Here is a 72,089-nt window from a genome sequence, read left to right on the forward strand (position 1 = left end):
TACGGATGAGGGAGGTCCTAGTCAACCCCCAAATTAGTTGTTTTGTAAATTATAGCTTGTAAATTAATTGTCAATTATTGCACTCTCTTTTCTTTACCAAGTTTTTGTCCCATAAGGTTTTTATTGGTAAGGTTTTTAACGAGGCAATAATTGTTATAATTTCTTATTTTATTTTTTGATAAATGAATAAATCTAATTTTTCTTATATTACAATTTTATTGTATTAAAATTGAATTAATATTTGAAATGTTAACAAAAAAAAAAAATTTAATTGAATTATTGATATTTGAAAAGTTAACTAAAAAAATTACACAAAATAAACAAAAGAAAAGAAAAAATAAATAAAAAAAAGGGGGGAGGGGGAGGGGGAGGGGGGGGGGGGTGGGGTAACCCACCCGCAGCATAACCACCGTGTTAGGGTTGGCAGGTCGGGCTGGGCCACCAACCCTAACAATGGCGGCCAGGTTAGGCCCGACCCACCAAAAACATAACCCCCGCGGCTAGGCCAGGCGGTTACTTTTCCACAACTTACTTCTAATACCATTTTTTTTATTTATTTGTTGGTACCATTTCAATAATGTTATTTAGTTACTCTTTGATATTCTATGTGATAATTTCTGCTTAATCTCAAATTGACAATGATATTAGTTTAAAGGCAAAAGAAAAAAAAATATGACCCATCTGTTGTATCATTCATTCGGGCTAAAGTCACTTAGGCCTTATCAGGTACTATTGTATTCTGTTGAATTATTATATACTAGAAATAGATCAAATCAACAATTATATTATTGTTGTTATTATTATTATTATTATTATTATTATTAGAGTTTAGTTTGCGTGCACCTTAACTAATCTATGGAGTTTATTGAACATCTTACAAACCCAAAAGACCAGGTAAGCCACAATGTTATTGTGGTAGGTGATCCCAAGGTTTAAACCCAGTAACTCAAGGAATGAAGCAAATCTTTTTTACTGCTAGAGCAATCCCTTAGGGTTTTGTTGTTATTATTATTATTCACTAGGGCCTTTTGGATAAAGACCGCATATTTGATTGAAATTTACTAAAATACGGTATTATTGTTTCCTATTATTTTGATAATTATGTTAATATAGTTTTAATAACCTAATATCCATTGCTTTGATTAAAACATTAGGTGAATTACTTAATTCTTCAAATTTATTCATATTTAAACAAAATTGAATAAATAAATCTCAGGAGACAACCAACATAAAAAGTCTACGATGCAAACAAATTTATTAAATCATCAATACATCTATGTAATAAAAGTTTATTTATATTAAAATTAATCAACTATAATGTGTCGACGAGAATTTATAGATGAATATAAGAATGGGAAAGTTTCGTTTAATTAAAAACTTGATGAGATTATATTATATTAACAATAATTATGTATAACTTAAGTGTTTGGTTGGAGATTATATGAGATTATTGAGGTTATATCATCTTATATTACATAATTACCACGTTTCATTGTCAAGTAATATAAGATTCTGATAATCTTCTAATACAAATAGTACAGTAATTACTGTTGGTAATATTTGAGGTAATCTGATAACCTCAATTTTCTTAAGTATTGTAAGATTACCAAGTTAATCTTATTTTTTATACAATTCTATCCCTCATTAATAAAATTTTAGGACAATAGTACCCTTATTTTAAAATTAATTTACATGAATATGACTTTTACTATTTCACCCCAATTAACTAACTTTTTTGACAAAATTACCCTTGAATTCAAAACAAATTGCAACCCACACAAGTCGCCACCCCCACCCACCTACCGTTGCCTGCCACCAACCAAACCACCGCCGAATGCTGTCGAAAGTTGTCAAAACAAGCTGGAAATCATTGTGAGTAGCCCACCGTTACTAAGAGGCTCTCAATATGGCCATTCCGAAAACGGCCATATCGAAGTAGATTTGGCCAGAAATGGCCAAATCTACTCTGATATGGCATTTTTGGCCATCAATATGGCCAGAAACAACCATATCGGAGCCTTCCGATGTCTCTCGGCTACTCATGGAAACTCCAGGCGACTTCCAGCGGTAGATGGCGGTGGCGAGCAGTGGCTTGGGGTGGTGGGGGTGATTTTATTATAGATTAAAGTTTTATATAAGCGAGGGTGTTTTAGCTAAATCTAAAATGTTGGGGGTTAAAAAAATTATTAAAAAATAATATTATATTAATATTAAAAAAGACGGCAATACAGTAATTTAAATAACATACCCACCAATTTATTCCTCCCAACCAAACATATTAATGTAACATACCCACTAGGGGGCGTTTGGTTGCCGGTAATGTGAGATAATAAGGGTTATGTCATCTTATATTACTTGATTACCACGTTTGGTTGTCAAGTAATATAAGATTCCGGTAATTTTAAAATGCCAATAGTAGTTACTATTGGTAATATTGGAGGCAATCTGATTACCTCCATTTTCTTAGGTATTCTAAGATTACCAGGGTTATCTTATTTTGTTACAATTTTATCCCTTATTAATAAAAGTTTTGGACAATAATGCCCTCATTTTAAAATAAATTTACATTAATATCCTATTTCAATTTTACCCTTGTTTAATTAAAACTTTGGACAATAATATCCTTATATTTAAAACAATTTACAGACCATCACTGCCACCCAGCCACCACCACCGACAGCGAGCCAACCACCATGGACCGCCGCCTAAAAGTCGCCAAAGTCCCTAAAAAAGAACGAGATTCAGTGGGAGGCTCTGGGAGGCTTCGATATGGCCGTTTCCGACCATATTGATGGCCGAAAATGGCCAGATCTATTTTGGCCATTTCCGGCCAAATCTGGGCGAGATCTAGCCGTTAACGGCCACGAACATGGCCGTCAACGGCCATATCTATTCTGGCCGGAATAGATCTGGCCATTAACGGCCAGGTCCATGGCCGTTAATGGCCAGAACTCGCCCAGATCTGGTTGATAATGGCTAGGGTTGTGGCCATTAACGGCTAAATCCATCGATCTGGCCTGATATGGCCGTTTTCGGCCATCAATATGGCTAGAAATGGCCACATCGGAGCCTCTTGGTTACGGTGAGCTACTGAAGGGGACTTTCGGAGACTTCCGGCAGTGGTTTGCGGTGGCGGCAACAGCGATAGGAGGTGGGGGTGATTTCGTAATAAATTAAAGTTTTATATAAGCGGGGGTGTTTTAACTAAATCTGAAATATTGGGGGTTAAAAGAAATTATTCAAAAATTAATGATAAAAAAAATTATTTTAATATTTGAAAATGGGACATTTTAGTAATTTAAATAACATACACACCCATTTGTTCCCCATAACCAAACATATTAATATAACATACCCACCAACTAACCAAACACATTTTCTTAAAGATTCCCAGTAATTTTCCAAGGTAATCTATCTTTCCAGTAATCCAACATTCCTAGTAATCTAACATTCTTGAACTAAACGCCCCCCTAATTTATTACAATTAACTAAACACATTTTCCTAAATATTCTCAATAATCTTCTAGGTAATCTAGGCTCCGTTTGGTTCAAGATTGGGAATATTACTCTTGGTATTCCCAAAAAAGTTAAACAGTAAAATACCCAAAATCTCTCATTTTTGGGAATACTATTTTCAATATTATTTAATTTTTTTTAAACCCTCTAAATTTGTTAATTTAATTAAATACCCCTAAATATTTTTTTTAAAATTACAAAAACACCCCAACAATCCACATTTACCAGATTCCAGCCACCACTATCGAAAAATGGCCAGAATCTAGTAGGATGGCGCACTACCGACTGAATCTGGCCGGTAGTGCGCCGATCTAGCCTTTGGCCGTAACACTCGGTCACGACGGCCAACAAACGGTCGTCGTTGACCATCAACGACGACCGTTTGTTGGCCATCGTTGAGAGCAAATACGGCCAGATCTGGCCGTTGACGGCCAGATCTGACCGTAGATCTGGCCTTTTCCGGCCAGATCCACTGTGGATCTGGCCGGAAAAGGCCATAGCGACGCATGACCGGCAAGATTCAACCGGTCATGCGCCCATAAGGCGACTCCGGCCACCTTCGGTGGTGGTCGCTGGCTGGGGGTGTTTGAGGGTGGGTTAGGGGTATTTTTGTTAACTTTTAATGTTTTATTATAGGGGGTATTTTGTAAAAAAAACAAATATAAAGGGTATTTTATTAATTTATAAATTCTACATCGTAATACCTGCCCAATTCAACTTTTTTTTTAACTTTTTTCAAAAAACTTTTCCCAAAACCCCCAAATTTTGAACCAAACGAAGCCCTAACTTTCTAATAATCCAACATTCCATGAACCAAACATATCCTAACTTTTATCTTTTTAGTCCCAATCTTCTATTTAATATAAAGGATTATGAAAAAGAAAAAAAATTAACACTAGTTAGTAGTTACTATACATTTTTAAAAATTTTAGGAAAAGTTTATCTACAGGTTCATAATTTTGCATAATATATGAATATTTTGTTATCCGTTATTTCTATACACTTATGTCAAAATCTAAAGTTGCACTTCATAAAGTAACATAAACTTGTTGCTTGATTTTAACTAAGTTCTATGGATATCGTGATTATAATGATTAGTTTTTCATTTCCACAAATATCATAATCACGGTAAATATTTTTTTTTTTTTTTGCTTTAAAATAGTACATTTTCAAAATATAAAACCTAGAAAAAAAGACCCATATTAAAAGAGAAAAAAAAAAACTCCAAAAGAAGAATAAACACTAATTATTTTTGCATTGGGTGTTGAAAGATATGATTTTTGGAAATTATTTTTTGCAGTAGAAAAGAATTATTAACTAATTTTAATTACCTCAGTAAGTTTTAATTTGATTATGAAATTACAAATTTCGCTTAAGTTAAATTTTCTTTTAATTTTTTAGAAACTAAAAATATAAGATTTAAAAAAAAAAAAAACCATAATAAAAAAGAATATTTTTTTTTATTATAATTATACCATGCTTTAAAATAAAAGATGAAACGGAGAAATAAAAAGGAGCGGGTAAATTTAAATCGGATACGGGTTCAAGTATTCGACCCGGACCGATCCATCCATGAATCTCGCTGCTACTGCACAGGCATTGTGTATTCCACGTCTTCGTTTTCATTCAGTCCATCCTCAAATATGGTGAGCTTCTCTCTTTGTCTACAATTTTTTTAATTTCAATTTATTTTATGAAAATTAATTTAAAATTAATTCATACTTTCAGGAAGTTTTTAGAAAGGCTATACTTCAGGCCGGTCCGCCTGAGAGTTTCGCTCTACAAACAGTTCAAGAGGTCATAAAGCCTCAGGTACTTTATTTACGGTGTTATCAATTCGAAAACTTTCTCGTTCGTGTTGGTTTCTTGGGAAAATTATTTACATTCCGTGTGTTGAATTGATAGAAACAAACGAAATTGGCGCAAGATGAGAACCAGATGTTGGAAAATATGCTTCGGGTTTTGCTTCAGCAATTAGTGGTGCGTTTCTTACAATTTTGACTTCAGTAATTGAGATTCAGCATGTTACTGGCTTCAGTGTTTGTTAATTTTTCACTGTAAAAAGTGGTGGTTTTAAATTTATTTTTTGTGCTGCTGGAAGCATTCTTGAATGCACTGTTAATTTGTTTATTTGAAACGAAATTGGCACAAGATGACAATAAATTAGAAAATATGCTTCGGGTTCAGGAATTGGTGGTACATTTCTTACTGTTTTGACTTAAGAAATCGAGATTCAGCTTTTTACTAGCTTTAGTGCTGTTAATTTTCACTGAAAATAGTGCTTGTTTTAAATTTATTTTTTTTAATGCTGAAAGCATTCTTGAATCACTGTTAATTTGTTTATTTGAAACGCATTTGGCGCAAGATGACAATTTTTAGAAAATATGCTTTGGGTTCAGGAATTGGTGGTACTTTCCTTACTATGACATCAGGAACTGAGATTCTGCATTTTCTAGCTTGTGTTTGTTAATTTTCACTAAAGAAGTGATGTCTGAGAATTGCTGATGTTAAAAATGTTACTTGAAGTGTTCTTTTGATTCCCAAAGCTTTTTGTAATGCTGAAAGCACTCTTGAATGTCTAGTTAGTTTGTTTATTTGAAACAAAATTGGTACAAGAGGAGAACCAGTTGTTAGAATAGATGCTTGGACTGCTCATTTAATTCGTGAAACCACTTAAATGATGCCGAATGTTCTGTTTGTTAGTTTACTTAAGAGATTGGTATATTGGTACAGTCCTCCGCATTGGATTCAGGAGAGCCAGTAATGCAGTATGGACAATCAATTGATGATGGGGAAACTAGCCAGGCTCAAATTCCACGGCTTCTTGGTTAGTAAATGCTTTTGTTGTTAATTTTCTGCCTTACAGTTTATATTTGTAATTCTTTGAAAAGGCGATGTTGGACAATTTGTGATTCCAGTGCAATGTAAAGGAAGAAATTGGATTCGCTTTGCAATAAAGTCATTGGTGTAGCATTGTTTGTGATTGATAATATACTTGTGATGCATTGGTTATTGTATATTTATTGCAGATTCATGCAAAATGACACTTTTATGTACATGTATATTTATTTATTTATTTTATTATTAGTTTCTTTGTTTCTAGTTCTTAAAATTTGTGAAACTTCAGCCATTAGTGTTGTGTGGGGTGGGGCCTAAGGCCTTGGATTTGATACAAATTGGTGTGAAATTATTTCTCTTTGTAATAGAGGATGAGAGCGGAGGTAAGTACATATGTTTTTTTGGTGCAATTTATCATGATGTGTACACATTCTTTAGTATTTATCAGTTGGGAGGTGGGGTTATTATATACTAAAAATGGACAGGATATATGACTGATACCTATTGTTTCTTGTGTTCTTTTATTGTTCTGTTGAGACATAGAGGAGGGTATAAGCACTCTGCTGCAGGTCCATTTCTGTTAAAAACATTCATCTAAGAGACTATTCATACGGTATTTTCTTAGCTTCATGGCGGCTTTTTGACATATTTTCATCATCCTGATTTGGTTACATTGAAAATATCTGCCAAATAGCTTGAAATTGGGATTATTTATAGGCATGGAGATCCGGCCAGCTACATTGGCAGCCATTTAAAATTCTTATCAACTGATATGTTCTTATAAGAGGAAATTCAGATTGGTATATATAGGTGTGATATCACTTATATTTGAAGTTTTGTGGCATATAAGGATGGGTGAGCGAGTTGTTATTGAAATGGGAATGTGAATTGAATGCTATGATTACTCACATCTGGAAGAAGTTATAGCTATGGAGATTAAGTCTTTTGACGGAGTGCGTTGTAGATTTTTCATTACTGTAAATGAGGATATTCTTACTCAAATTATTGATCTCATCCTACTTTTGTGTTGGGAGTCATCCCTTGCTTTTGTTGATGTTTCCTGGTTCAATGGAATTTTCATATTTTTATTGGGTTGTGAATCCTATTTGAGGATTCATTGTTTATCTTTTTAGCCTCAATCAAAACTCTCTGGGCAGTAAACTTTGTGGCTAATTGCCCATTCTTGCCTTTTCTTGTCACCTCTGTCAAATAATTATAGGGTGGATTTCAGGTGTCTTTTGCAGTGCCATGGTCATTTCAAGTATTGGCTGGCTTACAAGTCCAAAAGTGCATATTTTTTTTTTTTTTACTATCTTTCTTTCTGGTGTGTGGTATCTACTACTTGGGATAAGGGAACTTAAGCGTGTTTGAAATTTCTAACTAGTATGCCTCTGAAATAGGCAATCCAATAATCTGCATTGTGGCTTCCTGGGTCTCATGTAGAAAGCAATTTAATGGGATTCTTATGGTGAATTTGCTAATATCTTTGGAACCATTATCATCCTTTTTGTATAGTTTGGAGGCCTATAAATAGACTTGGTTCTCAGAGCTGTTTGTAGTTCTTTAACTTTTACACTACTGATAATGGAATAAAATTATACAAATCTGTGGTTTCTCTGTTCATTTATCTCTGTATAATTTTTTTTTCTTTTTCTGCTGGGATTTCAGATATTGTGCTGTATCTTTGTGAGAAAGAACATGTTGAGGGTGGCATGATATTTCAGCTCTTGGAAGATTTGACTGAAATGTCTACAATGAGAAATTGCAAAGATATTTTCGGTTACATAGAAAGTAAACAAGACATTTTAGGAAAGGTAATTTTTATGTTATTCCTGATTTTTGTGTTCCGTTATGATCACTGGCTTGATTGAACTCTATAGTTCAAGTTGTCCTTGCTTAATCCTGCCTGATACGTTCTTGAACTTGATGGTTGAATCTAATTCAGCAAGAGCTGTTCGCTCGTGGAAAACTTGTGATGTTGAGAACGTGCAATCAACTTCTTCGTCGTCTGTCGAAGGTAGTGTAATAGTGCCTTGTCTATTTATAGATTTATAATTTATAATTTATTACTATAAAAAATAATGAAACTCATTGGAATTTCTATGGTTAACTTTTGTTTCTTCTGTAATGATTTTTGTTTGTGCAATGAGATGAGAATACTTTGTTCATTGATAATTTTTAATTTACATCCTTTAAATGGTGCTTAATTATTGATGCACTTGGCATTATGAAATTTGAGAAAAATTGTCATGTTCCCTGCCATTAGCAGAGATTTTTTTTTTTTTAATTTCAATTTCTATTGTTATATGTAAATTTAACTGTTAATATTCTTGTTGGTCTACACTATGTTCAATAGTTGCAAAATGTCCAGTAAATAAGAACTTGATGTTCAGTACCTCCAGCTTTAATATTACATCTTTTTCCCGAATTATCCGTCACATTTGTTATGGTACACTTGTCCTCTTATGGTTCTGGGCTGCGGCAATGAAAGTTGCATTTTCATTCCTCCCAAAATGAGTAGAACCATTCCCATTAAGGAGGTGGTAATCAATGAAACAAATCTTCTTAATCTCCTGTATCTCTTTATCCATTTTGAAACACTGCCACCTTTCAACCAAATGCTGAAGCCACAGCCAAAGTTGCCTCCGGCAGTATTGCTTTCTAAGCTACAACTGAAGCTGCTGAATTCTCAGATGTCCTAATCGAAGAAATTTCTTTCTGTGCTGTTATGCCACACCTAGAGCATAAGTAGTTCTACTTACATTGAGTCTCAGATTGTTAGAACAACTATATCTTTCTTAATCTAGGTTTCTAGGTTCGAGATATGACAGAAAACTGTATGCTTGTGAAAACTTATTGAACATCAATGATTCAGAAATATATCTATGCCACCTCCAGTTCTTTATATAGATAGGTTAGCACAATAAAATTCCCCTATTTTCTGTAACATTCACATCAACTATCGTGCTTTATTATTATTATTATTATTACTACTACTACTATTATTTTTTTTTTATTATTTATTATTTATTTTTTTTTTTGTGAGCTAAAGCTGATATTTTTAAGGGTGTTTCCCTCAAGCCATTTCACTTACTGACCATTCTAAGGTTGGGAAAGACCTAGAGTATTTATCTGAGAATCATCTCTAAACCGAACTGGCTTAAGATGTAAAACTACAAGGTGATCTTCACATGCTCGCCTAAATAGAATCACTGTTGCATTGTATCTCACTTACTAGGCATAACAGCCTGAAAACTTGTATTGCAAAACCAAGAGTTCTAGATAGCAATTCTGTTGTTTCCTCTTGGGTGCCACTTTTTCTTAATCTGCCACAGATATTTATATATTTATACAATTATAATACCCAAGCTGTGGCAGCGAAAATACAGGAACTTCCATAGCCTCAAGTTTGATATTTTCATTACAGAGAAGATCTGAAGGGTCCTTCTCACTCTTGCTTTATCAGATGACCTTTTTAACTAGGTAGAATGGGAGACAGTGATGGCTGAAGGGCATCCTCTGAATTGTTACTTGCTAGTCAATGTGAAGGAGTACAAAATATATGTATCTTGGGTGATCTAAACTTTTGGCCTTACAATATGAAACCATATCTCATTAATCTTGCTGTAAAATGCTGAAGACACGAAAACCTGAACTTGCATGCACCCTATTAAATAAATGAGAAGGTTATGTAGATGTAGGTGACTCTTTTGATAGTGGATTGTAATGATTTGCCTTCAAACATTTTGTTTGAATATATAAATTTTACATATATAAATATCATTCTCGGTTCCTTTGGTTTGTTATTATTTTAGACAATAACAGATACACTTTTAGGCACTACTATCTTCTGCAGTTTAGAAAATTTTAGAGCTATGTTCGTATCAACAGTTACCTTGAAACTTGTTTGATTATGTTATTATGGATTCACTTTTTCTGTAATTCATTGAATTCAACTTTTTAGGCGACTGATGTGGTGTTTTGTGGACGAATCCTCATGTTTTTGGCACATTTTTTTCCACTGTCAGAGCGCTCAGGTATCTGATTGTGTTAAACCTAATAATTGCTTTTGTTTTGATGTCTTTTGGGGCTAGTTATGTTACTTTGCTGTTTTTCATTAATGATTGCAGCTGTAAATATAAAGGGAGTTTTTAATACATCAAATGAGACAAAATATGAGAAAGACCCGCCTGATGGTATATACCTAACTTCGCACAATTTTTTAGTTAATTTCAGTTTTTCTGTATTTCTGGTTAGTATTCATAAGTGTATATGGACTTTATTGTTCAGGCATTCCTGTCGATTTCAACTTTTATAAGACCTTTTGGAGTTTGCAGGTAAATTATGTTGCTCTTAGCCTATGGGACCATTCAAAAATTTGATTGATATCTTGCTGTTGTCATGCATCTAAATAGAAAATATAAAGATACCTAGTGATGCAGAACTAGAAGGCTAAATTTTAGGATATATCTTAGGAAATATTCTACATTAGGAATTTAGATTAGCTATTTTATTAGCTACTTTTGGCTTTCCTAATTAGGTTTTCTTGGGTTTGGCCTGACCACTTTAAATATTAGTCCGCAAGTTGTTGTGAATATTGAAATGATGAATGTTGGTTTTTTCTGTCAACTCTCTCTAGTAACTATTATTTTCTCCATTTCTAACTTAGTTTTACCTTCTCTCTCTTCCATCCTCTCTCTTTATTACCTTCTTTCTTATTTTTGGTCCTATTGGTCCTATATCAATATAGTATTAGAGCACAGCCTCATTCTGTTTATCTGAAGGCTTTCAAAAACACAAAAACCATCGCACAACCAGAAATATAAACTGGTTATCGTAGTAATATTAGGAATTTAGATATTTAAGTATGGTATTAGCTATTTTGTTTTCCTGATTAGTTTTCCTTGGGGTTTGGCGTTACCACTGTATAGGCCTCAAGTAGTTTTCTGGGAGACTTGGTTTGAATATTGGAATAGTGAATTTTGATATACTGTCTCCACTCGTAGTTCTTCTTATTTTCTCCCTTTTCTTTTTCCTTTATCTCTATTTCTTCCTCTATAATATTGTACCTAGTAGTCTTACATCACCTAGTTTTGAATGCTTTCATTACTACAACCTAATAAGCAGTTGTCTTCCACCTAATCCTCTTTTCCTCGAGACAAAATGGTGTAAAAAACTAGGTAGGTTCTAAATTATTGTTTTGCGGATGACTTCAATTTATGAGCAAACAATTCTGAAACCCACTATAAGAACAGTTCCTTAAAGAATTTTTTTTGAAATTTTGTTAATCAACTCTATGAAAAAATTATGAAATGACAACCCTATTTATAGCTAAATGATTCGAATCCTAATCAAAGTAGAAAAACATATGAAACACAGATGTGTTATAATGAATTAGGAAGATGAAATATAAATAATCAATTTAATTATATCTTGCTTTTGAGAGAAAGATCAATAGATGCTTCATTAATCCAAATGAATGGTGATTGTGGTCTGATGTTATAGTATATAAATAAATACATTATGTCAGCTCTTTGATTGTGCTTCACTGCTTGTATGTATGATGTCCATCGTTCAGAGTTGTTAGATTGTGACCCAGTGTTGCAAACCTTAACTGGTTGTTTCAATTAGACAACTTTGCATAGAATACAAATTGCAAAGAGTTTACAATAGTAGAATGAAATTTCCTGATAAATGTATCTTTGAGTTTTTAGGAATACTTCTGTAACCCGGCCCTGACTCTTGCTCCTACAAAGTGGCAGAAATTTACATCCAGTTTGATGGTAATCTTTCTTACAACTTATTGTATATATTTAGCTTTATTTTAATGTAGCTTTGTCTCTTAATTTTTTTACCCAAAAATAAAAGATTTATTACTATTTTGTTCTGTTTTGCTGTTGACATCAATTTTATTTTCTATATTTGAGGTCTGTAGGTTGTGTTGAATACCTTTGATGCCCAGCCTTTAAGTGATGAAGAGGGAGATGCTAACAATTTGGAGGAGGAGGCGGCAACTTTCAACATAAAATATCTTACCAGCAGTAAACTAATGGGTTTAGAGGTAAATGATGTTTGAAAGCATTGAGAACCAATCATACAGAATATTTTGGTTTAATCATTTCTATCTCCTTTGGCTGCAGTTGAAAGATCCAAATTTTAGACGCCATGTTCTTTTGCAGTGCCTTATATTGTTCGATTATCTAAAGGTGTTAATATTGGACCTTATATCTGCCTTTGTTTCCCATCTCGTAGTTGTAGCTGATTTATCAGTCTTTGTATATTTATCTTTTGTTAGGCTCCAGGAAAAAATGACAAAGATTCGCCATCTGAAAGCATGGTTAGTGCTGTTTTTTATCTCATATTTGTTTAACATTTTTTGAGTAATACCTATTTGTCCTGACTGCTAAGTTTTGATGAACTTACTACATTTGATTAAAGACTTGAGATGCTACTTTTGGCAGGAAGTTTCAATTTTGATATTTGATATGGTTGTTATTTTTCTTTCCTACAAATGTAGATAAGTAGATGCATACTTATGAGGTATAGAATTGAAAATTCTACTTTTATTTTGTCTGTAATTGCAGAAAGAAGAAATAAAATCTTGTGAGCAGCGAGTAAAGAAATTACTTGAGATGACCCCACCTAAAGGGAAGGATTTTCTTCAAAGCATTGAGCATATTTTAGAACGTGAAAAGAATTGGGTAAGCATGTTTTTATTGCAACTTACTCTCTTATTTGTTTTATATTCTCTTGTATTATCTTCTGGAAGTTACAGTGAACATATTCTAGCTAATTTTTGTTCGAAATTTGTCATGCTCTTAGGTGTGGTGGAAACGCGATGGTTGTCCAGCATTTGAAAAGCAACCAACAGAGAAGAAAACAGTTCAAGATGGACTGAAAAGACGGTATGTAAGGCAGTGGGTTAATAGTTCTATAATATGACAATAATATTCTTTGGAATTTGATGTGCTTTAGAAGAAATATTTAGCGTAGAATGTAGAGAGAGATTACTGTCTTCTGTGTAAGACCCTCTTGCCATAGGCCCATAACCTAATTCAATGCTAGGCTTTATGTCTAATATTGAGAGCTTTTACATCTATACTGTAGTCAAATTAGCTGAAGCTTATAGTTTTTAAGATCCAAACGCCTTCTATTGGTATGTGTATCATACTTGGTTAACATTGGAAGTCAATGATTTTTAATTTTATAAATCGTGCAAATTGTCACTATTAGTGAATATGTATGGGTATTTACCCAACAACAGAAGATGTCAAATTGAGGGCAGGTGTAGAGTTAATTCCCCAACTTTAATTTACTGCCTCTTTGAGGTTTGCCATGATCTAGCATCCAATTAGTGTTTGGTAAAGCCATTTTTGGAAGTGATTGCATTATAAGTTAATTATGAAATAATCATGTTACTGAGAAGTTTGAAAGGCAATCTGAAGTAGATTTTCAAGATCAGCTTATTTCATGGTTTGTTTATGCAAATATACAATTCCAAAATACTCTAATAAAATAATGTTTATTAGAAAATAAAATTACTCATAATTTATTAATATTTAAAAAGAAAAACTATTATCAGCTAGAGGATTAACATATAGCTGATGGTGTTTGGCAACCGCCGTTGGCACTTAATTGTTTTGGTGTAAGCTGATCTATCCAGTCGTGTTGGTGTTACTAGTGTTAGAGGCTGCAACATGTGATTGGGTTTATCAGCCTCCGCTGAATATTTTGGTGTCAGCAGTATTTTGGATGCGCTCTAGTGTTGATGGCTGACGAGTGACCAACAACAATAATTTTCTTCTTTGGAAAACTAATAAATTTAATTTGAAATAATATGTATTAAAAAATATTTTAATTAATTCATAAAGTATTTTTAAATGTTTTAAATATGTTTGTGTTCCCCTCAGTTACATAAATAAAAGTAGAGTTAAATACAGTTACCTTTCTTGATGTTTTTTGAAAATAGTTGTACCTCCAAGGTTTAGAAATATAACCTTTTCCCCCTATTTTAGTCAACTAAATAAATAGAGGTGAAATTTCATTAATGCCATTTAAATAACTAAAAGGTAGGGGAGGTTTGTAAATGTTTCTGAAACTTTTGGAGTGTATCTTTCCATATCTCAAGAGAGGTGTGTGTATTTACCCATAAAAATTCTATCAGTTTCTTGCCATCTTTCTTCTGGCATTGATTTTTTTACTGTCTATCAATTGTGATTGATACCAGACATATGTTTAGAGTTTCCATCTTTATTTATTAGTTTCTTATTTACTCTTACAGTAGGCCAAGGTGGAGACTCGGGAATAAAGAACTCTCTCAATTGTGGAAGTGGGCAGATCAGAATCCGGTATAGTAATATATACTTAGTACTATTGCTATTTTTTGACATGCAAAAGCTTGGCATCAGAACATTATTTTGTGAAAATTTACTTGTCGTCAAACAATCGCATAGCATCACACTTTGTGTTTCAACAGTGAAGTTGTTGCTATATTGCCAACTCAGTGATTTGGATTATTAATCAGCGGTAGCATCCAATTTTATCGGACAACCTATTGACTGTTCTGGGGTGGGTTTAAGGTTGTTCATAGCTTGAATAATTTGTTTGGGCTGTATGCTTACTAGTTCTTTGTAATGCTACCAATGAGACAGTTAATTGAAAAATATTGCAAGGATAAGCATAAAGCGCTTAAATTTGGACCTTTTTACAGCTATTATTATGAGACAGTGAGCCTTATTAGGAATGCAGTCCCTCCTTCTAAGCTCGAAAATCTCTCTATTGTTCTTTGTTTATTCTCTATTTGAATGTATCTTATCAAAGTGATATATGACAAGCTAAAAACTCAAAATTAAAAAGGGAAAGAAACCAACACAAAACTAGCCTCATTCTAACTTGTAGAAAATGTAATCAGATCTATACTTAAGAACACTAAAAAGTCATTCATGTTCCTGTGCATGAATATCATACACATCCCAGCATGAAGCTTAGGGATTGTAGTTTGCTTCTCCCAGCATTTTAAATGCTTTTTATGGGTGATGCCACTAAAATATCTCAAAATTTCATTGATGGAATGTCATTCCAACTTTGCTTTATTGTTACTTACATGTATAAATAATGCTAAATTTGATTTGTGTGGTTTCTTAAAGTCTAATGTTCTCCCGGAATGTCATTTCCTAGTTTCCCTCGGTTACTTTTCTTTTCTATATATTTTTAATTAATAATTCATATGACATAATTAGTTTTAGTTATCTGGATAATCATTCTGTGTAATATCTTCATTGACATTTCCAGAATGCTTTGACTGATCCTCAACGTGTTAGAACTCCAGCCATCACAGAGTACTGGAAACCTTTAGCTGAAGATGTAAGCACCGTTTATTTTTCTTGAAACATACCCGTTGATACCTCCATATCCCAGGAAAAGTTCTGAAGTTGTCCCTTATTTTTTGGTACAATATATTATTCATGTTTTCCTTCTTGATATAACAGATGGACCCATCTGCTGGAATAGAAGCTGAATATCACCACAAAAGCAACCGGGTAAATTTTGGTTCTTGTAACATTAAGTTTTTCAATGGTTTGTTGCTTTTGAGATGTTTTACTTTGGGCAAATAATGATAAATTGTATTCGATATGATATTTGAACCAAGGCGCTTAATTTTCTCTAGTGTATTGCTTTTAAAAAGTAGAGGAATTAAAATATCTTTTAGATGATAGGTGTAACAAAATTATCAAATATGAACATGATCGAAAATATTAAATTTGGATATATAGGTGATAATTTGATTCTTGGATATGTAAGTAATTCCTTGTAATTCTTGATGCAGGTTTATTGCTGGAAAGGTCTCCGTTTTTCAGCTCGCCAGGACTTGGATGGGTTTTCTAGAGTATGATTAATATACAATTTAGAATTTTTAAAGAGATGATTTAGTTTCAATTAGCCTTATGGATATTACAGCGATACCATTGCAGTTTACAGACCATGGTATTGAAGGAGTTGTGCCACTGGAACTTCTGCCACCTCATGTCCGATCCAAATACCAAGCTAAACCAAATGACAGGTCTAAACGTGCCAAAAAGGAAGATATGAAGGGTGCTCCACATCAAGTCGAAGAAAATCAGGTAGCTATGGGATGACATTTGGCTTTTAAATCACCATGTTGATAGCCATATTTGTGTTCTACGCATGCATTAATCATTGAACAGACAACTTTGGTTCCCAAACTGGCCCAGACCAAACTATGTTTGTGCGATACCGTTGCAGTATGTTTGTAAAAGGAATTGCCTCTTACTCTGCTGAACTTGGCTTATTTACAGCCCAGATAAGCTTAAAATCCTCCCCAAACCGCCAAGGAAAAGAAACGCCCTTCATATCTTTGAAACCATTTTTTCATACTTTCATTGTGCTTACCTCTTTCTCGTATGCCCGTATATTTTGCCTTGCAGCAACCCCAGAGGCCACCTTAAAGTTTAGTTTAGTTACAAATATCATACTTAGGCTAACAGGTGCTAAAGTTTAATCGCTCCACCTAAATGACTTTTTACAAGGTCTTAAAGATGATTAAAGTATCATGGTAAAGAACTAATACTGAGGGAAAGGGGTGGGGAAATCATAAAAAAACTAAAGCGAGCCTTGTGTGCGGACTTGGACTTCTACTAGAACCTAATGAAGCTTAATTTTTGGCGAAGTATGTCAAGATTTTAGTCCTAAGCCAAGAATAAAAGACTGGAAATTTTGGTAGTCTCAGTCATGTAGCGTTTATTTTTCAGAAGTCTTAGATGATGGAAACGTAAAAGATGACCTTAAAAATCTAGTAATATTGAATTTTTTTTTGGTTTTGTAGAATTTTGATTATGGCTTTCTGATTTTGTTAGGTTGCAACACCTGCAAGTGAGAATGATGGCGATGTAATCAGAGGTGATCTTGAAGCCTCAGCAGCTCCAATGGACACTGATGCCACAGTTGCAACTGGTAACATCTCCCAAGGTGGAACTCCAACGCCTGAGGAACAACAGAAGCTCTCTGACACCGATATCGGTCAAGAGGCTGGGCAGTTAGATGCTGATGCAGGAATGATAGACGGGGAGACGGATGCAGAAGTTGATTTAGATGCAGTTGGCTAAGCGGAAAGAAATTATTTGACTGTTCAACATCTGATTATAGCGCGTAGCTGTGAATTAAAAGATGATACTATTGCTAACTGTCTAGAGCTGGGACGCAAAGACGGGAGGTTTTATCTGTATTTCTAGCGAGAGAAGATAGTGGCAATTTCTGTCTTTGAACTGGTAATACGATTTATTTATTATCTTACCATAATTTTTTTAATTTTTTTTTTTTTTTTTTTTTCATTATGTGTCTTACTTTTGGGTATTTGCATCTGAATCCTGAAATTTTACAAAAAAAAAGAAAATGGAAGGAATATGTGGTGAGTGTGAGTGGCCTTGAATTGTTTTTGAGTTTAATGTTATTGTTTAGATCAATAATCCTAACTCGTTTGATAAATTAGACTTTTTAATTAAATATATTTTAATAATAAAGCATTTAAAAAAGTTTTATAAATAAGGTGTGATATTTTGATTTTGATTATTTATATATCTTTTTAAATTTTAACCTAATTGCTTCCTAATTTCCATAAATATACTAATACAACGGCAAGTCTTTAAGATTGAAGATTCTTCACTTATAATATTCAAATTTAATCGGCTTTTAATTTTTTACTTAAAAATTTATAAATTTAATATGAACGCTTTATTTAATTACATATAGGTGCTATGCATGGGGATGTGAACACGACACCATTCTTCTCGGCAAATAATAGTACCTACGAATCTACCTTACTATCCATTATAAAAAGGGAAATGCTACATTACAAAAGAGTCTTGATGTGACATGTAGTATTTCCCTTAGAAAAAGCCCTAAATTGAATCAAATTGGAGTTGTTTGTTCATGCATTAAAACAAATATTTACTAATTATAACAACTTTATACTAAGTTAATCCAATTTTTAAACTAATTAAAATTTAATTTAAAGTAAATTGAAAAAATTTACATCAGAATTTAAGAAAAAAAAAAAAAACGTTTTGAGTCAAGTGGGTTTCGATGACTTAAGTCGCAGATTCAAACTCGTTTGTTCCCAGAGCGTCCTTAACTCTGCTGATCCCTAGTTTTTTGTCTAAAATCTGGCAGCTCTTGTCTTTAAGCAACCACTCAGGCACCGCTATTCAGTCCGGCGAACTCTCTGTGAAGGGAACTCTCTCTATCAAGTCTGTTGAAGAACACTCTCTCACAATGTGTTTGATTTGTGTTTATAATTAATGATAAACCGAAATTAACTCTCTCAATGCCTGCTTCTCCCTGTCTCTCTCTCAATTCTTTGCACAAGTCACAGCTCTTGGACATTCCATCTCAGGAACTAAATCAAAAAATTGAAAAATTTTGATACTAAATTCAGGTGTCAAGAACAAGTCTAGTTCAAAATAAACAATTCATCTCTCTTTTCAATTTTGTTTTATTCTTTTAATTGCTTAAGATATAACCCTTCTTGAATTATAATAATAAATGCCTCCTACTAGCTAGTAGCTACTAGTCCATATTTGTTTTTAATCTTGAAATGGCATTTAAAAGCATAAAATACAATGAATTCTGGGAAGAATAAAACTATGTGCACTAATCAATGTGTACTAATCCAAGTACTAACATTGGAAATTTGAATTCCCTCAAAAAAAAAAAATTTCAAATTTCCAATGTTAGTACTTGGATTAGTACACATTGGTTAATGCACATAGCATTACTCTTCCGGAAAACAAATGAGTAAACGACTTCCTTAATGACACTTTCCCACCCAAAAAAAATTCAAAATATCAATTTACTACCCAAAGTTTATATTTCAACCAATCATCAACCGATTTCGGCTTCATTGTAACCTCATACCACCACTATTTTCTACCTCCATCATGACTAATTAAAAACCCTCAAAACTTGTTCCTGTCGACCCCTCCAATCGCTAACAATTGAGCGATTTGTGGAAAGCACAATCGTCTTTCCCAAGTCAAAGTCCGACCAATCCTGACCACCAAAAGATTTACAGACATCTCCTCTTCAAAAGCTCCAACAGTTTGACCGAGTTTACTCTTTGTTCGTCACAGAATCGGAAAGTATATTTTGGGTAGTACAGGAAATATAAACTTTGAATAGTAAATTGGTATTTTGAAACTCTTTGGGTGAGAAAATGTCATTAAGGCAAACCTTGGGTGTGAAAAAGTGGTTTAATCAAAACAAATTTAAGAAAGCAGTATCATATTGGTCAATGGATATGTGAATGGAAACATGTTGGATTTGTGAAAAAGGTAATTTATTTTTTTAATACAAAGTAAATTTAATGTTGATTTACTTTTAAGTTCACATTTATTTATTTTGTTGAATGGAGAAAATTGTTTTTCCCATGCATGCCATAAGGAACTTTAGGCGATACACATGTTGGGACTGACTTGGAAGGAAATGTTTCGAAATCCACAGTAGTTATGTGGTTGGCATCCACTTGAAGTCTATGGGGCCCGTGACCGAGAGTTTGGGCGTGAAGAGATTGCAACCCAATGAGCTAAGAAAAACTCATACAATCAATGAGACAAGACATTGAGAACGTCGTTTGTGAAAGTGCCAAAAAACACTTGTTGAGATAAAAGATAACCAACTCAACTGTAAGGAGACTTTCAAATTCACTATATGGGCTTTTACTTTTAATGATAACTCTAAACCTTGATGTTGACATNTTAATACAAAGTAAATTTAATGTTGATTTACTTTTAAGTTCACATTTATTTATTTTGTTGAATGGAGAAAATTGTTTTTCCCATGCATGCCATAAGGAACTTTAGGCGATACACATGTTGGGACTGACTTGGAAGGAAATGTTTCGAAATCCACAGTAGTTATGTGGTTGGCATCCACTTGAAGTCTATGGGGCCCGTGACCGAGAGTTTGGGCGTGAAGAGATTGCAACCCAATGAGCTAAGAAAAACTCATACAATCAATGAGACAAGACATTGAGAACGTCGTTTGTGAAAGTGCCAAAAAACACTTGTTGAGATAAGAGATAACCAACTCAACTGTAAGGAGATTTTCAAATTCACTATATGGGTTTTAACTTTTAATGATAACTCTAAACCTTGATGTTGAAGTGTTGACATAATAATTCATTTATTGTGAAATAAAATGTTGTTTTCCTTCTTCATACCTTGATTTTTCTGTCTTTTTTAACAAGTACATCTATATTTGTGATAGAATAGAGTTTGAAAGATCATCAAACAAGCTTGATTTGAAATCCATACCAGACATTATGGAATTCAATATTCATCTAAAGATGATACAACAAAAGTACCTTTTTTTACATGATTGAAATTAGCTATTTATAATATATGCGTGATCAAGTTCTTTGTTTACAAGAAAATAAAGAAACAGAATTTGTGAGACATTAAAATCATATGTTTTTATAACCTTAAAACGGAAACTTGAAGAATTGCATTAATACTCGTGTAAAAATGAATTTTTCAATAAATTTAAATTCATTAATCTAAGACCTCAAAAATATGTTAAAACTTGAGTACGACTGCCAAAGTATTAGGTCATTAAGGAATCGATCAAACCAAGCCACCACAAGCAAAAATATTTCAATACCATAAGAGCACAGAAAATCCTGACCAGAAGTATATCATCGTTCACAACTGGTAAACCGTCCAATAAATCAGTTCTAGATATTTGATTTTTTTATTTTTTACTGGATGATGAGTAATAGAACATACAGAATCTGTATCCAGTTACTTCACTGGTTGTAAGTTTGAAGCTCTCTCCTGTGAATGTTGTTATGTTTTCTGCAATCAATATTTAGGACAAACAATAAGAACTTGCCACCAATGAGAAACAACAAAAGCATAGATTTTTTACAGGTAAAGAAAATTTGGCTTGGTTTCTTACCTGCATTGGAAGGTACAGTTTAAATTCTGGTGGGAGTTCTTCTTCAAAGTACAGACGATCGGAGAAATATATCCTCCTCAGGCGACAGTTTGCATGAACCTGAACTCGCAAAGTCTCGACATAGTTGGTTCCATAAGCTCTCCTGGTGAAATCAGCCAGATTCAACTGGATTTGATTCCAGCCCTCATCCAACCGCAGTGGCATTGTGCAAATATATGGTTTCACCCGTGTGACACTCTGTAAGATTAAGAAACAATAAATAAAAATTGAACAAAATTGGTTTTTCAATTCATATTTATGGCCACTGAAGAAAGTGAATTTAATTCCAAAAAGACAATATTTTTACTTCTATTACAGTGTGTTACACTCCATTCCGTCTTATATCATATCCAAAAGATGCACAGAACAAATTATACAGCCGCGTGATTACTGATTCAAGGGAAAATAAAATGCCAATATGGATGAAGGGCAACAGCAGGGATTCTTCCCCTTTATCAGAGCAAACTGTCCAATGACACATCTAACAACAAAAATCCTTCACCAGTGTCAAACTAAAAAACTCAGCACTTGGGTATCACCTAAATAAAACTAAAATAAAACCAGTTGAACTGTATCACACATAAAGGGTTTCTACCTGGGGCTTGAGTATGATACAAATTTTCATAAAACAAAAGTTAGTAAGGAGTGTGAGGAAACCACATTACAAGTTCTGATTAGTTTAATATTTAACCAACAAAATTTGCTGTAATAATTAATGTCACTACCCTAGAAAACTTCTAACCACATTACTGAAACAAAGCAGCCTTTACCTACCAAACTATAATAGACAAATGAAAAAGACTTTAAGAAATAATTAAAAACAATAAGCATCAATAATCATGGGCAAACTTACAGACTTGAAAGTTAGAAGCTCGAAAACGCCGTCGAACATTCTTATCGTCCAACACCTGAATCTCAAATGTGAAATATTGCTTCAGGTTCTTGACAATCATAACCAAGAATGGGAGTTTTATGCCAAGTGTTGCAGCAGGGTCTGCCGGGCATGTAATGAATGTGGATTGTATATTTGACCCAATTATTTCAAGGACATTGGATTGGATGTCCTCATCGTGAGGTCGCTTTACGTGACCATCAACAACTGCAGAAAAACTTGGTATAAATAGTAACACAAAATATATGATTGAAAACAACAGATAGTAACCGCACCATCAAGTCAAGTTCTTATACACCAATACAAGAATAACATCTAAAAAGACTAAATAATGTTCACCTCTAAAAAATAAAAAAATAAAAAAAACTCCTTTCGAAAAGATGATAGAAATGGTCTGAACAAATGTTCCTCCAAATTGCTTAAAGTAGAATTTTGCAATACTCAAAAACATAAACAGTTATTTTCATAGAAACATGTTCAGTCTCAAAAGGAAAATTCTTGGCAGAAAGAATCAGAGAGGCAGCAATTAACAACCACCATAGAAATCAAATTATAGTACAATACACCCCTTTTCATTCCCTTCACCATTAAAAGAAATTAATGGGCAAGGCAGCACACTGTTACCACAGCTCACATTTGTTTACACTTGCACAGATAAAATGCTCTTAAGTAATGCAAAGGGCAAGCTAACATCTATGTAACCACAAAACACAACTGTATGCTACCCCAGATACTCGTTCAAATAGGCAAGACGCAATAAAACAACATGATAAGTAAATCAAAGACTTCGATTCTTGTTTGTGCACAAAACACTTCGCAGAAAGAATGAAACAAACAAGATCATTTCATTTTAATTTTAGCAACATAGCAAAAGATATTCTATTTGTAATGAATAAAGGGGTTGACAGGATGTGTATACGTAGTTCAGGTCGATCAGAAGGCACAGAAATAGCTAGAACTCAATTCAAAAACCAAGGTAAGAAAAAAATCACATTATATTTAATCAGAAAACCTATTGTGCTCATGCAGAAGTATTCACTCGTTACAGAATCTCTCGCCTAATATGTGTACTTCTTAAATAAAAGAGTTAACAAGCAGCCTTGTCCCCACAAAATGATTCTTTTTCAACAGAGACAAGGCAACAAATGAAACAAAATAATACAAATTATTAAAAAAAAAATAAAAAAATAAAAAAAGCTTTGATACATAATCACCAGTAATATTAGGAGAGCAGAAGGAACTGACCTTCTTTGTCCCAAATCTGCAAAGGTTTGCTCCTGAAAATTCCAAAGAATCACAGATAATTCAAATTAAGAGTCGATTAAAAATATAACAAAGAATAATAATAATAAAAAAAAAAAACAGAGAAAAATTAATAACTCACCCGAGACTGTATAAGATGGATAAGAATCCAGATTGAAACGTGTTCTTAAACATCTTCAAAATATCAAACCGAAACTGAAAATCAAACCAAATATTGAAATTTTCGGAATATAACAAAGTACAAACCCTAACGAAATTGGAAACATTTAGAATCCTTAAACGCTTGGCTTAGCTGAAACGCGAACGAAAATAGTAAATTACTGAAACACTTGAAACGAATAAGAAACCAGTGATGAAGATTTCCTACCTGTTTGTTTCTCGGGAAAGTTTAAGCGCACTATTTGAAATTCCCTTGTCGTACACTACTATTTTCTTTTCTCTTTTTTTATTTATTTATTTTTGGATTATTACAGACCCGTGTAGGTCTTGAACTCTGAACGCTGAACGGAAAGTGTTTTAATTATTAAAAAAAAAAAAAAACTAAAATTATAAAAACTCCTTTAATCAGGGTTTGTAATACTTTTATGAAAATTAATAATATTTCGGATGATAATTTATTTATTGTTTTTGTCATATTTATTTCAAGCCTCGAGAATTCCTAAAGCTACAAGACTGAAGACCCTAGTAACTAATAATCCCCATTTTCATTTGCACAGAATTTTAATTATTGATTTTATATATTGTAGATGAAAAAAATCTACCGTTATGAAAATATGGTCTGATCCCGTGAGGTTGAGGTTACTGACAATCCGCTAGACCTTCATCCATAAAAGGATAAGCCTGAAGCTTACAGAAAACACCGGGGTGGTATTTGCCGTAGGCACTCCAATGCTCAAGTCAGCAAGACTGAAAGAGATTATTTGATAGGGATTAAGGAGAAAAAGGATTACCAAGAGTCTTGTCGAAGGCTAAGACCACGGCGGAGGCGTCGGGTTCTTGGGAGCAAGAACTTTATGAGTATATAGATGGTTTTGAGTAGTCGAGATTGAATAATGGAAATTGCAGGGCAAGCCTCTGTTTTTATAGTGAGCCCAAAGGGTTGGAATCTTAGTAGGACACCGAGTCCTCTTTTGGGAGATAATCCTTATCAAAAAAGAAATATGATTTCTTGACTTTATCAGATTAAGTTTAATAGTTTGAGTAAAATTTGAAATCTTAATAGAAGAGAAAATAGAAGGAGATTCTGATTTCCTATTTATGGATTGTTACAAGCTAATGGGCTGAAATCAAGTTTAGCTTAACTTATAGGATAGCCCAACTCATAGAGTCGGTAGTTCACAAGGTGATTTAAAGCGTAGGCCCAATCGGGATTGGGCTGAGGCCTTGGGCCGTGATATGTTTATTTCGTTATTGGGCCTCGTCAGGCTCAAGACGATTTTTGGCCCTAACATATATGCATAAATTTTAGGTACAACAAATAAATCCAATGGTGTATTAACATATTCCTACCAAATTATATCATACCGTTTTAACTAGAAAATTAATAATATATATATGCAGTAGAGCATCTTTATAGTGATATTCTATATAAGAATAATCTTCATATAGTCATAAAAAAATTTGGTTTTAACTTGGTCTAGTTATAAATAAGAATAAATTCCACATTGTAATAAGTTATAATTTTTCTAGGTTTTGTCATAATAATTATATGTATATTACAAAAAATATATGTTATGTTAAATTAAAGGTTTGAGATAAAATAAAATATTTATCTAAAATTGTTTGGGACAATAATTTATGTTTTAAAGTTGTTACTACATCTTTTAACTTACAGTTACATAATAGATCGTCAGTATGGATACCTTTTTGTTAAAGCCAAAATATTTCTAGCTTCTCAAACATGGACACGAAACATTTGGTATTTCCGGACTATCATCATTAGGATTATCTCCTTTTTCTTGTCTAATTCCAATAATGATTTATTTTTTAATTAAAGCATACACTGACTTGTTATTCATTTAGATGATTGAGGAAGACATTAAAATCCATTTGATTAGTGTAATAAAATTGTCGAATCTGATCACTCAATTCTGCAATGACTCTTTGATTATCCTCATCCATTTTCATTTGTAACTTGCAATTCATCAAAATTGGGAGTCCTAATTTTGCAGTGCTTAAAATAATTGGCAACAAGCGGTAAAACAATAAATTGAAATCCTAATACTACTAAAACATGAATTATGAAATAAGAAATCAAAACAATAATTTTTGTAATTACCTCTATTAAATTATAATCTCCTTATAGTAATAAAATTAGTTGGTCTGACTATTATGACTATAGAGAGGTTCTACTGCATATAGGATTGGGATATGATGACTTAATATTTTGACACTCCTTGTAAACCATTCATCTTTGTTGATCCTACTGTGACAAGAGATGTTGGGTAGACATTAAATGTAATGAACTCTAACTTTACACTTATCACTATTAGATTAACAAAAATGAATAGTCAAAAAATGTCACCATATCCTGATTTATATACTATATTAAATCATTTAGATAATTTAAGCCAATAATGCTTCTATTAAATTCAATACCAAAACACCCATACTTTGTTCAAATATACCAAACAACAATACTTAAAGTAAAAAAGCCTTTTTCATTTGTGATTCAAAATAATTTTTAAAAATTAAAATACGATTCAAATTTCTAAGTTGTATCTTAATATTTTTTATATGTGAAAATGTATTTGATATAATATTTAAAAATTGTTTTTAGATTAAAAGTTATAAAAAAACTGTAAAAACAATTTTTAATCGTTTTCTAATTTTACACTAGTTTTTAAGATTGTATTCAAAATCTAGTTTTAAAAGCATTCAGACTCATTTTTACAAAATGCATTTTCATAAGATTAGTAGAATCTTTTTTTTTTTTTTAAATATATTTGAATTCTATATCAAATTAACAAATTTCTTCTCTATATTCTCTCGTATTCTCTTTTATAAAAGAGAAAACAAATTAAAATCACAAAACTTTTTGTTGTTGTTGTTATGTTAAAATAATGACTTCATTGATGATTCCAAGTATTATTTAATGATTTTGTGGTAAAAGGTTAGATTATAAATGACAATACCATGAGCACATTAATTTTCTAATTAAAAAATCATTGAGTTTATATGAAAAAATATTCGTTGATTCCTTACTTATTTGAATGCCTTTATCAATTTAGTTGTTGCTAAATTTAGTGACAAAATAAGAACTAGATATTCAATTTCGTGGGTGTCTATGTATCATATTATATATATGTATATTGTCTTTTGAAAACATTTTGTGGGTTTACCTATAATTTATTATTCTAAAGGATGTTTAATAGGATAATGTAAATTTAAAAGGGTTGTTTTTTAATTTGTATGCATATTTTTATTGACTACTTGGAATATCCGTTGGCATATTCCCGTGGTTGCTTTTGGATTATGAGATTGTCTCAATTTACTCCTATGAGGACTGAGGATTCGCATGGTTGGTTTTTTATGGAGTAAACGATTTTTTCCCAGACTTTTTTCCACCCAAGGTTGGCCTTAATGACACTTTCTCACCCAAAAAATTTTAAAATATCACTTTTTACCCGAAGTTAATATTTCGTTACTATCTAAAGTTGATTTCGGCGGTGAAAATTCTTTTCGTCACCATCATTTGAACCTCTGATCTCCTTTCTACAAAACTCTCCTCACTTCGACATCTAATTTCTCGTTGAATGTCGGCCATCGCAAAGCTTGGGTTTTCTATTCTTAGCTAATTTTTCGGTTGACTCTGACTGCGAATATTCAATCGGTTACTACCATTTGATCCACCTGTCTCCACTCTACAAAACCTATCTTACCCTGACTCTTGGTAACTCTCCGAACACCAGCGGAGAAAATGAAGTGTATTTTAGATATTAATAAAATATAAACTTTGGGTGGGAAAGTAGTATTTTAATACCTTTTGGGTGGGAAAGTGTCATTAAGGCAAACTTTGGGTGGGAAAAAGTAGTTTACTCTTTTTTATAGTAATAAAAAATGTTGGTCATTACTAGTGACTTTGCTTTTTAACAAACACTCCACAGGATAACCATTACTTGTGTACTTAAATTTTCATTTTAAATGACATACTTTTTCATGCACGACTTTCCAACAGTATTATTTATAGTTTTATTTTAGATATTTTTAGGTGGAAACGGTATAGCTTTTGTTTGATCAGGATAGTTTAAGAGGATAATGTTAGAGATGGCTCAAAATTATAGTTTAAGAACTTGATATGGACCATTTAATTGTATAAAATATGCTACTTTTTCATAATATCACTTAAGATTGCGTTTGATGATTTATTTTAATGGTTTTAGACTGATATTTCTATGTTATGATAAAGTTAATAATTAGTCTTACAACGCTCATTATATTTATTATTATTATTATTTTAAAATTTGGTTTATGCAATTTCAATGAGTCGCTTTCACTTGTTTGTTTGTTTGTAATACAAGTTTATCCGTAGAGGAATCTTTTGTTACTTTTGATGAATAAAAGGTGATATGTCTTTGTTGAACTTTACTTCCAAACTTTTCCTATATTTGAGCTCTTGACACTTGATACCTTATCCAAACCTTACATTATAAATATTCCTTTTCAGTTTTTGAGTTTCCAATATTGAGACAGATTGATCATGTTACTTAAAAAAATAACAAAAGAGAGAGAGAGAGAGAGAGAGAGAGAGAGAGAGAGAGAGAGGTGGAAACTAAAAAGAACAATAAAGATTGACTCACAATCCAATCTCACAAATTATTTCTCACAATTCTGACGTGTTAGCTTGCAATTGGTCAGACGAAAAAATTCATTAGAAACCAATCATGAGTTGCAACGTTGGGGTTGTGAGTGAGAGTTTATGAGATTGTGTTGTAAGTGTAGTATTGTCCTAAAAAAAATAATGAGTTTATGTTAATTTATTAGTTGTTGATGATTATTGTGAATGTAACAAAACATTTTCAATAATCAATTTTTGTAAAAAATCTCGACAAATTCAAATAAGAAATCAATGGTTGAATAATAATTTAGACATACAATCTTTGTACAAACTATTATATACAAATTGATATAAGCACAAAATGAACGATATAAAAGAAATAAAAACATCAAGTTTACAAATAAGGATTATTGATGTCCAATAAAAGAGTAATATCACATTAATTCATATACAAAATATATGTAGAGAGTTTGTAATTGTGACATTTTTCTTTCGTTAACAAAACAATCCTACTGTAGACGTAAAAATCTACCTGTACGGAAGGCGGGTCTGATCCTGTGAGGTTGAGGCCACTAGCGATCCGCTGCACTTGCACACGTAGAGAAACAAACGCGTGAAGCAAATGGGAAACACCGGGGTGGTGTTTGCCGTAGGCACTCCGACGCTTAAGTCAGCAAGGCTGAAAAAGGCTAGTATAGTAAGGGCTAGGGAGTAGAAAGGTTACCTGAAGTCTAGTCGGAGACTGTGACTATGGCAGTGATATGAAGCTCTCAAGTAAGAACTTCGGGTGTGAAGGTGTAATGTCATGTCATTTGTGAGAGGGCTGACCTCTGTTTATATAGTGACTGTCTGGTCTCCCAATCCTAGTAGGAGTAGGAGTCCGAGTGTAACTCTGATGCAAACCCTAGAAAAGTTAGGGCGGTGGTGAGTTGTCTTACCTACATCCGAATAGGAAGGTGATCTGAACAGGAAAGTCACTTTGAGTAGGAAAGTGACCAGGAACGGGAAAGTTACTTCGAATAGGAGATTGAACAGGAACAGGAAAATGATCAGTGGGGGTCGTGGGCTCTGAACTGGCCTATAGGCCCATGAAGTGAGCTGGAACTGGGAGGCCCGTGCCCAGATGGTTTGGGCCGGCCTTATCTCGTATCAAATGGGATTAATTTGGCTTGGGCCTCTTTAGGACTGGGCCTGGCCTTTTCTTCGCTGGTGGTCCTGTTTTCCTATTTGGGCCAAGAACGATTTTTGGCCCTAACAGTTTGTCCCACACTCTCTGAGTTAAGAGTTTCTTAAGTTAGAGAGTAGGTAGCGCTCGAGGCGAGCTCGGTCTTCCTTCATGGATGAACGATCGTCGGCGTGGACGATCTGACTATTGCAGGTGAATCTTGGTTGGACATCGTTCGGCATCCATTCCTGACCTAGAGTATGCCATCATTGCATAGTGTGCCTGATCGGTGCGACGAGCGAAGGGAAAGAGAACCAGGCCCTGGACTCATGAGCTCGTTCTGTACGTCCGGCCGACTAGAGAGGTGAGCTGCAATATTATAGTCGGAGTGTTAGCTTGTCATGCCGGGTCGACTGAATTAAAGATTGAAATGAGGGTTCGCTCGGTCGAAGTACATGGGCGATCGGATGAGATAGCGGACCTCGATCGGCTTTCCACTTGTCTGCCATGGAAAGGTGAACGGTCGAGGCTTCCTGCCTCGTTCTTCTGAAGAGGGCTCGCATCGGGTCGTTCCAAGCTGATCGACTGGTTTGCCAGACCTACCGATCCGGTGAAGCATGCGACATTTTGAATGCTTTTGGAAGTCTAGGGTTAAGTCGGTCGGTAGGATCGGGCGATGGATTGGAAGAAATGTGGGAAGTTCACCATCGACTGTCCGTTCGTCCGCTCTAGAGGACGAATAGGCGAAGCCTCCTACCTCTTTTACCTAAAGAGAGCTCGGGCCGGGCCGCTCCAAGCTGGTCGACCAGTCGGGAGGTTCGCACGGGTTTGTGAATCATGGGCCCAACTGGGCCCATTTTGGCAGTCGCGTGGTGGCTCGGTCGGGAAGGCAGGGTGACAGGAGTGGCTTCTGCTGCAGTTTCCCAGGTTTCCTGGATCCCTACCACGTGTACGGTGGTGATCCGCTTCTAGTTTTTGAGGCAGGAAAACGAAAGGACGCGCTGACTCCCATCCAATCGCAAGCCGCCACATGTCTCGGTCTATCAGAATTTCCTTTTAAAAACAAATAGGTAGACTGTTCGTCTCCCATTCGCACTTTCTTCGCTCTTTCTGCAGAAAAACAATTTTTTTTCGTTTTCTTCATTTTCGTTCCAATTTTTCTTCAACAGCGGTGGATTCTGCCGGCGGAAGGCGGCTTTCTCATGGTAAACCTCTTCTTTCACGACGCCTTTCTTTTTGTTTGGTTGTTTGCTGAAGTTTCATAAAATATGATGAAGTTTATGAAAGTTTGAATGGTTTTGATTTGTTTTGAAGAGTTTAGAAGTGTTAGAGTTATGATTTTCTAGGATAGGCATGAATTTTTGGATTTCTGGTAAATTTCCGGCAAGTTGGCTGGATTTTTGGTGTTTTTCTGGGCGTTTTGGACGGAATTAGGAAGACGAAGTCGAGTTTAGGCATTACCTCCATTTTGCTCGGTCGGTCCGCCCGACCAAGTCGAGTGATTGATTGGTCTAAGTGGGACGTCCGGTCTATCCGACCGAGTGATAAGGGGAGCGTGTGAATTGAACTTTATTGGGTGATCGGTCACCCAGACCGAGTGGGAGATTTTGAGTTGCTGGGTCGGTGAGCAGGGGCGAGTAGACTATAGGTTGAGCTTGGAGGCGGGTCGGTCATTTGGGGCGAGCGAAGGGAGACTTAAGTCTCGGACCAGTTCGGTCGGCAAGAAGGGTCGACTGGGGTTTACTAGAACTTGTTTAGGTCGATCGGTACTGAGGCGAGTAATAATTGAGCGCTTGTGGGCTTGTTCGGTCGGTAACTCAGACTGATTGGTCATTTGACAATTATTTTGAGTTTAGGAACAAGGCTTGAGTTTGTCGGTCGGGTTGGGCGATTAAGCCAACATGTCAGATTCTGAATCAGCTAGTTCGAGCGGGATTGTGGCAGACCTAGGGGATGAATACGAGCGTGCCCCTACCATAGTGATGATGCCCGAAGAAGGCGTCCCGATTGGGGTGCCGACTGGAGTTAGTGTAGTTACCCCAAGTACGAGTACTCACAGCCCGAGTGGTTCGGGTAGGCATGGGGGAAGTGGGGAAGACTCCGAAGGAGCTGGTAGTCCATCCTCTTCCAATAGTGGCTCTAAGGGAGAACCGAGCCAACAGGGCAGCGGGATTTTGACTATAGATTATCCGCCCGTGCTGAAGGATAGTGATGTTTGGCGTATTCGGACCTTGTATCACATTCTGAGATCGGTTGATATCCGGACGCCGTGGTCGTACGAGCAGGTCGACTGGGAGGCAAAGGGTTGGATTAGTGTTTACGAGAAGTGGTTTCATGATGGGTTGAGGCTACCTGTCCCTCGTCTCGTATGGGAGGTATTGAACCACTTCATGATTGCCCCATCTCAGCTTATGCCGAATGCTTGGAGATTGCTGATGGCTTTGTAAGACCTTTGTGTTCGGAACCAATTGAGATTCGGGCTGCACGAATTGCTGTATTCGTACTTCTTGAAGGAGAATGACAAGGAGAAGGGTTGGTATCTGTTGAACTTGAGGCATGATCAGTCTCACCTGGTGACCGACCTACGGTCCAGTGATAAGAACTGGAAGGATCGACACTTCTACCTAAGGGGTCAGGCTATTTTTGGAGAGAGAGGTCAGGGCGAGATCCCGATCGGCTGGCAAGCTACCGGTGAGAACTTAGTTGTTTCTTTTGTACTTTTGATTACTAAATCTTGATTGTGTTTTTTGTTTGTAGAGCTTGAGTTCAATCGGGCTGGGCAGAGCGGAGACGGCTTGGACGTAGCGACCCAGAAAGTGTTAGCCATCTCATTGGAGCAGAGGGACTAGTGAGTAGTGCTAGCAGAGTCCAACCTGAGGACCAACATTCTTTGGGTAGGAGTAGAGGCGATACAGAGAGGTACTCCATTCCCCTCGCTGAAGCAGACTTGGGATGTGCTTCTGAGTCGATACTGCAACCATATCATTTTTGGTGAGTCTGGGCTGAACCCACTAACCGTTGGAGAGTTTGCACTTGCAGAGTCACTGATGAAGAAGTTGACCGTCCTAAGTGCGAGCGAATTTATCGCCCGACGCCGCGAGAAGAGGAGGAGGGAGTCTTTAGCCAGGGAGGACAGAAGAGCAGAGGATGTGTTAGCGATGTCGTTGAGTCAGTAGCCTACAGTTGGAGCTGGGTCGTCCTAGACCGCAGTCATGGATGAAGAGGCCGGGACGATTACCATCACGATTCTGGCTAATGCGTCGACTTACTCTGATGCGACTACCATGAATAAGCTGGCCAACTCATTTTTGTTCCCGGCGGACGAGGTGCGCCTTAACCAGATGGGTGCAGTTGCTGCGGCTGATTGGGGGGTAGCCCACGCCGTTCAGGTATGATAGTAGTATTCGATGATTTTGTTTCTGAATCTCGCTCTGATGGCAATGTTTTGTTGTGTAGGTACTCACTAGCAGTCTTCATCTGAGGAAGTTTGTCGTGGCGCAAGGAAAAATGGATACAGGATGTATCCAAGGCCAACACTAGCCTGAGCCAAAAGGAGGCGGCAGCCCGGAAGGCCGAGCAAGAGTTTCAGCAGCGTCTGAGGGATAGCGAGTGTGAGTTGGAGCAGTTGAGGCGTGAGTTGGTCGAGAAGACTGCAGAGATTAAGTCTTTGAGGAAGTAGTGTATTTCCATTGCTGATGACGCTATCATCAAGGCCCGTGGTGAGTTCATGCTTGAGTTCAAGGAAGGGAAGACTTCTTACTGGGATCCAGATGAAGACATCCAGCTCATGCGGGAGTTGTTGGAAGAGGGAGCCGGTCATCTGGGTTTGCGGGACGAGGAATAGATGCCTGACCTTACTAGTCAGTCAGGGCCGTCAGATGTTGGGGATGTGAGCGACCGGGCTACTAGGATGGGTGCTGGAGGTGCAGACATTATGACTGATCGGAGATGGAGGAGGCGACTCGTACTGAGGATAGTTAACCTAGTTTTTTCCTGTATTTTGGGGCCTGCGACGCCCTTTTTCTTAGCGTGTGCCGTTCTTTTGTATTTTGAACTGAGTCGTTTGAGGTCATCTGTTATTATACTCGATTGTTCTAACTTCTGATGCTTTCTTTATGGATGAATGAGTTCATTGTTTCTTTTCTTGTAGATGCACCAGGTTGTGTTTGTTACTTTAGTGTGACCTAGCGGCTAAGGCATGTAAGCCTTATGTTGGGCTAGGTTGGCGTTTCGCTTATTGCCGATGTAGGAACCATTCATTCGGTTTGGCCGACCGAGTATTAAGTCTTCGATTGGATGAAGTCAACCTGGAGGTGTGAGTTTTTAGGTCGGACGGGTCCGACTCGAAGGTGCGAATCATAGGTCGGGCTAAGCTGATTTGACGGCGTCTCTTCGTGGATCGGGCTGGGCCGATCAAAGATGATCCTGTAAACCGAGCGAGGTCGATTTAAAGATGTTTTCGTGAACCGATCGGGGTCGATTCGAAGGTGTTTTCGTGAACCGAACTGGGTCGATTCGAAGGTGTTTTCGTGACCTGAACGGGGTCGATTTGAAGGTGTTTTCGTGAGCCAAACGGGGTCAATTCGAAGGTGTTTTCATCAACCAAACAGGGTCAATTCGAAGGTGTTGAACCGAGTTGGGTCGATTCAAAGGTGTTTTCGTGAACCGAACTGGTTCGATTCGAAGGTTCGAAATCGTGGATCAGACAGGGTCGATTTGAAGGTGTAAACAATAATCGATCAACCGGAGTCGATTTGGAGATGTAAGATTTCTTAATACTACTTTATTAATATTTGGCCATGAGGCCGACTGTCTAAGAGGAGGTGGATATGCCCACTCATCTCTTTAAAAATAAACAAGGAAAAAATAGAAAAAAGATTAAGTTCACCTAGAAGTAGTAGCGCTTTAGGTGAACGGCATTCCAACTATTACTGATGTCTTTGCCCTCGGGGGTCTGGAGTTTGTAGGCACCCTTCCCTGCTTCTTTAGTTATCTTGTATGGACCTTCCCAAGTTGGGCCGAGTTTGCCAGAGTTGACCTCCTTAGTGTTTTGAAAGACCTTGCGGAGGACCCAGTCGCCTATCTTGAAAGTCTGGATCCTCACGTTGCGGGTTGTAATGTTGGGCGGCCTATTGTTGATAGAATGCGTTACGGACGCTCGCCCGTTCGTGTAGCTCGTCGACGGTGTCCAAGTTTTGGCAAAGGTTCTGGTCGTTTGATTCCTCGTCCGCTCATTGGAGACTGGTGGACGGGATTGACACTTCGACTGGGATTACTGCTATCGAACCGTATGTGAGGGAGAATGGGGTCTCGCCCGTTGACGAGCGAGCCGTGGTTCGGTATGACCAGAGGACTCCGGGTAGCTCATCTGTCCATGCACTCTTGGCTTTCTGTAACCGATTCTTTAGTGTTTGAATGATGGTCTTGTTTGACGACTCGGCCTAGCTGTTAGACTAGGGGTTGCGGGGGGTTGAGAAGCTCAACTTTATCCTCCACATGTCACAGAAATCCCTAAAGCCCGAGCTGATGAACTGGGATCCATTGTCGGTGACGATCTCCTTCGGTATCCCGAACCTGCAGATGACATTCTTCCAGATGAAGGTTTTTACCTCTCAATCTTTGACTTGTGCGAAGGCTTCGGCTTCAATCCACTTCGTAAAGTAGTCTGTCATAGCTAACATGAAGACTCGTTGTCCAGGTGCAGTAGGTAGTTTTCCCACGATGTCCATTCCCCACTTCATAAAGGGCCAGGGTGTGAGGATGAAATGTAGTCGCTCTGGTGGGAGGTGTGAGATTGAGCAAACCTCTGACAACTGTCGCACTTTTTCACATAGGCGGCCGAATCAACGAGCATGGTTGGCCAGTAATATCCAGCAGTGATCACTCGGTATGCAAGGCTACGTCCCCCAGCATGGTTTTCACATTCGCCTTCATGTAACTTAGCAAGGACACGTTAGGCCTCCTCTGGGCTTGTGCACTTGAGGTAGGGGCCCGAGAATGATTTTCTAAGAAGTTGGCCCTCATGTATAGTGAATCTGGCGGCTCTTGTTTTTAGTCGTCGTGCCTCGTTCTTGTCAACAGGGAGTTCGTCATGCTCCAAGTATCTCACTATCGGAGTCATCCAACAGTCGGCTAGTTCAACTCCCATGGCTTCCTCGGGCGGCTTGTTTGGTTATTGTCCCTCCCAGTTGGCAGGCCACTGCATGAATAATAGAGGGATGGACGAGGGGGAAGAGCATTTGAGGGCTGAGCCGAGATTGGCAAGAGCATCAGCGTGGGAGTTCTCTGCTCTGGGGATTTAGATGATGGAGAACTCATCGAATTGTGCCTGCAGCTCCTTGACCATGCTCAAGTAGGATGTCATCTTCGAGTCGCGTGCTTGATATGTGCCTTATAGTTGATTGACCACGAGCTGGGAGTCAGATTTCACTTCTAGTTTCTTTGCTCCAATTTCTTTGGCTAAGGAAAGTCCAGCTATGAAGGCTTCATATTCGGCTTCGTTGTTCGTGCACTTGAACCCACATCGTATTGCCCTTTGGATGATGTCTCCTTCTGGCGCGACCAGTACCACTCCAAGTCTGCTTCCATTTATGTTACTCGAGCCGTCCACTAAGAGGGTCCACTTGGATGGTGATCCGCCGTTCATGCATAATAACTCACTTTATGCTTGGGTGGTGGTATTCGGGGTGAAATCAGTAATGAAGTCGGCCAAGGCCTGGGATTTGACGGCGGTGCGAGGCTGGTATGATATGTCAAACTCACTGAGCTCTACTGTCCACTGCAGGAGTCGGCCTGATAGTTCCGATTTGTGCAGTATCTTCTTGAGTGGGAAGGAGGTGAGTACAACTATTGAGTGACACTGAAAGTACGGTCTGATCTTCCTGGATGCATGGATGAGGGCGAGAGCTAACTTTTCCAACTAACTGTATCGCGTTTCTGCGTCAATGAGTGACTTGCTTGCATGGTAGACCAGCAACTGCCTCGTTTCTTCTTCCCGAACTAGTGCTGCTGAGATAGCTGTCTTTGAGACCACTAGGTAAGAGTAGAGCTTCTCCCCGTCCACAAGTTTGGAGAGGAGAGGAGCGGAGGGGAGGTTAGGTACCTTTTCAGCTGTTGCAAGGCTTCTTCGCAAGAGGCGGTCCACTCGAACTTCTTGGACTTCTTGAGGGCATGGAAGAAGAGATGACATTTTTCGGTTGACCTGGAGACACAAGTTGGAGACGACATACCAAGGATTGCTCTGATTTGGTCGGGGTTGGCTTCTATCCCTCGTTGAGTCACCATGTAGCCTAAGAACTTTCCTGACGAGACCCCGAATCAGCACTTGACTAGATTTAGCTTCATGTTGTACTTCCTGAGGATGGCAAATGCCTTGCTGAGGTGGTCGAGGTGCTGTTCGGCCATCAGTGACTTGACGAGCATGTCATCGATGTATACCTCCATGGTGTCTCTTAGGTACTCGGCGAACATCTTGTTGACCAGCCGCTGGTAGGTGGCCTCGGCGTTCTTCAGGCCGAATGGCATCACCTTATAGCAATAGGTTCCCCTTTCCGTGATGAAGGCTGTCTTCTCTTGGTGGTCCGGGTGCATCAAGATCTGGTTGTACCTTGAGAAAGCATCCATGAAACTAAGGAGTTTGTGACCTGCGGTCGCATCGACTATCATGTCGATATGTGGGAGCGGGAAGGAATCCTTGGGGCAGGCTTTGTTTAAGTCCGTGAAGTCGATGCATACTCTCCATTTCCGGTTCTTTTTCTTTACGACCACGACATTCGCCAACCATTCGGGGTAGTGGACCTCTTTGATCATACTATTGCTCACGAGCTTCTCGACCTCTTTGTTGACAATTCAGCTACGCTCTGGTGCGAATTTCCTTCTCTTCTATTTCACTGGTGGGTGATCTGGGTCTACCTTAAGCTGGTGGACCATTGCTTTCGGACTGACTAAGGTCATATCAGCGTGGGACCAGGCGAAACAGTCTTGGTTCTGTTTGAGGAATTCTATTAGCTTCTCTCTTGTCTCGGGCTTGAGGCGGGACCCTATGTGTGTCTTTCTCTCGGGATCGTTCGGATGTATCTGTACTTCATCCAACCCTTCCATAGATGGTTGATCCGGATCAGTCGGTGGGGTTGTATAAGACTATAATTGCTATGAAGAGTTACCCTTGCATTTGAAGGCGGTCTTGTAGCAATCCCTAGAAGTTTTGGGGTCACCCTTGATCTCTCGTACCCCCCACTTGGTAGGAAATCTGATCGTTTGGTGGAAGGTAGATGTGACTGCCCGTATGTCGTGGATCCAAGGTCGGCCCAAGATGATGTTGTATGGCGAGGGGTAGTCGATTACCAGAAAAATGGTCTGTTTGTTAACTCCGCCGGCGTAGATAGGGAGGATGATCTCCCCGATAGTATACTTCTGCTTAGAGCTGAAACCAACTAGCAGCGTCTGCCGCTTGTTGATGTTTGCCTCTTCCAATCCCATAGCCTTCACTATTTCGAGAAATAGGATGTTTGCTGAAGAGCCTCCATCTACGAATACTCTTTTTACTAGGATGTTGGCGACCTGTAGGGAGATGACTAGGGCATCGTGATGAGGAGCGGCCAAGGCGACCGACTCTTCATCTTCAAACTGAATTACCTGATGAGTGTGTGACCGCGAGATCGGATGTATGGACTGGACTTCATGGTGGTGGTTGGCTCTGGCGTATCGCTTGGCCGATGAGTAACTTACTCCATTGATCTCTGATCCTCCGGAGATGAGCGAATAGAAACCTTTTGGTGTAGGTTCTCGCGGAGGTGGTGATGGTTCTTTTGAACTCTTATGGCTAATGGTGTTCTTCCCCTTATCGGTTAGCAGATCCCGGAGATGTCCCCTCTTTAGAAGTGCAGCGACCTCTAGCCGTAAGGCGATGCAGTCTGCGGTATTGTGCCCATGATCGCCATGGAACTCGCACCATTTGGTCTTGTCTCTCTTTGCCTTGGGATTGAGCTTGCCTGGCCACTTAACAGTGGATCCCATTCCCTTCATAATAGCGACGACCTGGGTTGGCTCGACATTGAGGCCATGTGTTGTTTGTTTAGTTTGGCCGTTCATCCCGTGAGGATGAGCCGAGCCGAGCCGAGTATGTGTTGGAATGGTCAACTGGATGTAAGGTAGGATGGTTAGATTGGGCTGGTTTTGTGGATGAGGGCTTTCTGCCACCGGATCGTCTTGATCTTGATGCTGGGATGAATCGGCTAAATGATGTTCTACTAGCATATCTTTATCTCCATGAATCAGGATAGAATCGTCAATCGTAGACGGGTTTAACAAACGCGGCCTTCTGTCGGAGACCGAGGGTCGGTGCTCTGGCGTAAGGAGAGGTTGCATGGATGGAACAGGGGTGCGGAACCGATTGGGGGGTACGTGGCCAGGCAGGAACTCTAGATCGTAGAATTGACTAACCTTCTCCTTGAGAGACTGGTTTTCTGACTGATGGACGCGTTTTCTGTCTGGATTGCATTGTTTTCGGCTTCCAATGCGGTTACCTTATCCGAGTTCTGTTGCATGAGAGCGGTTAGAGCTTCCAGTTTGGCCTCGAGGCCGGGATTAGCATTGTCAGAGTTGTCAGCCATGGGAAATTGCTCTACGTAGCAGGGTTCGTCGAGTCGAATGATTGCTAGAGGCCCCACGGTGGGCGCCAAACTGCAGATGTAAAAATCGACCTGTACGAAAGGGGGGTCTGATTCCGTGAGGTTGAGGCCATTAGCGATCCGCTGCACCTGCACACGTAGAGAAACAAACGCGTGAAGCAAACGGGAAACACCAGGGTGGTGTTTGTCGTAGGCACTCCGACGCTTAAGTCAACAAGACTGAAAAAAGCTAGTATAGTAAGGGCTAGGGAGTAGAAAGGTTACCGGAAGTCTAGTCGGGACTGTGACTACGGCAGTGATATGAAGCTCTCAAGTAAGAACTTCGAGTGTGAAAGTGTAATGTCATGTCCTTTGTGAGAGGGCTGGCCTCTGTTTATATAGTGACTGTCTGGTCTCCCAATCCTGGTAGAAGTAGGAGTTCGAGTGTAACTCTGATGCAAACCCTAGAAAAGTTAGGGCGGTGGTGAGCTGTCTTACTTGCATCCGAATAGGAAGGTGATCTGAACAGGAAAGTCACTTTGAGTAGGAAAGTGACCAGGAACGGGAAAGTTACTTCGAATAACAGATTGAACAGGAACAAGAAAATGATCAGTGGGGGTCGTGGGCTCTGAACTCGCCTATAGGCCCATGAAGTGAGCTGAAACTGGGAGGCCCATGCCTAGATGGTTTGGGCCGACCTTATCTCGTATCAAATGGGATTAATTTGGCTTGGGCCTCTTTAGGACTGGGCTTGGCCTTTTCTTCGCTGGTGGTCCTGTTTTCCTATTTGGGCCAATGACGATTTTTGGCCCTAACACCTACTACATTGTCAAAATAATAAAAATAAAAATAAATTCATTACAATTATAAATGTACATGTACTAAATATTTCAAAGATTTAGATCATTATTTTTATCAAAATTTTTAAATTTATCACTCTTGTATAAAATTCTTATCTTCTNTCAAAATAATAAAAATAAAAATAAATTCATTACAATTATAAATGTACATGTACTAAATATTTCAAAGATTTAGATCATTATTTTTATCAAAATTTTTAAATTTATCACTCTTGTATAAAATTCTTATCTTCTTGATTGAATGACCGATTAGATAAATCATATAAATATTTTAAAATTTTTATCCATTCATTTTTTTTAATTCACGAAAACATCAAACAACCTATCAAAGTTTGATAAGAGTGGCAAGAGTCACAAGGAAGAAACAAGGATTACCAAAGTAAGCCTAAAGAGAGAAGAAATAATAGAGAACTTTTCTATATTGTATTATGTTTTGTATACTTGTACATTGTCCAATTTATACAAAAATGTATGTGTAAGAATGTAAATACAATCCTGTAATAAAGTCATAATTACATAAAATCAAGAAGATTGATGAAAAGTAATATTTGGAATCAAGGCGTAATCACAACATTCTGGAATCAAGGCGTAATCACAACATTTGATATTCCATCACTTTCCCTCAAGCTTGTGACTTGTATATGTCATAGACTCCAAGATTGTGGCATGTATATGTCATAGAGTCCAAGCTTGTGAAGAAGGTATGAATGTTGTCTGCTGCATAATAGTTTTGTAAAAATATCCACTAGTTGTTCCGAAGTATGAATGTTTAAAGTCTTAATTATCCCTTATTGAATTTTTCCTCTAACAAAGTGACAATCAATCTCTATGTGCTTTGTTCTTTCATGAAACACTGGATTTGTTGTAATGTCATTTGCAACCTTGTTATCACAGTATAATTGAACAAGTTTTCTTACTTGTAACTCCAAATCTCCTAGTAACCCAATAATCTAGGTGATCTCACATGTAGTTTTGGCCATGGCTCTATACTCAACCTCTGTTGATGAAAGTAATACCGTCAGCTGTTTCTTTGTCTTCCAAGAGACGAGTGCTCTTCCAAGCTTTATACAAAAACCAGTAAGTGACTTCCTCGTCATTGGACATGTGGCCCAATCCGAATCGTAGCATGCTGTGATGTCTAAATTCCGGTCTTGAGGTAAAGGAGTCCTAGGCTAGAACAACCTTTCAAGTATTTGAGCATCTTTATTGCTGCATCCATGTGGTATTGCTTTGGCCCATGCATGAATTAGCTGAGAATGTATACTGCATAGTTAATGTCTGGTCGTGTCATGGTGAGATAGAGAAGTCGGTCTACAAGTCTTTGATAATGTGAAGGATCCTCTAGTTGTAGATCTATTTCTGAGGATAATGCCCCACTATCATACTCTTGAGTGGTGACTTGGTGTTTTATTCAACCAGAATGACACTTGGTTTGCATGCTGATAACCCAAAATTTGATGCAAGCTTTAGAACATATTTGCATTAACTGAGAGATATTCTTGCCGGAGATCTTACAATTTCAATTCCCAATAAATATTTTGATTCTCCCAAATCCTTTATTCGAAAATGTCTGTTGAGGTGCTCCTTTAAAGTTCTTATGGCCGCTTCATCATTTCCTGTGATTAGAATGTCGTGGACATAAATGATGAGGGAAATGAAAAATTTACCTTTACGCTAAGAAAAGAATGCATAATCATGCTTAGATTGAACAAAGCCTATGCCTATGAGTGCTTTTGTGAATTTTTCATTCAATTGATGAGATGTCTATTTTAAACCATAGAGAGACTTTCACAAACGAAATATTGTGTTCTCCTCCTGACCGTAAAGTCTAGGAGGAAGGTCCATATAAATATCTTCATGTAGATCACCATGGAGGAAGGCAATGTGAACGCCCAACTGATGCAAGGACTAGTCTCGAACAGATGCAACTAAAAGAAAAACTCGTACAATAACATGTTTGCCAACATGGGACAATGTCTCTTGATAATCAAAGCCTTCACACTAAGTAAAGCCATTTGCAACCAATCGAGCTTTATATCGTTCAACTGAACCATCAGCACGATGTTTGATTTTGTATACACATTTGCAGCCAATATGTTTCTGGTGAGGAGGACGAGGCACTAAGTCCCATGTATGATTATGAGTAAGGGCAGGAAGTTCATCAGTCGGCTTGTCACTAGTGAGTATGTTTAACAACATCAGAATAACTTAAAGGTTCTTGGTCGACAAAAACCTGGTTGACACATATCCTATGGGTAAAAGAAAGACAGTCATAGCTGACATAATTGGAGGTGGGATAAGGTGTACCTAAGGAAGCCAGTATTATGGGACAAATATAATCAGCTATCTAGATAAGAGATTGAGTGATACAGGTGGACCGTTGTTTAGGAAATGCCGAAGGTGGCACAAGAGACTTTGGAAGAGTTGATGGTGAAGTTGTCACTAGAAGGAGACGACTCTACTTCTAGGGAATCAGAGGCAAGACTAGTGGGTGATGGAGAGTTTGAGTCTGTTGAAGGTAAACTGATGTCAATAGCAGGAAGTATGGTAAAAAAGGCTCCTAGTGGAGAGGCAGATAAGTCTTTTTCCAGAAATTTAGACAACTACTGAGAAGGCAAGCTTGAACTAACATCATTGTTGATAAAGGGAAATTTTTTTTCATGGAAAACAACATCTCGAGAGACCAGAAGTCTGCTTTCAATTGGATCATATAGGCAACAACCCCTTTTAGAGCATGAGATATCCCATGAAAATGCACCAAGTGGCCCGAGGTCCAAATTTATTACGTGACCCAACAACGACAGAGTAACAAAGACAACTAAAAACACGAAGATGACTGTTGTCGGGTGTTTTACCATAGAGCACTTGGGTCGACATGCGATTGATCAGGTAGGTAGTTGTGATCACACATTCACCCCAAAATTTAACTAGAACATTGGCTTAGTGTTTAAGGGCATGAGCTACTTCTAACAAGTGTTAGTGTTTTTGCTCAACTACCTCATTTTGTTGAGGAGTGTAGATGTAGGAACTCTTGTAAAGAATACCAAGGGACGAAAAAAGTGAGGAACATTGATTGCTAAAAAAATCATGAGCATTGTTAGTCTGGACACGTTGAACTGACGAATGGAATTGGGTAGTAACCACCTAGACAAAAAAATTCCTATTATGGGTAAGGGTTTGTGTTTTTGAATGCATTAGGAATACCCATGTCCCATGCGAGAAGTCATCTACAATGGTCAGAGAAAATCTTGATCCATCACGATTAGGGGTGTGATAAGGGCCCCAAATGTCAAGATGGATTAGGGCAAACAAACATGTAGTAGTAGATATGCTGTGTGGGAAGGTTATACGGGACTGTTTTACAAGTGGGCACATTTGACATTTTGTTTAAGGAATAGACGCACTGTGACCCAGTCTTTGATGGAGAATAAAAGAATTTTTATTGATACAATGGGTAGTTTTATTATCTGTAATACAAGAAGATAAACCTTGAAAATTATTGGAAAATGCATCAAGAGTCTAGTAGTATAAACCATTATTGACTCTATTCAAGCCCATCAGTTTCCCAGTCGAAGGGTCCTAAAATTCACATGTTTTAGAAATAAATTTTAAGCGGCATCTATTATTAGTGAAAATTTTGGAGATGGAAATAAGATTGAAATGAAAGGCAAGAACAAATAGAACATTCTTAAGCACTAAGTTAAGGTGACAATTCCTATGTGGGTGGTCGGTACAATATTTCCGTTCAGCATATGAATGGAAATGGATGATTTAGTGGATATATAGGGATGAGAAAAATATTTGGGTTACAAATGATATGATCACTAGCCCCTGAATCAATTATCCAAACGTCATCTTTAATAAAATTTAGGAAAAAATATGTACTTGCGTAAGATTTCATAGGTGCTTGTGGAATTTGATTCAGCATTTGCAGTAACTAATTGTACTGTTCTGTCCTGATCATAGGTGTTGAAAGTTGGTTTCTAGTAGGAACGATGGTAACCTAATGAACAGATGAATTGTTAGTTTTGTCCTTGTTGCTCGTATTGGGACGCCCATGTAACTTCTAGCAATTATCTCGATTATGATTCCATCTCTTCCAATATTCGCAAAACAATTTTCCTTTTCCCGTTTTGGATCCAGACCCGTTTGATCCATTGGACCCGTTTGACCTAATGTGTGATGTGGCTGCATAAGGACCGTTGGATCCTTGTAAAAGATAGAATAATTTCTAGCTGTTGGATTGCAAAACTTGATCTGGGCCCTTCGTTCTTTCATATAAGAGGACATCATTTGCAAAGTTTGGAAGCCTTAGCCGCTCACTTAAAAGAATTTTTCTCTAAAGCCAATAATGCCGAGGACGCCGTCCATGCACCAGTAAAAGCCATAACATTGCTGAAATGAGCACCGTCTGTAATAACTTGCTGTTGACTCTCCTTTTGGACAACCAAGTGAAAAATGCGGCGAAGAGCAGGCGATGGTGAGGTGGTTAGAATTTGAGTTCTGAAAGGAAGGAAAGTCTCGTTGAGGCTAGGGAGAAAACGGTCGAGTCGTTCTTGGTCATGGATTCTTTGGAATTGAATGAGGGTTGCCAGCGATCCATCAAGGGTCTCTTCAGTGCGTCTAATTCGTTCCATACAGCAGATAACTTGTTTAAATACGCAGTGACCGTTGAATTCCTTTTGTTGATGTCGGCAAGTTGTTGCCGAAGAGTAAAAATTTTAGCCAAATCTAACTTTTCATACATCTCTTTTATGGTTGTCCACATTTCAGCAGTTATTTCAGTCAGCGACATTCCGACTGCCATTTCCGAGGACAAGTAGTTGCTGATCCAAGATCGAAACTATGCCATCAATGAAACTTTCCTTGTCCTTGGTTATGAGGGCTCGCTAGAGATCGCGAGCCTAGGTGGCATAGTTTTCGGATCCGGTTAATGGTTGTTTGATGAGGATAAGTTTCGATCCATCTGAGGTCGGTGCATACAACACATCCCCTGGTTCTAGGTGATGGCCGATGACTGGAAGCATTTGGAAATTAAATAGGTAGGGATTTGTACCCATTTGGTGAGAAGGACTCGGATTATAGCCTGGTATGCCAAACAAGGATGGAAATGGGTTTGGGCTTGGCTCAGTGGAGGATGGATTTGGGCCAGTTGTTGGGTTTGGGCCAGTTGAATTTGGGTCATTTGCAGATGGATTTGGGCTAGTTTCAGGAGGATAGGAAACCAGGCCTGAGACACCCGAAGTTGGGCCTAGTGTTGGTTCACTATGGGTTCATTTTGGGTCAGCAATGGTGGGCTTTGTTTTGTAGGGTTTGTGTTTGGATGGGTTGTCATTTGTATTTTTTGTGGAGATTGGTTGTTCTAACCGAGTATCTTTGTGTTTTTGTAGGGAAAAAAAAAGTGGTTAGATTAAGGAATTCTAATTGAGTATTTGTTTGGTTTTGCAGGGACAGAAAAAAATAAATTTAGAAGAGTAGAAGCTGGATTAGGTTGAGATGCTTTGATACCATGTCAAAATTTGATAAGAGTGGCAAGGAAGAAACACGGATTGCAAGAGTATGCCTAAAAGAGGAAAGAAATAACATAGAACTTTTCTGTATTGTATTATATTTTGTACACTTGTACATTGTCTAATTTATACAAAAATGTTAGTGTAAGAATGCAAATGCAATCTTGTAATAAAGTCAAAATTAGATAAAATAAGAAAGATTGATGAAATATAATATTTGAAATCAAGGAGTAATCACAACACTATGAAATCAAGACATAATCACAACATTCTATATTCCATCACAACGTCATCAAGTCTTTTTGTAAAAAAAATAAAAAATATAATTTATTTATGAAAATAAAAAAGCCTCCAAAAACGAGGTTAATTTAGTATTATCTTTTTAGTATTATCATTATGTTTAGTGTATATAATTTGCACATATTTTAATTAATTAAGAATGAGTAATATTATTTATATAAAGTTGGAATTCTATTTCATTTGATAAGTTTATATGGATGTTGTGATTCTCACACTAGTATACGTAATCTGTCGACATATCATGATTGATCGAGATCACGTGAGTTCACGCGCGGCATATTTTCTTGGGAAAATAACACCCGTATTCTCCTCTTCTTTGTGGCTCTCATTTTCCTGTAACTCTACACGTGTGTCAGTGTCTTCAAACCGCCACATTTTTTCCATTATTCCAATGTTGCCCTTGTTCTGGCTAGCGCGCTGTCAGTCGGTCTCCCTACCTGCTCACCACGTGGCAAACAAATCCACGCCTCTCCTACCACGTGTCCATATCAACCAAATCTTTTAACCTCTTGATACGAGAAGCCTTCACAATTCACAATCGTCAACGTGTCATCCCGCAATTACCAAATTAGACACGTAAAGCATGGAACCCTTTAAACTCAAGGTTCGAAGAAAGTACAAGAATTTTGAATAGCAACAATATCTCCAAAAATTTAATTAATTTATCATAATACTCTTTGTTTAATGATATATTATACATTTTTTTTAATTTTTAATTTTACTGTTTAAAGAGTAAATATTTATCAACCAATTTTACATAACAAACTATAATTAGAAAAAAGAAATTAATGGTTAAATTATTGTTTAATTTAATACAATAAACAAAAAAATTAAAAAACCTAAAATTAATTAAATTGTATACATAAAAAATGAATAAAATACAATAATTTTTTATTTCATTTCCCAAAATAAAAATAATCTAAAATTTTGTCTTAAAAAGGCTTTAGTATTCATTATAAAATAATTTTTTTTTACTTTTTATCTCTTCAATTTTTGTATAGTTAAAAAAATTAAAGAAATAAAAATTAAAAAGAATATATAATTAAGAAAAATAAAGCTTTCATGTGCATTTGTTACCATCCGAAATTTTTAGGTGTGATGATTTTCTTCAAACCTTGTAAGAGGAAAATTTTAAACCCCTCATTTGGGATAAGCACAGGGGTATTTTGGGAAAACTGAATTTGGTGGTCCATCCATGACTATGATCCAACTTGATCTCCTTACCATGTTTCACCAAACTGTGGGCCCGTTATCGCCACGTGGACCCGTGAGAGTCCAGTTTTAGATGGAGCGTTTTAAACCACTAATTTAGGCATCAATTTTCAGCCACAAATTTTATAGAAAGCAGCTTTCTCTCACTAAACTTTGACTCAGTTTTACTTGTAAATATTTAAAGTAATACATAAATGAATATAAAGCTTTTTGCATCTTGAAGATTGATAACAACTAAGTTCAAGTTCTGCTTAATTTCTCAAGATAACAAAAACCCTTCTAAATTCTCAGTTCTTTTCATCTGGGTCTGCCTCAATTTTCTGAATCACAGTCTGGTCTGCTTCATTGTTTCTGTTAACTAAACACAAGGTGGGTTTTTTATTATTTATTTTGTTATTTTTTTCGCTGTTATACTTCATGTATAGTTGATTCTTGCTTCATGATTTGGTTTCTTCGCTAAAATTTTGAATTTTATGTAATAATATTTGCTTTGATTTGTTTTTATATGTTGTTATATGGGGGAAAAAAAAAAAAAACACCAAAAGGAATTTAATATGCCTTTATAATTTCCTTTTCTCCTGATAATTGAGTTTATGGAACTGGTTCGGTAAGATGATGAATTTTGTTTGATTGTTGTGTAAACTATGTGTAAGAGTTTTGTAAGATTCTGCTTGTTAATTGATCAGAAGTTACTGTTTATTTTGATTTTATTTGTTTAATTCTTGGTTATTAATCTAGATTTTGTTACCACAAGTAATATTACTTTGGTTTCCTCTTCTAATGGTTTAATAGAATCTTTAGAAAAATGCTCTGTCCTTGGATATTTTTTAGCTTGAATTTAACTCTGATTGGATTTTAGATGTTCTGCTTATGGAGTAAACATTGAATCTGATGCTTTTGAAATTGAGGCAATTCCCGATTCTGCAAAAACTGGAAAAAGTAACAGGAGGAACTTAAGATCTATGGTCTTCATTTGTTGCAGCATTTGTAGTGTTTTTTGATATTATGGAATATGTTGATTGTTTTTGTTCAGATAATCTGATGGAGTGGTATCCTGGAACTGCTATGGATGATCTTGTTGTTCCCAAGGATCAAGATTTGTCAGACACGCTTCCATCATCTCCAGAAATCTGGTCAAAATGGGGAACGTATTCCCCTGAAAGTTCATTGTCGCCTAACAATTTCTTTAATAATGATATGAATGTGACTGAAGAAGAATTGAACTTCAATGGTTTCTGTAACGAAGTTGAGATGGACGTTTCCGTCCAGGATAAAGATCATTATAGTGGTTCAAGTGTTTGTGGAGGATCATTGGAGGAGTCTCTACAAAGGACTTCACTGTCATGCAGTCGGCCAGATTATGAGCTCGATCCACTTGCGGGGATTGAACAATTGGATGACATATTCTTGTACAGCGTAACTTCTGGGATTAAGATACTTGATTTAACGCCAGTAGGAATCATATAGTTTCTCAAATGTTTTAGGCTGTACATATATTACACAGCATACTCAAACACCCCGTGGAAATTAAGTGCTCCAAAATGCTTGTGTGTTCTAATAGAATATACACTTCGACTGGGTTCAGGAAAGAAAATTGCAGGCAGCATGACAATTGTATAGTATTTTATATCTATTGTCTCCTGCAAGTGATCTTATGCCATTAGTTTTGGTTAGGACACTCACTTCCTTTGTTATGACATCTTCTAGATGACAATTTTGTTCCTGTAGTACTATATAGAACACAATACAACCAAATTATGTTCCCGGAGTTATGCAGAACACAATAGAGCCAATCAATATCCACGGGATGTTCGAGTATACCTGACATTAGTGTTTCACCTTTTTCAATTGAATGTGTATTTCTGATTTTTTGTCTCACTTCCTCTGATTTTCCCTTTTCGCAGGAGTTCCTTACTTGATGATCAGCCCAGGGATGAAGATATCCACAAGTTGTTTGGTGTGTTGCCTGCTAATAACCGCTTGACAGACATGACTTTAGATTCAAAAAGTGGTTCTAGCGACAAACATAGTATAGGAAGCTCCAAGTATCTGCAAACGCATGCATTCTCTCCATCAGTGGGTTGGGAGGAAGAAGTTGCAGCTTCTCCATTTATTCCCTGCAACACCAAGCAGAGACTAAAGGTGAGATATCCTTTGTGCTTATTAAATTTGGAAGTGACAAGGCATTAGGGTAGTAGTGGTTCTAGTTGGAACCACCAGTCAGTGTGGTTCTGTGCTCAAATCAACAATGTCTTGGTCATCACTTTGAGTCAGCTAACACTACCTAAAAACGTGAAGTACATAAACATGGGCTATGATATATATATATATATATTTTTTTTAATTCATCATTCTTCCCAGGTTGGCACGTTATCTCGTATGAAGGTCAACAATGTTTTGGCTATTGGTGTTCTAAATTTAATATTACTCTGTTGTTTCTTTGTTGAGCTTTTTATTTCCTGTTCTGGGAACATTTTTCAGAATCTGAAAGGATCATATCAACAATTTTTAAAAGTCAAAATTTTACTTAGACCTTGAATCTTTTCATTTGTTTTTATGACTTATTTGCCTTTGCCTAGCCACAGATGAGCAGTAGGTTTTGTCATAGTCCCTTTAACTTTTTTTTTTTATTTTCTTATTATTATTTTTATTTCATGATTATATGTTAGAAAAAAGCTTTGAAATTGTATTGTATAAACTTTTATTTCTATCGCAATAAGATGGAGAATGGGGCTCTATCTGATATTATCATTAACGCTTGGTTGTTTTGTTGTGTGGTGCACAACNAAATTTTACTTAGACCTTGAATCTTTTCATTTGTTTTTATGACTTATTTGCCTTTGCCTAGCCACAGATGAGCAGTAGGTTTTGTCATAGTCCCTTTAACTTTTTTTTTTTATTTTCTTATTATTATTTTTATTTCATGATTATATGTTAGAAAAAAGCTTTGAAATTGTATTGTATAAACTTTTATTTCTATCGCAATAAGATGGAGAATGGGGCTCTATCTGATATTATCATTAACGCTTGGTTGTTTTGTTGTGTGGTGCACAACAAACTCATATTTTGGTCTTCGTTGCTTAGTGTTCTCTGTTAAAACCATATCAATAGTTTATTCTGTGCTAGAGTTTTCTATACTGTTGACATGTAGCATAGTTCATGCATCACGATGCTTACTCTAGCCAAACAGGGTTGGAGCTGCATGAACATTGACGCATGGGAGTAGAGGGAGGCAATAACTTATTTCCAAGGGGGCCCTCATTATAAAAATCTTAAGAGTATTATAGAGGCACACAGACACAAACATGTGGGTTGAAGTGTGTGTACTCCGCCACACAATACACACACACATAGACTGACGACAAATATACATGCAGAAAAGGTTATAGAATGACCTCATGTCCTTGTTGCTGTAATGTGATTTGATATTTTTCTAGAACTTATCATGGTATTTTTTGTTAAAAGGCACCGGTGGTCAGGCGCCAAGTTCCTTCAGAGGAGAACACTGCAAATGAACTTGTTGCTGATGAAACATCACTTGAAGAATCTGTGCTGCAGGAGCTCAGAGTGGTGATGGAACAGGTGAAATGACTAGGAATTCAGAAGCTTGTCAATCACATTGACATAATATTTTATAATATTAAGATTATAGTTGCTAATTTTTCTGTATTTTAATATGATCAGATGACTGATAACACACGAATTTTCTTTCGTGATGCCTTGTACCGGCTTGCTGAGAGCTCAAAACAACATGTGATAATATTGCGGCAGAGTGGTGACTCTACTGCAGAAACTCCCCTTGGGGCAACTCATGATACACACATGAGGTAATTTGTGTGCACTTATAATTTTTACTTTGTGTCATCTTATTAGGTTTTGTGGTATTAATTCCTTTTTGATGAAGTTATTTTAATACATTTCAATGGATGTATATTTGAGTCAAAACTTGAACAGTGATCAAAAGCCCGCTTGTCACTTCATGCAATGGCAACAAGCCAGTCATATGTTTCTTGAGCCAATATCTGTCATTACTTGGGCATTTCCAACTCAAGTACTCCCTGAAATTGCTCTGCATATACAGGACAGGATTCCAAATAGCCCTTAATATTTTTTTCATATGTATGGGAGTCCAAAAGATCTTATACAAGGACCTGTTTTAAGGCAAATTTTGCTTTACCCTGTATATCTTATCTCCACTCTGACATAAATCAAGTTCTCGTGTAGTATCAAAGATCAACTAAGTGATAAAGATGCATATATATATATATATATGGACAAACAATTATATTCTCTTTGGGTTTAGTAGAAGTTTTGCATTTGCCAGCACAAAATAAATTTAGGTTAGGAGGTAACCTGATATCCTGTCTCTCCTTAGATGTTTGACTGTGGACCAGTGTTCAACGAATGTGTCAGTTGTTAAAGACAATTTTATTTGTTTTAATTATTTGTCATTTGAGTCTATGAAGATCAGAGTGTTTGTGTTTCAGTGAAATCGTGGGTTAAATGACCAGGTCTAGGGAAAAGCAAGCAATGGAATCAGAAATCAATGTCATTGACAGAACAACTATGTGATAAATCGAGTTCTTGTGGTATCAAAGATCAACTAAGTGATAAAGAAGCGTCTATAGGTTTAGTAGAAGTTTTGCATTTGCTGGCACAAAATAAATTTAGGTTAGGAGGTCACCTGATATCCTGTCTCTCCTTAGATATTTGAGAGTAGACCAGTGATTCAAAGAATGTGTATGTTGTTAAAGACAAATTTAATTTATTTTAATTATTTGTCATTTGGTTCGGTTCTATGAGGATTAGTGTGTCTAAAAGTGTTTTACTGAAAACATGGGTTAAATGATCAGGTCTACGGAAAAGCAAGCAATGGAATCAGAAACCAATGTTGTTGACAGAACCATTGCAAATCTCATGTTCAGTAAGATGGACGTGAACGTACAAGGCACCTCTGTTGCAGCAGAAATAAATCTGAAGCAAGAAGTAATGAGCGTGGCTGAAGTTCCAATACTTAGTTAGAAACGGGGAGCAGGATCACAAGACGACCACTCCAATCGGCCGCACATTCGTCATTTCTGTCGGGCCGTGTTGGCAAGTGAAGGCCGTGATGCTGAAGTTCCAATGCTTAGTTAGAAACACCAACACATAGCGCTGGGAAGATTTCTTGAAAACCCCTGCTGCAAACACATGAAAGCTGTCAATCTTCTTGGAAAACAACCTGCAGAAAATGAGTGAAAGATGCCATAATATGGGAAGAAATAATCTGAACTTTGTTCTGGACTCTAAACGTATATGTACATATTCTAGGTCTGAGGATTCAAGCTGCATCAGCTCAGCTCAGTTTTGATTGATATTTATATTAGGTTATAATTACACGACTTGACAAAGTAAAATTATGTATGTAATTGTGTTGTGTTTGATTGTAAAGCAGATTATTTTAGTAGTAATTGAGTTACATATAAGTTGAATCTCCATGGACACTTATTCTGAAACTTGTCCACTTTGTGGCTTTTATATGTTTTCTATTTCTTAATGAAAGTTGTTTTACTCTGGTCTTTGCATTTTTTTTGCCAATTGAAGAGGACCCTTTCGTCAATTTTCTCACAAGAGACTTGGACTCACGTTTCTATTGCAATAAAATTTTCACATCAGAATCCATGAATTCATGGGGGATTTTGACATTTCTTGTAGAGGTGCTAGATCATTAATTTTCAATTATTTTTTTTTTTTTTGAATTATTTTGTTATTTTTTCGTGAAGAGGAGTTAATACAAAGATTTAACGAAGAGGTTTGTTGAAGACTAAAGTAAGGCATTGATGATTAAGGCGTCCCAATGTGAATGGTGAAATCCTTTGGCATTCTCTTCGTTGAATGCCTCCAAAGCATTATTTATAGGAATAATGTTACATTTATAATCTTTTATTATAAATTTTCTCTCGTAACTTTGACATAACAACTCGCAATTAATCAACTGTAATTTATCAGGTGAGACTTATTATGAGTTGATTAATTACCAATTATCACATCGGGATTGTGAGAAGAGGTTATGGATGTAACATTATCTATATCGAGACTGAGAATTTGTATTCCAAGGAGAAAATCCTTAAAAGGAAAATTATGAGTTTTCGACTTACTGACATATGACTACTAATCTACTATAAGTTCAAGTTTTACTGTTGTTAGTATCTTTTTTTCCTTCTAATTGCCTTTCAGCAATGGTGAGGTCTAGCCATTGTTGATTAAAGATCGGCTTATTTGGCGATGGGCACTTCAGACAATGAGGATAAAATTTTCTTGGTAATGAGGTTTTGGTGTTGGACACGTAGCCATATTCCGACTAAATCAATTTTACCTGTAAAATATAAAAGAATAATATTACGTTCACAAACTATTCTTACTAACTTTTTCTTACAAATACGATGTGACAATTAATTTGTAATTGATCAGCTTACAATGAGTCTCACGTGCTCAACAATGAGTTTCATCTTATCAATTACGAATTGTCGTGTCGCTTTTGTGAGAGAAAGTTAGTGAGAAGGATTTGTCAATCTATTTTTATTGAATATAAAAATACTTTTTCAAGTTAAAAATAAATTTTGTATATTTTGGATGTAGAAAATTGGTTACGATATTGTTATTTATTACCTTGTTATTTTTTGTTGACTTGTCCACAATGATTATGCTTTAGCTTAAGAATAATACTGTGATAAATTCTTTTGGATTGGTTGAAAATTGATTTCTCATAAAACCCTCGATTACTCAATTATATTTAAGAAATACTTATTAAAGATATGTTACATTATTTAATTATATATTTTTAAACAATAATAAATAAAACTGAAAATAATCAAATATTTAACCTCCAATTAACAGTTATTTTAGACATTATTCATTCTTCAAAGAATGGAAGGATAAAATGATAACTAACAATAATTTTGGTATAAACTAGTACTAAAATAAAATCTTTGAGTAATATTTAGAAATTAACACTTGTCCTATTTGCTATAATTTAGTGGTGTAATTGTAATAAAATAAATAAAAGACTGAAAAGTAAAAAAAAAAAAAAAAACAGAATAAAGAGAGTAAAAAGGAAACACCACGAATCAATGAAATGGCTCAGTTTCTCTATTGTCAAAACAAAACATTGGTAAACCAAAGAGTAAAAGGGATTTAATATAGATTCTTGAGTTTGAGTTCTTCCAAACACTAATAAAGGTGATCACATATGAAATTTATTTGATCATTTATTTTAAGGTCTCGAAGGATAAATGACATCTTAAATTAAAAAAAAAAAAAAAAAAGACAATACAACTGTCTTCAAATAGGATGCATGGGCCACGTGTCTATTTCACAAGCGAGGTGGCAAACGGTTATTGTAAAATTAATATTTATAATACAGAAACATATCACACTAACATTTAAAAATCAATGCTAAGAAGAACAGTAATGCTAAATTTACCGACCCAACTACCGATTTGACATACCGACTCATGTGAATTGAGTCAAATTTTGAGATTTGGGTAGTTGGGTCGATATGTCAAAGTCGGTAATTAGGTCGGTAAATCTAGCATTACTGTAAGAAGAATCATCGGTGTCACGCTTTTTAGATTAAGAAAATTATAAATATCCCATATTAAAAAAGTAATAATAAAGAGATTAATTAATTCCTCATATACAGTATGAGAAATGCTAGTCTTACAAAGAGGAATACAAAAACAAACATACAAAGATAAATCTTGCCCTTAAAAGAAGAGAAAAAGAGAGAGAAAGAAATATAATCATAAAGATTAAGAATAAAATTTGTTTGTATGTTTGTCATTGTATTCTTTTTTATAAGAGTAGCATTTCCCATACAGTATTTAGATTCCTATTCACAAGCAGTAAGCACCGGCGCAAAAGGGTTCTTGCTTGCAATCTTTAAAAATAAAAATAAAAATATTTTTATTTTTGTTGAAATTATTTAATTGTGGCAGACATTGACTTTAGGATCTCCTTTAAATTAATTAAAAGAAAGTGACATAAGTCAAAACTACATGCCTTTATGCTTAAATTTTTTTTTTTTTTTAATTCTAACTAATTAAACCCAAATTTAATGTCATTTTATTATATTTTTAAATAACATCTAATTTCACTTTATTATATGTGTTAAGGTCAGGTCAAATTTTTATTATTTGATAAATCAGAGGCTATCAATGTTTATTGGTCGAATTGCACATTATTTACATTTTAAATATTTTTTTTTTTTCTGTTAACTCTAAACTAGAGAACTCTTTAAATATACATACCTGAATTTGATACTTTTTTATAATGTGCTCTTTATAATAAAAAAAATCACCTACCACTTTTAGATTGATAGATTTCTTATTTAAAAGGTTTTTAGATAATATGTATATAAACTATAAAGTACTATTAATTGAAGAGTAATACAATATTATAATAAATAATTTCACATTTTAGAAAAAGCTTTTGAATACTTACATTTAAAAAATTGTCATGAATAATTAGTAAAGGTATTTGAGTTTTAATTAAAATACTAAATCTCTGCTCTTCAAAAGTATTTACAACATGTCTCCATGTATTTTAACATTATTAGATTTTGTATGCAAGAATTTAATTAGCACACTTTTAATTAAAGGCCCTTAAGAAAAATAATATAATAAGTCTTATACTTTGAGATTCCAAAATAGGGTTGAATATGTTTCTGAATCAAATTAAAGTTTATGATTAAAAAATTAAAACAATTTATTGTTTATCGTAGATATGGAAACAACTTGCAAAATAACTATACACATATGCAATAATCAATATAATAATATGAGAAAAAATTTCAAAGTTTTAAAAGTTAAGAAGATGAAAGGATTTGTTTGTATATATAGTATTATTTTATATATAACTTTATATTCATCTCGGATTAACAATTATTTTACATTTTTTTTTTTTTTTTGATGATAAATGATAAAATTTTATATATACTTATATTTTAAAATAACTTTTTTTTTTTTATATAAATATTTAGAGAAACAAAAACTAGAATGTGGGTAAAAATGTATTTTTGCCATGCCTTCGTGGAAACATGTTAAATTGACATATCATCCCATATCACATTGACATTTAAAAATATATGCTAAGAAGAGTCATTGGTGTCACGTTGTGTGTTGAGATTGAGAAAATTATGAATATCCCATTTTTTTTAATTTAATTAATAATATATCCTCTCTAATTCTTTTAAAATTCTACTCTTGCTACTAAAATATAATATATTTACTTGCACAATTTTTTTTTTCTCTCACACTAAAACTAGTGATTCAGGGTTCTTGCAACCTTTCAAGAAACCTTGTATTTTATTTTAAATTAAAGAGCCATTTGACTTTAAGATTTTCTTTAAATTAATCAAAAAGAGAGTGACATCAGTCAACACAACATTCCTTTCCTCTATTTTCTTTTTAATTGTAATTTTAATTTAATGTCGATTCAATTTACTCAAATAATATATAATTTCATTTTATTATATTAGTTAAAGGTCAAATCAAATTTCTATAATATCACCTTTTCCTTTACACGACTTTTTGTTTCTTAAAGAGCACAAATGAGAGACAAATGCATGTTTTTTTGGTCGAGCTGCAAAATATTTACACTTTAAATAAACTATTTTTGTCAACTCTTCAAAAATATAAACTTGAATAGTAATAATTTTAAAGGTTTTCTTAAATAAAAATTATTAATTTTCATTCTAGTCAAATCTCATTAATTATTTTACCCAAATTTCCTAGTTTTCTTATGCAAAAACCACTATATATATAGACACACACACACAAAAATTATTCAAGATGGCTTTTTTTTTGTTTTAATTTTCATACAAAAAAATATTACTTCTCCTAATTTATAATCTTGATTATCTATCTTCTCAACTCTTTTTGATTAGAATTCATGCTACATCTCTTTTATCTTATTTTCATGTCTCTATTCCTCTGTTTCCTAATTCTTGAATTACTTTAAAACGTTTTTGTATTTATTTATTTTAAAAAAAAATTATAATAAAGTTAGAGAGTATTTTCTTCATTTACCTTCTTTTTCAATAATGCATTTTAAGTGATAAAATTTATTATTTAAATTATTTCCTCGCATCAACAAAATCGATGAATTTTTTTTTTTTTTTTTTTTATACTTCAAAAAAAAAAAAAAAAAAAAAGATTACCCAACTTGAATTTCTTCGGGTTCTGACAGTATTGTAGCAGACTCTTCATCGCATCAAAGGTTTATATGTTACACTGGTGGCAATGACAAATGCTTAAATAAATAAACAAACTCCGATCCCTCTTCACCGTTAAGCTCCATAACTTTGATGAAATGACTAAGACCACTACATCAAAGATTCATTGTACTGGATATGTTTGACCAAATTCTTAGATGATGTGCTAAACCGTGTGTAAATTTAATTAATTGGATTCTCTTGCAAGCTTCAAGATCCTCAAAATCCACTCAACGAAATGGGACTATCAATAATTCTAATTATAGTGTAAACAAATTAAGTATCTATAATTTATCCATTTCCAGATTTTAAGTTTGATTACAACTGAAATTAGCATATTCTACCCAGCTTATTTTCTTGTAGAAGAAAGAATCAATGATGATCAAATACTATCAGTATCTTTACGAGAGTTTAATAAATGATAGATGAATTATGTACTGGTAATCTATTGGTGATCATTGTTAGAAGAAAGAACTGGTGGACGCTTAATTAGTTAAGTATTTCATAGATGAACTAAGTAGTGTTAGGTTATTTTCTTATAGTGATCCTTCTTAGAAGAAAAAACCGACGATAGTTTTGTATATCTTAAATAAATTGAGTAGTATTATATGTACAAACTATTCTTTATAAGTTGATGTAATAATACTGTTGTTTGACGTCATCAAATCATATTATAATACATCAATATTTGAGAAATAGACACAAATAACCTAGGGATACATTGAATATTGACAAACAAGTATTACGTCATAAAGGGCAAGAATGTCATTTCATTTTAAAGCTGGTTTATAAGATTTTTCAAATAGGAGAAATACCTGTTAATTGTGAGTTTATTCTAGTTCTGCTATTAATTAGAGATAATTATTTTTCATTTGCTTTATTATTTTTATGGCAACTATCACTTTTATTAGAGGTAGAAATAGCAACATTAGAGTTATCCATAAACCATATTTAATTATCAACTAACTATCTTTAGCTAATTAGTTAATTAAAAACAAGATTGACAGTCACATTAACTTAAATAATTAATCTTAATTATAATAATCAAAACAAATCCACTTCAACGTGCATTCCACAACTTAATTTCTCCCTTCATATATATATATATATATATATATATATATATTTATTTATTTATTAAGCATTAAACTTGAAGCGATCATTTCAACATCATATTAAATCCTCCCGAGCTCTCTAATTAAGCACAACAGTGAGCTAAAACCTGCGCACCATGACAACAACACCAACTTCCCGGCGGCCGCTCTTCGTGTCTACGCCGCTTAACGCCATCGCACAACCGGCAACACCTAGCCCACAATCCCCGAATGTGCCTTTATTCTCCCTCCAACCCTCGAAAAAACGAGAGTTATCCACCTCCAAAAAGGTCATGCGACGGTTTCGCTCCGTTTTCCGATCCTTCCCGATCATCGTCCCAACATGCAAGATTCCCGTCTCACTCAACGGGACCCGCCTCCACGAGGGCCACATTCACGGGACCCGCATAACTGGAACCATCTTCGGGTACCGGAAAGCTAGAGTTAACCTAGTTATCCAAGAAAACCCAAGAGTCCTCCCCCTCCTCGTCCTCGAGCTAGCGATTCCGACCGGAAAGTTCCTGCAGGATATGGGATCCGGGATGGTTAGGATAGCCCTCGAGACTGAAAAGAAGCAGAACGACAAGACGAAGATCATCGACGAGCCGATATGGACGATGTATTGCAATGGAAGAAAATCAGGGTATGGGGTGAAGAGGGAGCCGACTGAGGAGGATTTAGGGTTCATGCAAACGCTGCATGCGGTGTCAATGGGGGCCGGCGTTTTGCCGACGGATGGAAACGAGCATCCAGATGGGGAATTGGCGTACATGAGGGCGCAATTTGAGCGAGTGGTTGGGTCGAAAGATTCGGAGACTTATTATATGCAATGTCCAGATGGGAATATTTCTGGGCCGGAATTAAGCATTTTCTTTGTAAGGATTTGAGGAAGAAATGGGGTTTTGTGTAAAGTTCCGAAACGATTTTGGGGAAAGAAGATTGTTTCGGTTGAGGGATTCGAGAGGCGAAAGAAAGGAAAGGAAAATTTGTGTAAAGGGAGAAGAATAATGTAAATAGAATACTAGAAAGATTGATTGCCATGTATTTCTTTGTATTTATTCCTTTTAATTATTTAGATCGGATTAATTTTTTATTTTCTCAATTTCTGATTCTTTTTTATAATTTTATTTACTTCTTTGTAAGGATTTGATGAAGATTTGGTATTTTGTGTAGAGTTTCGAAATGTTTTTGGCAAGAAAGATTGTTTTTTTTTTTTTGTGTTGAGGAATTCGAGAGGGGAAAGATACGAATTGGGAGAAGAATTCAAGAATCCACAGGAGAAGAATACTAGTTGAACATTGCCATTTATTTCTTTAGATCGGATTAACTTTTAATTTTCAGAGTTTATATATACGATTCTGTTTTTGTTGTTTCAAATAAGACCAATACAAATTATTCTGATCCATAACCAAGCTCTCAAAATACGAGATAAGATATAAAAATATTGATAAAAGAGAAAACTCTTACCTTCTTTTTCTTTATAAATTATTAAAAACACAAAATTATATCATTTAATGACTTTCACATTGACCATTTTAAAGATTAAGACACCAAAGATCTTAGGGTTCTACATATGTCAATTGATTAACTATTTATTTCAAAGGTCTTTTTGTTAATTTTTAATTTAGACATAACCAAACTATGTATGAAAATGAAAAAAAGAAATCAGTTTGATACGAACTCATTCGAGTAGAGTTTATGAAAATATAAACTTTTATGAAAAAAATTTAAGTTATTAATTGAGAAAATGTGAAATAAATTTTTAGTGTAAATTACCAAAAAGGTTTTAATAAATGAGATTAGATTAAGTCAAATTTATAAAATATAATAGAAATATTTTAAAAACTTTAAATAAGCTCGAAAAGAGTTTATAGAAGAAGCTTGAGATTTATCTTCTTCTGTAAATCGTAAAATAACTTATTTAAAATGTTACAAGTAGTTTTGAAAATAACTTTAATTTTTTTTAAAAATATGTATAATTTTAAATAAGCTATTTGGATACAAAATAAACCCAATTAATCATGCTTTGATATACATAAAAGCTTTAGAGATCCGACTATGCATGGAATTTCTAGCTAGAATTGAAATCCGGAGCAACTGTATCTTGTGGGTTGGGCTTCCACCATTATCTTCTCTAGGATTTTGGTATAAAATGGCTTTATTGACCTCCGCTGTGACCGACTTAAAGAACTCATACTTCGTATTGCATTTCATTTAAAAGTGTTAAAATTTTATTTTGTTCTTATAAGAATATAAACACTTCCTATTCCTAATATTCATTCATGTTTTTTGTATTTCACTCTTATTCTTACTTAAAACACAATTTCAGATATTCAAATTAAAAAAAAAAAAAAAAATGAAAAACAATCTTCATACATAGCTTTACATCAAGGAATTAGATTAGCTTAAGTTTTGTGGGTTTATTTCAGTTATACCCTTGTGAGATCGATTAGTTCAAAAAGTATTAAAAACACTTCTACTACGAGTGATATATTAGGGTTTCATCCAAATATTAAATTCAAAAGTCTTAAAACAATTTCTTAAATCCTGCACTCAAATATCAAAACGCACAAAATCGACCATGAACTTACATTACATTTTTCAAGGTTACACATTTACATGACAAATCTAAACAAACATTTGATTAAAAAAAATTAAAAAATTTGAAATTAAAAAATAAATTTGGTTAAGATACATGAATTTAATCAAATATGTAAAAATTAATGTTTATTTAAAACAATTTTTTTGAAATAAAATGTTTTGAAAGTTATATTATGAAATAAACAAAGGCAAAAAAACTATAATCAACCTTAAAATAATTATAATTAAGACAAAATAAAAATAATGGTATTTTAATAATAAATCTTTTCCTCCAAAATAATTAAAATAAAATTTATAAATAAATAATAAATAATGTGGAAACTATTCTAACATTTTAATGATTTTTAAATGATTTTTAAGAATAATGACTAATGAGAAACAAAAAGGAAATTGCTTTAAGTTGATAAGCGATGGGAGAGATAAGACATACTTTTGAATTTAAAATTAGATGAAAACCTAAAATATACGTTCTCACGAAGTAGATTACCTTAAGTTAATCAACCTTAATATAATCAACCCCACTTGGGTGTAAATGAAATAAACCCTAAGTTTAGTAGGCTTAAACAGAGTAGATTATTCAAGCACCATTGAATTGTTAAGTAAGCCTCACTGTTAACCAGGCACATGGCCACATAGTGGCTCGTGGGTTCAATCGAACCCATTGAATTTTTCAAAATTTTAAAAAAGTATTAATAGTTTATAGATTTTATAATTTTAATCTCACTTAACTTCATGTTGACACCACAAAATAAATTATTAATTAATACTTTTTAAACTTTTCTTTTTTCTTTATTTCTTTTTTTTGCTCTCCTATTATATTTTTTCTTTGGTTGGATACTCAAAAAATGCTACTATTTTGGATTACAAGGTAAGATGATACTAATTTTATTTTTATTTTTTTACTTAAAATTAATTCTTTTCTTTTAGCTTTCTTAATTAATGAAAGATAATGATTTACGGGTTTTTTGTTGAGTTTAATAAATGAGTTTGAAATAATTCTTAGATTTTGATGTAAATTTTGATTTAATCTTGTTTATGTTGAGGTATGAGTTAATTAATTGCGGTTTTAAGTTAGGCTTGATAAATTGTAGTTAGTTATTGAATTAATTTTGAATATGGTTTAAAGAATTGGTATAACCCTAAGTTATAGAGATTTGGGGATTTGGTTTAATTTTGATATATTGGTTAATTGCTTGATATTTAGAGTTAGATTTGATGAGTTTTTATGGGTTTATGAGTTGAATTTTACTGGGTTGGTAGAAATTGTTTGAAAAACCTAAGTTATGAGTTAAATTTTGATAAATTTGTGTTGTTTTTTAATTGTAATTGCAAATAAATTATATTTGTGATAGTAAAAATTCTTTTATTTTTTTAGTTATGGACAAGTTTTTGATCAAAAAAAAGTTTTCTAATGATGAATCATTAATTGAACAAAATAAAAGGCGTCACGATAGTGTTCACAATGAGCCTATAGAATCTAGTTTAAGATAAAATATATGTTAAGTTTAACTTGAGTAGTCTTCCTACAAATCTTGGATTGAGGATTAAAATTTTAGAATATCTAATGATAGAGACAAAGTGAGAAAGACATACTTGCAAAAAAGGCATTGCCAACCACATAATCATAATTTTAAAAAATGAGCAATTGAGAATTTAATGCGTCGTTTTAATCCCGTTTGGTTTAGAGAATATACAAAGAGTAATATTACACTTACAAAGAAATTTTACAAAGATCTCTATATAAAGTGATGTGACAAAAAATGAATGAAAGAGTGAATTTAATGAGTTTGACTTTTTGTTTCACTCTTCCATTCATTTTTTACCACCTCACTTTGTATGGATATCTTTGTAAAAATATGATTATTGATATACAAATTGGTTGGAGTATAGTGTAGAAAAGGAGAGTGTTTTTGTTTGTATTGTTATCTTTTTAGACATGAAATTAACATTGATATTACCTGTTGCAACTGCAAGTGTTGAAAGAGCATTTTCTACGATGAAGATTTTGAAAAATCGACTATAGAATCGAATGAGAGATCAATTGTTAAATGATTGTCTTATTACATATATTAACAGAGAGATATTTGATGGAATTGTCAATGAAGCAATTATGTAACGTTTTCAGAATATAAAAAATCGTCGAGAACAATTGTAGAATTGATAATTTGGTATATATAACTTTTAAAAGTACATTTTTTATGCTTATTACTTCAGTATATATTTTATTGTAAATTTACCAACTTTGATGTTTTGAACCCACTAACTCAGAATCCTAGCTATATCTCTGTTGTTAACAATACACTTTACTTATAATCGTATAATGAATTGAAATTATATAAATAGACGTAATTAAATTTTCTTTTACAAAACCTTTTTTAAACCGAACTACTATTTTGAAAATTTTATATAACAATTAAACCAGGGCAAGAGATTAAGTTAATCAAAGAAAAGAGATAGGTACCAAAGTGAGAGAGATCAGAGATATGGGTCTTAAAGATAGTGTATGAGAATGGCTTGTAACAAACTCACAGATTTCCCGAATATAGATACATCTCAGTATTTCACTATGCTTACAATATATAGCCATGAATAAGTTGAATAACCGCCCAAAACCTTTTAGATAACCAAACACTTGGGACACATGTCCCTTAATCATTTCATCTACAATTTCCTAATGCCATTTGTATGGCATAAGAAATACTAAACTTAAGGGTTAAGTTAATGTGGTGGAAAGCCACCACAATGCCATGTGTCCATAATACTTCCCCTTAAATTTCTACAATTATATTTGATTTTACTTAGTAACCATAATACTAAACTCAAGGATGCGTTTGGTTCATATAATTTTTTTATTTTAATAATAGGATTACCAAAAAGATAGATTACGTTATAGATTACTAGGTTTAAATTATTATTGTATTTGGTTCAATTGGGGTGTATTAATAATTAATGTGTTTAGTTGATAGTAATGATAGACGTCCTGAAATAACATTTTACTAGAATGCCCTTTGACTGATTACTTGTATTAATAATTAATCTGTTTGGTTGGTAATAATAACATATGTCTTGATTACCTTTTACTAAAATATCCTTTAGATGATTACTGGGTATAATTAATTACTGTGTTTGGTTAATAAAACCAAATGTTCAGATATTTTACTTTTTTTCCTATATTTTAGCCAAGTATTATATTTAAAGTAATTAATTGATAAATTTACACAAACCAGTGGAACATCGAAAATAAGGGCTTCGTTTGGTTGGGTTTTGGGAATACTACTTTTAGTATTCCCAAAAAGGTTAAACAGTAAAATATCCAAAAACTCACAATATTATTCAATTTTTTTTAAACCCCTTAAATTTGTTAATCTAATTAAATACCCCTAAATATTTTTTTAAAAATTATAAAAACACCCCAACAATTCACATTTACCAGATTCCGGCCACCACTATCGAAAAATGGTCGGAATCTGGTAGGATGGTGCACTACCGACTGAATCTGGTCGGTAGTGCGCCGATGTAGCCTTTTCCGGCCAGATCCACCAAAAAAGGCCAGATCTTTGGCCGTAACCAGTTGGTAACGACAGCCAACAAACGGTCAATGACTACCGTTTGTTGGCTGTCGTTGACGAGCAAATACGGTCAGATCTGGCCGTCAATGACCAGAGCTGGCCGTAGATCTTGCCGTCAATGGCCAGATCTAGCCGTAGATCTTGCCTTTGCTGGCCAGATCCACCGTGGATCTGGCCGGAAAAGGCCATAGCGGCGCACGACTGGTAAGATCCAGCCGATCATGCGCCGATACGATGACTCCGGCCACCCTCCAACGGTGGTGGCCGGCTGTCTGTATTTGAGGGTGGGTTGGGGGTGTTTTTGTTAACTTTTAATGTTTTATTATAAGGGATGTTTTGTAAAAAAAAAAACATAGGGGGTATTTTATAATTTATAAATCCTACATCGTAATACCCGCCCAATTCAACTTTTTTTCAAAAAACTTTTTTCAAAAACACAAAATTATGAACCAAACGGAGCCAATTTTTATTTATTTTTTTTGCCTAAACATTAAACACCTCACCCTAAACCCAAGCCTAACCTTTTTTTTTTTTTTCGACACCCTAAACCAGAAACACTAAACAATTTTTTTTTTCTTAACTTCAGTCTGTTGATTGAAAGAAATATAATTCCCATCAACTGAATCTTGGACCGTGATTTGTCTACAGCCCCTAATTATGGTTGCTACATTATGTTTATTTTAACTTTAGTCCAGTTGAAGCCCTTTTTTTGTTCAAGGAAAATGAAAATTTTTGTCCTTTTTTTTTCTTAACAACATTGCTCAAACTCAGATGCAAGTTTCCACTTGGAGGAATTTGACAACTTTTTTTATGTTCTCCTGAACCAAAATTATGTGTGACAATTGTTAGTACAACTATAAGATCACCTATTATTAAGTACTTGTGCATTTATATCCATGCAAAGTATCAATAAATAAAGTACAGTCATAATAACACTGATCTATAAATTTGTGAACCAATAATACAGAATTCTGCAATATTAAAACTGAACTCAATCTGACATCCGCCAATACAGAGTACGTAATACTCATACACAATACTCATGCATACATGAAGAAAATGGAGCTTAAGCTACTCAACTTCACATAATAGCTTGTCACGGAAGGCTGTAAATTCTCCGATGCCAGACCAATCCTCCATCATTCGTTGAGAATAACTATTAACAACAACAATTACCCAATTATTCTAATTGAAGAGACAAGATACTTTGTTTCAAGACCCTTTATCTCTAACCAAATAATTGTGACCCCTATCAATAAAAGGATTGCAGTACAAGTAAGGATACCTGTCATTGATTGAAAAATCTTCTGAGGCAACTTCCACAAATTTAATTATGTAATAAAGTACGAAATATCCGCAATCCATATCGTTCCATTGTTGAGGGACCTGGTGAATGCATTTTTTGGTCAAAACAAAAATATGAAATACTGAACATATCAACCATTATTTACCATCAACCAACACAATATTTGTTTTATCACCTTAGGCACTAGCAAAGGTATTTTATCAACCAATGCTGGATGCTTGGGCATTGTTCTTGCTTCATAAATATCCTTGACAAACCTGCAAAGAATTACAGTTCAACAATTTTAAACCCATTCCAGTTCCACATCTCCAACAACCCATACCAATATGTTTTCAAATGTGCTTGCAAATTATTATGAAAACTTATCGTCGAATTAGAGGTTGCAGCGTCATTCCGTTATCTATTTGAAGCGAACCAAGTAGCACCATGCATGGAGTTTTAATTTCCAAGTTCACATCTCCACCAAAGTTGCACAAAATAAATAAAATCCAATGACCCATATTAACATAATTAACTCATATTATCAATTTCAAGCATAATCATAACATATCAGCCCATGTCCGAGTTTGGTAAGTAAAAATGTTTGATAATAGACACAAAATCTTCACTCACCAGAGGACTATAGGAATGAAAACATATTTTCTTGAGAATATGTTTTGTTTCCTAATCCACTTTAGCACTTCCCTTTGTAAATCTCTTTTGTGTACATAAAAAACTAGATGGAGTCCAACCATGTGAAATTTCGTATGTTCTCTCCTTTAAAACTCTTCCACAATTTACTGCACAAGACAAATATGGCAGTTAGATAAATAAGGTAAACACATTATATAAATATGTCCTGTTAGATCTGAATTGTACAGCAGTCGCATACCCCATGTGACAGTCAAACATATTGTTGCTCAATAAACCCTAGGGCTATGCAAAAGCGGGTACCCGAATCAGTTTTGCCCGAAAAATCAGGTACTCGAATATTCGGGTACCCAAAAACCGAATCGCGTTTTAGGGTACCCGAAAAATATTCAGGTCGGTTTTTGGTTACCCGATTTATGACCCGAATTTGCATAACCTTCCTTCAATTTTTATTTTTTACATTGCAATTTGCAGATACAATTCCTTCCATATCTATACTACATCAACTTTTAATTTAATACCTTAAATACTCAAGATTTAATATACACCAAACATCAAATGTTTTGCAAACAAATGATATTCATAATTTGCAAAAAAAAAAAAAAAAAAAAAAAAAAAAAAAAGAAGAGGAGTAATTAAATTCTTTTACATTTGTTCCACCAAAAAGTGAATAGAAAATAAGAAATGAAAAATGTCTTTTACATTTAATCCAACAAACATAATACCGCAGCAACAAAAACTTGTAGAAAATGAGAAAATGCCCAAAATCACACTAGCAAAGAGCAAACTTCCAGTATCACTACCACCCAAAAACTAGCATCACTACCATCAAAATCAACATTGCAATTCAAACTTTACTCATCATTATAAGCACAACCCAACAAATTTTACTCATCATTATAAGCAATTCAATTAAAGTAAGGGGTTAATTCATCATTTGAAAAAGGAAAAGGGCAATGAGATTGCATATTCTACCTTCCAGAGGTTGCACCAATACAAAATTTCATAGATATGGTATAAATCATCAATCATGTAGATGACCATATGACTATGAGTATTCTCCAATGCCATAGACAAAAATTCTACATAAAGATGGGAAATAACATAATATAAATAATGGTACAAAATGGAGTCAATAAGTAAGATATAAGTTATAACTAAACATTAAATATTTGAAACTAAAGCAAAAGTTTTACTTGACTCAATTTCCAATAATTCCTCCAAGCTCTCCTCAATAAGAAATGGTGCACGCATAGCTGGAATCTAATCTTGTGCACAAATAAGAGCCTCCACTGTCTTAGGAGTAAGAGAGCTACGAAATTGATCTAATACATGACCCCTGGTACTAAAAGATGACTCGGATGCAACAGTAGAAATAGACATAGCCAAAACATCTTGTGCCATCAAAGAGAGAATTTGATATCTTGCTAAATTTATCTTCCACCAACTCAAGATATCAAAGTTCTGGTCGTTCTTATCTTCAAGGCTTTCTCGTAAATATTTATCCAACTCAGATTTGGGCTCCAAAGCACGCCGTCGAGCCCTTTACTGATTAAACATAACCTTCATAAAGACTTTAGAAGCAACATTTGCATCAGTAACATCAATCCCTCTTACAACTTGAGATTGCTCACTTGACTCAGGACTAGCCTTACGCAAACTGTATTCCTTAAATAAAGAGAACAAAGTGTCATTCATTTTTTTTTTTTTAGCTTCTCAACATCAACAACATCATACGCATTACCAATAGCCCAATATGCATATTCTAACTTGTGCCTAGGATCCAACACCACTACAATGAATATCATTAAGTTGATATTATCAACATTTGCCCAATATTTATCATGTTTTGCCTTCATCTTAGCTGCCATTAAAAGTAAGCTAGGATCATTACTGTTACACCATGTATTTATCTTCAACCCAATGCCATATATCGATTCCATATATCTATTAGAGTTAACATAAAGAGAGTCAGACACATGTAGAGTTGTATCATAAAAAACTTTCAAAAAAGGCAAAAAGTATCTAGCATAATCCCAATCAATAGACGTAGGCAAACTCCTTGACCTTTCCCCGATAGTAAGCTCATCTTTATACTTAGGGTCTTGGATCTCCAATAACTCAAATGCTCTCTAAAATTTTAAAGCCATCTCCAACATCAAATAAGTGGAGTTCCATCTTGTTGCTACATCAAGAACTAGAAGACTTTTAGTTTCCAATTTTTCTTGCTCCACACACTCCTTAAACCTTTGTAATCTTGCTGGAGAAGACCTCACATATCTCACTGCAGAACGAGTTTTAAATATTGAGTCATCCAACTCTTTTAACCCCTCTTTAATAGTCAGACTCAATAAATGTGTAGAACATCTCATGTGAAGAAAGTTACCATTCAAGACACTTCCATTCCAACGTTTTAACCGATGCTTAAGATAAGTTATTCCAACATCATTAGAACTTGCATTGTCAACAATCACAATGAACACCTTTGAGATACCCCATTCAATCAAACATTTCTCAATTGACTTGCCAATAATTAAACCTTTGTGACTGGTAATTGAACAAAAGTTTAAAATCCTTTTGTTCAGTTTCCAATCATCATCAATAAAGTGAGCCATAAGATATATGTAATTGAGGTTTTGGCAAGAAGTCCACGTGTCAGTGGTGAGACAAACACTGTGAGAATACTTACTAAAAATAATTCTTCAACTTTTGTCTCTTATCATAATAAATTTTCAAACAATCTCTAGTCAGAGTAGTACGACTAGGTACTTGAAACCTAGGTTGTGTAATACTCATCATTCGACAAAACCCCTCATGCTCCACTATCCTAAAGGGCAACTCATCAGTAATTATCATTTTAGCTATAGCATCTCTAATCAAATCTTGATAAAATTTCCAAGCCAAAAGTGAAGCGTAAGCAGAAGTAGCTACAACACCACTTGAGTGCTTACCCAAGTGCTGTTGAAAGACTAAGGTTCTTTGTTTTTTGTCCACCACATTGAAAGAGTATTTTTTACACCTAGCTAAGTGGTTACATAGAGAAGTAGTACCACTTTTGGTTGGACAAGCAAGAATAGACCCATAATAATTACATGTTGCTATCATATTACTCTTATCCTCACAACGATTTTTAGTGAAATGGTCCCATATTTTTGAAGCATTCTTCCTAGTAGTAGAACTTACCCATTTGGGAGCTGTAGTTGGTCGTGAAGGCATATAACTCACATGAGTAGGAGTAGGACTCTAGCCTTCTGTCACCGGGATCGACATATTAGTGCCACTGCCAATCGATCCAACCCCACAAGTAGTACTAGTATTTTCACCAGTGGAGGACATCTGCAATACATACAAAGGTGTAAAAAATATCCATGATTTGTGCTTCTTTACTCATTCATCCCTAAATGAAACATACTCTAACAAACTCTACGTGGAACATAACAAAACAAAACACCCCTGTAAGTATTTTGTTTTGTCAACTTATTCATTCGAATTAGTGCATAATCTATTTAGGTTCAGTCTAAAGGTGGTCACAATAGAATCGCAGTGATCACAACATGTCTGACAATTTATATTTTAATATTCATGCATATCGCACTTGCGTTAATTAAATGTAATTATATTTCCGGTTGTGGAAAGTTTTATGTGGACATTATATATTATGTGAGCTGGAAAAGTTTTATTCCATTATGATTTCAAGAATCTTTTTTTTTTAAAAGGAGATTATGATTTCAATGATCCTTTTCTTAGAAGGCAAATCTAAAAAAGATTTTTTCTTATTTCCCAATGCTTGTCACATGTATATATATTGTCCTTTTAGTATTGTGACTTTTTTTTAAGGAAGCCGAATTATACCTCTGTTCTCTCTGAATATTTTTGTGAAGTTTTTTAGTTCTTTAATGGCAGTTTCTCTCATGCTTTGGTAGGCTTTAAATCACCTTGATTAATCCTTGCTTCATGGGAGTTGATTTTCTGGACGTAGTTCCTTATTGAATGAAGGACCTGTTCGAGCTGCCTTTGTCGAAGTAATCCTTCATCGTTGAAACTTGAGAGGAGTTCAAGTGTGACCAGGTGGTCTCGTGGAAGAGAAGCTAGCTATGGTGGTTTGAGGTTCAACCAAAGAACGAAGATTGAAGTGTTGTCTAAACAGGAAGTTTTACAACTGATACTTATTCTTGTCTTTGTAATTGAACACATAATTATTTCATAATGGATTAGCTTCTTTTGGACTTGGTCCCATGGATGTAAGCAAGTTGCCGAACCATGTAAAAATGAGTTGTGTTCTTTATTTTCTGTTGTGCATGATTTATGCATGTTGATAATTCGTTAAACAACTCATTAAACACTTCTTAAACAAGTTATCACATTCTACATAAGTTTTAATCAACATGATAAGGGTTTAAAACTTTCAACCCTTATAATGGTAGGTTGCAATAGTAATAAAGAGCTATCAACATCATTTAATTACCTAAAAACCAAACATCACCAACTGCTGTCAAACTGCTATAATGTGTAACTTTGAACTGGCAATAGTTTACACTTTACACTGCCAAACTGTTGTCAAATGTCAATAAGGTTCGTCTTCTTCTTTAGTTTGTTACATACTAGGTAGCAGAGAATTGGATAATTATTGGTACGTTTAAAATAATTTATTATTCATGTCTAGTTGTTAACACGATAACGCGAGCACATTTATTGGCATCTCTACCGTTGGGCTAAAAAAACCTGACTTGGATGAAAAAGATGATTAACATCTATACCAGTTTTGCCAAAAATCAATTCTCTTCTTGACATCTATGTAACTTGTTATAATTAAAAGTAAAACCAAAATCAAGAAACTTGTATCTCAGAAGGGGAAAAATTAAATATTCAATAAGCCAACATAAATCAATCAATAAGATCAACACTATTAAAGATCAACTAGACAACTACAGACAAAATTAGAAAATAAACAAAAAACCTCTTCAGATTTAATCAACCGAACCCAATATATATATAAACAAAAACTAACTCAAATCTTTACATCATAACTAAAAACTTAAACAACATAAGAATAGTGATGAATAAAACCAAACCTTGAATTATACAAAGATTGACGATGGAGTGATGGACAAAACTCAAAAGGGAAGAAGCCAAGAAGATGTATGATGTCTGACGATGGACAAAAGTGAGACTTCGGAAGACTTGAAGAAGAAATCAAGAAGAAGCAAATTGGAGAGAAATGTGCAGGTTAGACTTTTAAAGCAAAAACAGTTTGGGGCTTTTTCCTCTTGAAAGTTGAAATGAGTTAAACGAAAATGAGGTTAAAAAAAAAACCGGGTTTTAACTTTTTATTTTTTATTTTTTAATGAAATCGGGTTTCGGGTACTCGATTCTTTTAAAATATATACCCGAATAGAAAATTTGGGTATCGCATAATAACTACCTGAAAAATTGGGTTTGGTTCAGTTCGGTTAACAGTTTTTCTTGCACAACCCTAACAAATCCCCTTGCCTTCTGTTTGCCAATTGCCTACTTGACCTTCACTGATTATTGGCACCTACATATGTTCATCATTCATTTACATTAGCAAAAAATGAAGATCTTCCATAACAGAGTTCATTGGTACCGAAAAGAAGTTGCAATAAAACCTTTGAATTTGCTGTCCTTAAAGGCTAAAGGGCTCTCATGACATTCTTCATCTACTGAAT

The 72,089-nt window shown here is 35.1% G+C and overlaps 5 protein-coding genes across 6 annotated transcripts; 3 read left to right on the top strand and 2 right to left on the bottom strand.

Moving 5' to 3' along the window:
* The first annotated feature begins 5,064 nt into the window (after positions 1-5,064).
* On the top strand, positions 5,065-17,673 carry LOC116109590 (THO complex subunit 1). The gene is made up of 21 exons (XM_031395820.1): positions 5,065-5,162; positions 5,245-5,328; positions 5,422-5,496; positions 6,250-6,343; positions 8,023-8,168; positions 8,300-8,371; positions 10,319-10,391; positions 10,485-10,550; positions 10,645-10,691; positions 12,069-12,137; positions 12,290-12,415; positions 12,495-12,560; positions 12,650-12,691; positions 12,939-13,055; positions 13,177-13,259; positions 14,636-14,702; positions 15,646-15,717; positions 15,843-15,893; positions 16,181-16,240; positions 16,326-16,475; positions 17,229-17,673. The coding sequence occupies exons 1-21, from the start codon at positions 5,160-5,162 to the stop codon at positions 17,475-17,477; spliced, it is 1,812 nt and encodes a 603-aa protein (XP_031251680.1). The 5' UTR covers positions 5,065-5,159; the 3' UTR covers positions 17,478-17,673.
* Positions 17,674-20,954: 3,281 nt separating this feature from the next.
* Positions 20,955-23,996, bottom strand: LOC116109591 (cilia- and flagella-associated protein 20). The gene is made up of 6 exons (XM_031395822.1): positions 23,886-23,996; positions 23,640-23,713; positions 23,501-23,532; positions 22,221-22,462; positions 21,325-21,561; positions 20,955-21,221 (listed from the first exon to the last, which is right to left on the bottom strand). Exons 2-6 carry the CDS (start codon positions 23,690-23,692, stop codon positions 21,213-21,215), a joined length of 573 nt encoding a protein of 190 aa, XP_031251682.1. The 5' UTR covers positions 23,693-23,713; positions 23,886-23,996; the 3' UTR covers positions 20,955-21,212.
* A 13,612-nt stretch (positions 23,997-37,608) lies between these two features.
* Positions 37,609-38,826, bottom strand: LOC116109575. The gene has a single exon (XM_031395802.1). It carries the CDS (start codon positions 38,824-38,826, stop codon positions 37,609-37,611), a length of 1,218 nt encoding a protein of 405 aa, XP_031251662.1.
* Positions 38,827-47,143: 8,317 nt separating this feature from the next.
* Positions 47,144-52,508, top strand: LOC116109589 (protein LNK3). Of its 2 annotated transcripts, XM_031395818.1 has the most exons (6): positions 47,144-47,319; positions 47,984-48,359; positions 48,855-49,092; positions 50,416-50,532; positions 50,635-50,777; positions 51,804-52,508. In XM_031395818.1, exons 2-6 carry the CDS (start codon positions 47,992-47,994, stop codon positions 51,970-51,972), a joined length of 1,035 nt encoding a protein of 344 aa, XP_031251678.1. In that variant the 5' UTR covers positions 47,144-47,319; positions 47,984-47,991; the 3' UTR covers positions 51,973-52,508. The 2 variants fall into 2 exon arrangements, with proteins under 2 accessions (XP_031251678.1, XP_031251679.1); XM_031395819.1 differs by lacking the exon at positions 47,144-47,319 and having other exon boundaries at positions 48,032-48,366.
* A 5,925-nt stretch (positions 52,509-58,433) lies between these two features.
* On the top strand, positions 58,434-59,183 carry LOC116109576 (protein MIZU-KUSSEI 1). Its single transcript, XM_031395803.1, has one exon. It carries the CDS (start codon positions 58,434-58,436, stop codon positions 59,181-59,183), a length of 750 nt encoding a protein of 249 aa, XP_031251663.1.
* The last annotated feature ends 12,906 nt before the right edge of the window (positions 59,184-72,089 follow it).

Source organism: Pistacia vera, unplaced genomic scaffold (genome assembly GCF_008641045.1).
Source record: "Pistacia vera cultivar Batoury unplaced genomic scaffold, PisVer_v2 Contig583, whole genome shotgun sequence".
NCBI lineage: Eukaryota > Viridiplantae > Streptophyta > Magnoliopsida > Sapindales > Anacardiaceae > Pistacia > Pistacia vera.

What these genes read in the sequence shown, in the direction of transcription:
- LOC116109576 (XM_031395803.1), top strand. Translation starts at nt 58,434, where the DNA reads ATGACAACAACACCAACTTCCCGGCGGCCGCTCTTCGTGTCTACGCCG.
- LOC116109589 (XM_031395818.1), top strand. Translation starts at nt 47,992, where the DNA reads ATGGAGTGGTATCCTGGAACTGCTATGGATGATCTTGTTGTTCCCAAG. An exon ending in CAATTGGATGACATATTCTT is followed by an intron (nt 48,360 to 48,854) that starts GTACAGCGTAAC and finishes CCCTTTTCGCAG; the next exon opens with GAGTTCCTTACTTGATGATC. An exon ending in ACACCAAGCAGAGACTAAAG is followed by an intron (nt 49,093 to 50,415) that starts GTGAGATATCCT and finishes TTTTGTTAAAAG; the next exon opens with GCACCGGTGGTCAGGCGCCA.
- LOC116109591 (XM_031395822.1), bottom strand. Translation starts at nt 23,692, where the DNA reads ATGTTTAAGAACACGTTTCAATCTGGATTCTTATCCATCTTATACAGT. An exon ending in TCCATCTTATACAGTCTCGG is followed by an intron (nt 23,533 to 23,639) that starts GTGAGTTATTAA and finishes TGGAATTTTCAG; the next exon opens with GAGCAAACCTTTGCAGATTT. An exon ending in GCAGATTTGGGACAAAGAAG is followed by an intron (nt 22,463 to 23,500) that starts GTCAGTTCCTTC and finishes GTTTTTCTGCAG; the next exon opens with TTGTTGATGGTCACGTAAAG.
- LOC116109590 (XM_031395820.1), top strand. An exon ending in AGACCTTTTGGAGTTTGCAG is followed by an intron (nt 10,692 to 12,068) that starts GTAAATTATGTT and finishes TTGAGTTTTTAG; the next exon opens with GAATACTTCTGTAACCCGGC. An exon ending in ATCAAGTCGAAGAAAATCAG is followed by an intron (nt 16,476 to 17,228) that starts GTAGCTATGGGA and finishes TGATTTTGTTAG; the next exon opens with GTTGCAACACCTGCAAGTGA.
- LOC116109575 (XM_031395802.1), bottom strand. Translation starts at nt 38,826, where the DNA reads ATGCAACCTCTCCTTACGCCAGAGCACCGACCCTCGGTCTCCGACAGA.